Source organism: Nyctereutes procyonoides, unplaced genomic scaffold (genome assembly GCF_905146905.1).
Source record: "Nyctereutes procyonoides isolate TBG_1078 unplaced genomic scaffold, NYPRO_anot_genome, whole genome shotgun sequence".
Taxonomy (NCBI): domain Eukaryota; kingdom Metazoa; phylum Chordata; class Mammalia; order Carnivora; family Canidae; genus Nyctereutes; species Nyctereutes procyonoides.
The window spans coordinates 45,787,684-45,859,168 of record NW_026575042.1 but is presented as its reverse complement, the minus strand read 5'-3'; the positions used below and the strand labels follow the sequence as shown (position 1 = coordinate 45,859,168).

The following is a 71,485-nucleotide window of genomic DNA, read 5'->3' as shown; positions in this document are numbered from 1 at the left end:
TCCCAGACAAAGGGCAGCTGTTACATTCTCCTCTACCACCCGTGGGCAGGAAGTCTGGGAAGTACTGTGAACTACACACCCTCAAAGTACAGCTAATTTGCTTGTGGGGTTTATTTAAGTCGGGTGCCTGTGGCAATGTTTAAAATGTGAATGCTGCTTTAATCAGGGTCTATGAAATCAGTATGTTATTCCCTTTGCTTCCCAACCAGAAAGGAATGTGCATCATTGTTCTGACTTTAGTCATGGAAATAGCCATGTTACTCCACGTCTCCCTAGTGAAGAGCTTAACTGGTGGGACGCAGGACTCGTTGGCCGTTGAAGCACTCGTCAACTTGAAGCAAGCAAAACCAACACTCCACCTCCTCACCAACTACAAGTTCTAAAAGCCAACAAGATCATTTCATAGAATGTCTAATGTTCTAAGTCAGGGGCTCAGAGTGTTAAGACCATTTTGATCTACATAGGTCAGTGGGCTTATATGTTAAAACGTGCGTGCGTGCACACACACACACACACGTTGTCGAATGAAATAATTCATGGGTAACTGGCTCTGCCTTACTTCCCCAAAGTCCTCCTTAACTAGTCCAATCCCACCTTCATATCATTTCCTCCGAGGAGCCATGTATTCACTCTGTATTATGATTTCATACTTGCTGAATTATTAGCTCTTGGAATTGAATTGTAAAATTTAAGTGCTAAAGGGAACTTAAAGGATCATTTAATCCAGGCCTTTCATTTTATAGATGAAGAAACTGAAACCCGGAACATTTAAATGCTTTGCTCAAGGTTACAAAGATAGCTGATCAAGGGCACACTTGACCCAGTTCCATGGTCTTCTGCATCCATTTATTATGGCCCCTCCCAAGCCCAAGTCTGAAAATAGGGTGGCCTGGTTATGATGTCGGTAATTTACTCTTAAATACTTAAGCTCAGACAGTGTGATGTAAATGTGTGTGTTTGTTACTCTCAGTGTACACTCTAGGGACAGTTGGTTGCCCTAATCAAGAATTCACAGCTAGCACTTAATCAAAATGCCACACACCAAAGAGGAGTATCACAAGGCTCCAGCTACCTTCAATCAACACCAGAGTCTTAGCTAATTATAATAAATTTATTAATAGGCTTCCATTGGTGAAATTAGTGACTCATTTATTAGCATAATGGATACTATAAATGGACTGCCACCGGTAAAATTGCTGAGGTTCAAGATAAAATGTTTTAGAGACATTCTTCACCTTTTCACAATCAAGGCGAACCCTTCACCTTTGCCCATAAGGTTGGCATCCAGGACTAGAAACAGGAATGGTCCTAGGTCCAGCCCTGAGTTCAGATTCTGGTTGGTTGATAACACTATAGCGATAACTGAATCCTGCCTCTCTAGCTGGGGCATCTGCCGCAGATGAATCCTTCATATAAAATGGGGTTAGAGCCCTTAAAGAGAAGAGAACCAGGACTCCCTAGGATTATAGAACAGATTGTGTGAACTGTTCCTGAGCCCACTTACTAATACACGTTTATTAAATAAATGCCCAAATGTGTGTGGGCTATGGCTGAACACTCACTTTATATAAAAACTTGTTATAGGGGATCCCTGGGTGGCGCAGCGGTTTAGCGCCTGCCTTTGGCCCAGGGCGCGATCCTGGAGACCCGGGATCGAATCCCATGTCGGGCTCCCGGTGCATGGAGCCTGCTTCTCCCTCTGCCTGTGTCTCTGCCTCTCTCTCTCTCTCTCTCTCTCTCTCTCTCTCTCTCTCTGTGACTATCATAAAGAAATAAAAATTTAAAAAAAAAAGAAAACTTGTTATAGTGAGATTGTCAGGAAGTATCCATGGTCACTTACCCCCATGACTGGCAGCTACGGACACCAGAAACAGTCTAATAGTTGTGAATGACTGTTACGAGTTGAATTGTATCCTTAAAAAAATTCATATGTAGGGGCCCCTGGGTGGCTCAGCAGTTGAGTATCTGTCTTTGGCTCAGGTCATGATCCTAGGGTCCTGGGATCGAGCCCCACATTGGGCTACCCGCAGGGAGCCTGCTTCTCCCTCTGCCTGTGTCTCTGCCTCTCTCTCTGTGTCTGTCATGAATTAAAAAAACAAAAAAACAAAAAATACACATGTTGAAGTCCCAGCTCCCACTACCTCACAATGTGACCTTATTTGGAGACAGGATCTTCACAGAGGTAATCGAATTAAAACGAAGTCATTAGTGTGGGCTCTGATCCAATACGACTGGTGTCATCACATAAAGGGGAAATTTGGAGACAGATACAAGCACAGAAAGAACCCATGTTAATCAAAGGCAGAGAACAGGGTGATGTATTTATAAACAAAGGAAAACAAAGATTGCCAGCAAACCACCAGAAGCCAGAAAGGCATAGAGTGGATTTTGTCTCACAGCCCTCAGAAGGAAACAGCCCTGCCGATACCTTGATCTTGGACTTTAAGATTCTAGAATTGTGAGACAGCTGTGAAATTGTTGTTTAAAGCCACTCAGTGTGTGGTACATTTTACAGTAGCCCCTGGCAAATTAATACAATGACCAAATAGGTCTGTTTGTACAAAGACTTCAGTAATTGGACTGATAAGTTCAGTTTCACAAGGGTTGCAAGTAGGGACTGTGATTGACAAAACATCTAATTGCATCAAGTTGTACCCCTTTCTTAAAAATCTACCCAACAAACCCGATAGGGGAAGGAGGAGGTTGACACTACCTAAAGCCACGGTCAATGCCCTCCAGCCAAAGTTTGCCAGAAACACACCTGCGGTCAAAGTTGTGCCTATCGTCTCATTGCAATGAGAGAGAACGCACACCGAAGGAGCCATGGAGGTCTCAACAAGAGGGTGTTAGAAAGAACTTAGGAGGTTTGGACTTGGGGGGGCACCTCTGTGGTGCAGTTGTTTGAGTGTCCGACTGTTGATTTAGGCTTAGGTCTTGATCTTAGGGTCATGAGATAGAGCCCCGCTTCGGGCTCTACACTCAACACCAGTCCGCTTGAGGAGTCTGTCCCTCTACTCCTCCACGCCCCCTCCTTGCTCACTCTCTTTCTCTCTCTAAAATAAATCAATATGTGTTTAAAAAGCAAAAAAAGGTTTGGGCTTGGTAATGATGTGGCAGAGAGTTCAGGGAAACAGAGCTTTGCCCTAAATTGGATGCTGTCAGAAAACAGGGTGATTCTATTATTGGGTATTTTAATAATTCTCATCTAGGAGGCAGAAAGAACAAAATGAAGCTAAAGCTGTAATTGGTAAAGAAGCAACAGCCACTCATATTTGCCCATAAAGGGGGAGTTTTGTGGTTTAGACAATGTTGTTCTTCTTTTTCTTCCTTTTTTTTTTTTAAGATTTATTTATTTTAGAGAAAGAGAAACAGAGAGAAGAGAACATGAGTTGGTGGCGGGGGGGGGGGGGGGTTGGAGGGGGGTTGGTCAGTGGCAGAGGGAGAGAGTATCCACAGACTCCCTGATGAGCACAGAGCCCGACTCGGGGCTCAATCTCAAGACTCCGAGATCATGACCTGAGCTGAAACCAAGAGTGAGATGCCTAACCGACTAAGCCCCCACCCCCCAGGCACCCCAACAATGTTCTTCTTTTTACACAGATGTGATTATGAAGCTGTCATGTTTTTCTCTTGCTCCATTATGGTCACAGAGTGTTTTGAGTGCCTCACATAATATAGATGTTATGTGAAATTGTTGATGTTCCACAGAAGAACACAAAGTTTTAGCTGTGTGTGCCACCCAGTCCCACTCCCAACAGGACTTGTTTTTCTCTTTCTCACCACCCATCAATCTTAACGTCATTAAAAGTTAGGGCAGCTGGATAACATATGTTGTCAGATGTGATGCAAGAAGAGATTCACCACATTATCTCATCGAAAAAGAAAAAAAAAAAAACCTGAATCTAAATCTAATTAAGCCTCTAAACCAGCACTGTCCAGTGGAAATAGAATACAAGCTATGTATGTGATTTTAAATTATTTTTCCACTCTGTGATTTTAAATTTTCTAACTCCTACATTTAAAAAGACAACAATAAAGAGGCGAAATTATTATCATGATTACTATTATTTTTAGAGAGAGAAAGTATGTGAGAGGGGTGTGGAGCACAGGGAGAGGGAGAGAATCTTAAGTAGGCTCCATGCTGAGCAGGGCTCGATCCCATGACCCTGAGGTCATGACCTGAGCCAAAATCAAGAGTTCGATGCCTAACCAACTGAACCACCCAGCTACCCCAAGAGGGGAAATTAATTTTAAAATACATTCTATTTAGCTAGTATATCAAAAATATTATTGTAATATGTAATCAATATAAAAATGTTAATAAGATATTCTAATTTTTAGTAATAAGCCTTTGAAGTCTGGTATTAATTCAGATAAACCACACTGAAAATGTCCAGTCACCACCTGTGGCTAGTACTTGCCATATGGGCAGTTTAGCTCTAGACGTAACTCCCAGTTTCGTGGAAATATGAGAAAAAGAGGAATGCCTCTCTCTCTCCATCAAAGAGCACAATTAGCCTAACCTAGAATTTGTGAAATTCTACACAGAGGATTCAGTTTCTTCAACTAGGAAATGGTAAGGGAAAATAAAAGGCAAGACGAACTTGTACAGATTAAAGGATGCCTGAGGGATATATCAACCAAATGCAATCTTTGGACCCTGTTTGAAATCGGAGTCAAAAAATAAAACCGTATAAAGATATTTTTGTAGTCATTTGGGGGCACTGAATACAAGAGATTGTCTTTTAAATGATATTATGAAATTATGATTAATTTTGTTGGATTATGTGATAACATTATTATGGTTATCAGAAAAAAAGTTCTGATCTTGTAAAGATGCATACTAAAGTATTTATGTGTAAAATTGTATTGTATCTGAAATTTGTTTTAAAATAGTCCAGAACAGTGTGACTGCCTGGCTGGCTCAGTCGGTACGGCATCCAAATCGTGATCTTGGGGTTGTGAGTTCGAACCCCATGTTGGGTGTACAGATTGCTAAATAAATAAATAAAAATAAGATATTTCAGAAAAGTAAAAAAAATAAAATAAGAAAAGTAGGAGGGTGGTAAATGAAACAAAAATGGCCAAATGTTGACAGGATGGGTGATGGGCACCTGAGAGTTCATTACACTATTTCCTTTACCTTTACTATTGTGCATATTTTAATACCTCCATAATGAAGTGTTAAAAATAAGTGTGACAAAAGGAAAAATAATCTTTCTTTAGCTTTAGTAGTGATAGTGTTGTACTAGTGTACTAGTGTTGTACTCGTGATAGTTTCACTAATACAGACCCAGGTTGAAACTTATCGAATTACACACTTTACATATGTGTGGTTTACTTCAATAAAGTTGTTTGACAAAACCATCTATTATAGGACCGTGGATACCTGGGAGCCCAGTAGAGATTACAAGTTTTCACGTACGTTAGCTCAACTGACGTGATGAGAGAGACCATTCGTGAGAACTTTTTGTGGCTAGAGACAGAATCTCAATTCTTTCCGACTTAAGACCCCAAAATGAGAAGAGAATTACTGTCAGACCTGGAATTTGATTGAACCCTACTGGGAAGCTAGTGAATTAGCCTTTTACTATTTCGTGGATGCTGGTAGAAGACACGAAACCCCTGGATCAGAGATACAGGACGTTACGACTCACGGCGCAATAAGCAGCAGGAGCATCAGCAGGCTCATTCGGTGACCCCGAGTCCTTCAGGGGTTACACAGCGTGGCTCAGATGGATGCTCTGCACGTGGGAGGTCTGCATCACAGCTGAGGAATACACAGCTGGGGAGATCTATCACTTTTCTAGCAAGCGAGAAGAGAGCCTGTTGGTTGTTGTGGACACAGACAGAAACTCATCTTTCAAGGCTGTTGCCTGCAAACAGCACTACGAGAAATGGCCCGGTAAAGAGTGGTCAGGGCCTTGGGTTCTTGGCAGTAAAAGGTCTCGTAGTAACAGGGACCCACGGAGGACTGTGTCTCTCCACAAGTATTAGGCCATAGAGCTGATCATTCTCCGAGAGACGGAATTCCATAGCTTCAGGATCAAGGAACTCAACATGATGCATTTACGCCTCTATCTCTGAGCCCTTGTGTCTGCGGTGTTGGCATTACTCTCAGACTAACTCTTTTATGTGGTACAAACACCTCCCGTTGGCCAGACTTGGATCAGCCCCCTTTTCCCTGATCTGTGGCCAGGGGGCTGGCTGCTTTTGTTGGCCAAGGTCCGAGCAACACTGTATACTCTGTATATTTGGGCGAGTTATGCAGTACACGAAACACCACATGTAAGGAGGCACCATTCATACCAGACCTCAAAGGTCTGTATGCGAATCACAACAATTTATAATAGATGGAAGTAAAATGCCCTGAGGAAGGGACTGCACGGTTGATTCTGGCCAGGGCCGCGTGTCCATCCCCAAATTGGGAGGTGAGGTCAATCCTACCCAAACTAGTGTGGCCATGTAAAGTGACGCTGAGGAGCATTTATCAGGCGTGGGCATGGATGCCAGGCAGACGAAAACAACAGATGCTTACTAGAAGCCAAGACTAGTATCCCTATTTTTCAAGATGAGGATACAGAGGAAACTGTCCAAATCACATAAAACTGTAAGAAAGGACAGACCCAAACAGATGTGTCTGATCCCAGAATGCACTCCGTTTCCACTTACCCATTCTAATTCACTGTCCTTAACAGGACAAGTCTGAACCTATTTGGTGTTGGAATCCCTCCAATAAACCTCCCCCCCCCCACCCACCCATCTCATCTCAACCCTCACCATTCAAAACTGAATTGGCCCCAGGAGGCAGTCTTTACCCCTCTCACACGTTCCTGCTAGGAACCAACCCATCTGAAATAACCATTCTCTCCACAACTCAAAAAGCCTTATGCTTCCTTAAAGTCAAGATCGAAACTTCCATCACAAACTCCAACTTCTTTCCACAAAAGCAAAGATTTTATTACATCAGTGTGAAGTAACCCCAACTCCCCACTCAAGTTCCCCAATGGGGCTTCCATGCTAAGAAACTGGAGGTCGTGTCTTTCCTTATAACACATAAGATACAGCTTTTAGGACATCTAGCCGGCCCCAAACTCCACTTCTTAGAATTCTTTCTACACCCCAACAAGATGGGCAGCCAGCAGCCACGTTTGCATTGACGTAGGCTGCAGCCCGTCCCTAGTCATCGGACAGGACATCCCCAGCTGACCTAAGCTGCGCCAATCAGATTTTCCTCCGAGACCTGGACTTGAAGCCAAGATCTGGGAGGGCTTCATTCTCTAGTGGAAGGAGCTGGAATAGAGAGAACCCTAAACTCAAAACGTACAGGCTGGCTACACCTCGCCCTACGCTCTGGAAAGCAACGAGAGCCAGTTTGCAGGAAGAGGAGGAAAAAGAAGTACATAGTCTTCTCGAGGAAGAATTAAAGAGCGCAAATTGCCTCTTCCTGGAGCCTCTCCAGTTCCCGATTCCCAGGGCAGGGCCTGCTAGCACCGCCTACCTTTTGTTTCCATGTGAGACCCCCTGGATCCCCGCGAAGGAAGTTCCCTGTCTGCCTTCCAAGAGCCTACGCAGACCTGACCCCACGCAGGGCACGCAGTAAGCGCTTAATTTTACACCTGCTGAATGCAATCATGGGGTAAACGATTTGCATGTTATTTCTCATTACGTGGTTATCCAGACTTGCATTTACCAGGGTTATTTATGTTAGAGGTGGCCAGAGAGGTGCTGGAGGTGTGAGGCTGGTGGCACCAGGCGGGTGCCCAGGCGACGTACGCAGAGCCTCAGTAGAGGCCCGGCAGCGGGGATGGCACAGATGGGTACAGGGCAGAAGATTGAGGGGACAGAGCTAGGGAGGAGGGAGCGTGACTCCCCAGGCCCTCGCCAGGTAGATAGGGGCGGTATCGGGGTCACTCACCCAGGCCAACCAAAGGGAAGGGGAAGGAGCACGTCCACAGGAAGTGAGGAGAACCGGGGGGAAGCTACGTGCCCAGGCTTTTCTACCTTCTCTGAATCTCCGGAGCACAGACAGCTGGAGAAACCAATTTTAAAAAATCACCTGCTTTCCATTATGGAGTCAGATTCCCCCTTTTATTACCATCCTTTTCTCAGCCTCAATGACAGCCTGTTATTGGATTTTTAATCTGATGAAATTGATGTTGAAGGAGAGGAATGTATTCGAGGCCTCAAGGTTATGTCAATTTTGCTGATTCTCAATGATCCACGTTCTGGGTCGGGCCCTACGTGAATGAGGCTTTCTGGGGAATCCTCGATGAGGCCTGGGAGGCAGGGAGGACGATCGGGGAGGGTATTCGGGAGGCTCTCTCCTCACCCCCCCTGCCTCTCATCACTTCTAAGGACTAAACTTAGTCTCACCAAGCGAGAGATCCAAGAATAAATAGTCTGGGAGATGCACCCCCTACCTCTCCGCTAGCTCAGCAAGAGCAGGAGGGCAGGGGTCTGACGTGGGACAGGACGTAAAGGGAGAGGACACAAGCCTCCCCAGGGTACGTAAAAATGTTAAGAGCCTCATACCTTCGTGTGCACTGCTCGCTCGCTCGCTCGCTCGCTCTGGACTGCATCCTTCACCCCCTTCCCTGCTGCTCCTACTCCTGCTCCTGATTCCAGGCCCAACCGAACAAAACCCACCCAATCCTGTACATTGGTAGTTATGTTACGTGAAGACGTATTTTAAGAAAGCAAAACGGAAACACTCAAGTGAAATAATGTCCCTTTTTCCCAGTATCTTCCTCAAACGTATCCACGAAGCACCTGTTTCACCCTCCTTTCTTTTCCCACCTCTGGGATGGTATTTCTCACCCTGCTGTCGAGTTTCTAAAGGATTTTCGGCGGGACGGCCAAGTGATGATGAACAGCACAGGCACTGGAGTTAAAAACACCCAGATCCGAAGACTGGCTCCGTCACCCACCAGCTGTGGGACCCGGGGCAAGATGTTAAATAGCCAAGGCCCTTACTTTCTTCACCTATAAAACGGGATAATGGTCCGTGCATCATAGGATTCTTGTAAGAATTAAATGTTACGTGCCTACCAGGGTGCCTGAACGTGCAGTTAGCACTGTGGAAGAGGGAGCTTTCGTTACTTTTCTTCCCCTTCTGGGCTACTAGCTCCCCGGGAAGTCAAGCCTGAGTCTGATGGTAGCCTTGGCCTCCGAACTAAATAAATCTTTGCACTTAGCTGACCAGTGGCCACAAGCACTTGACTCACAACCCCACCCTCCTCTGTGCCCCGGGACTGAATTTTGGCTTGTGCCTGGAAGGATCCCTTGGAGACCAGGCCCCCCAAGCCTGTCTGTTTTCTTCTCTCCGTGGTCTCCAAGTTGTCCTCACACCCTCCCTTGGAGTTGCTCTTATTAAACTACCAATTTGAGCAAGTCATCTCTTAGATGCAAGGGCCTGACTGAAGCCCCTAGTCCTTTCCATGCAGCGTAAGGACCACTTTTTCTGGCTGGCTGCACATCAGTCATTCTGGCACCAACCCTACAGCTAAAGCAAGGACAGACAGACAAGAACAACACTTTTTTTTTTTTAATTACACATGAATAAATTCTCATTGCAAAAAAAAGGGAAAATAAAAAAAAAAGACAAAGAAAAGGTGAAACTACAGAAATATAGAAAATACCAAGCAAAAGCTCCCCACCTCCCTTCACACTCCCCTCCGTAGAAACCATCACTGTCAACAGTTCACTATCTCCTTCTAGGCCTTCCTATGCCCTTTTGGCTCCGCAAAGAAATAGTAGTTTGTGTTTTGTTTGGTTCTTTATACTAAACAGGATTCTTTGGGGGTTTCTTGGTTGTGGCTTGTTTTTCCTGTCGAGCAATTTGTCTTTGAGACCTTGTCCAAATTGCAGAGGCTTTTGTAGGATGGCTTGACACAGACGGTTTTCCTATTTGTTGAGGGACATTGAAACCGTTTCCAAACTAAATGGTGATTTCATTTTAGCACATCCTATAAAATTATCATTTAAAAAGTCTAAACTCAAAGTAGGAAAAAAACACGAATTCTTGATTTTTTTTTGGCATTCTGATTTGTTTGTATAGTCGCATATGACAACATTTTACAATAAAAAAAATACAAAATTTTATTCCTAGATTTGGTTCTATATACTTAAGCAGCATTATAATAAAAATAATTTAAGTGGGGGGCGTCTATAATTTGCGTTTCTTTTTACAGACAAGCTTTTGGGCTTTGCACAAGTGTATCATTAGTTATATAGTGCCATGTAACAAATCACCCTCAGACTTAGTAGCTGAGAACAACACACATTTATCGTCTTACCATTCCTGCACATCAGCTTAGCTGGGCCCTGTGTCCTCAGGCTCAGGGTCTTACGAGTGCAATCAAATTGTCAGCCAGTCTTGGAATCTTCCCTGGCCGTTGGTCAGAGACATCAGTACCTTGTGGTGTGAGGCTTCTCATAGGGCTACTTGCAGGGTGGCAGGTGGCAGCTGGCTTCCCCCACAGGCAGAGAGCTAGATGGGTCTTAGCCTTTTTGGAACCTACTCTCAGAGGTGACATTCCATCACTTTGGCCACGTTCTAGTCATTTAAAGCGAGTTAGTAGGTCCAGCTGTCACCCAAAGGGAGGGGATTGCACAGGGAGGGCACAGACAACAAGAGGTTGCATCTTCAAGGCTACTGACTACAAAAACCTTGGCCTCTCCGTACCTGTTTTATCACCTGTAAACATATACCTTATAGGTCATGGTGAAGTTTAAAAGAATTAAGATATGTACAGTGCTTGGAACAGTGGCACTGGGGAAATGTTAGCTAAGTATGGACGCAAAAAAAACCCCAATGCAAACACATATACATGCGCCGTGCAATACACGGTACCAAGTCCATGCCGGTTATTCAAGAAACACCCGTAATTACTCAGAAGTCTGAGCATGTGGAATTACCCCAGAAACAAAAGTACTTTATAAAAGTAAAAGTCTCTACCTTGGTCACCTCCAGAATTTCCCACAAGCTTTCCCCTCATCAGAAATTTCCACGCAGCAAGCTTCAATGCACTCCTGAGTCATCTTTAAATCTCAACAGATAAGGTCGACCACACTTTGCGCTGAAAGCGCACACCATGCCTGAGTGCAGTTTGCAAAACCACACCATTGGTAAGTTATAGAAAGAAGAGCGAGAGCTTGTCCGTCTACCTGGAGCATTTTTTTTTTTTTATTTACGATAGTCACACACACAGAGAGAGAGAGAGAGTGAGAGGCAGGCTCCATGCACCGGGAGCTCGACGTGGGATTCGATCCCGGGTCTCCAGGACCGCGCCCTGGGCCAAAGGCAGGCGCCAAACCGCTGTGCCACCCAGGGATCCCCCTGGAGCATTTTTCATTGTGCTCAGCAGTTTGAGATTAGGGACTCAGCTGGGAGTTTTGTTTTTTTTTAAACAAGACCCATCCCAGTTTTGTTTTGTTTTTTCCATCCCAGTATTGTATTGTATTTTTTAATAAATTTATTTTTTATTGGTGTTCAATTTACCAACATACAGAATAACACCCAGTGCTCATCCCGTCAAGTGCCCCCCTCAGTGCCCGTCACCCAGTCACCCCCACCCCCCCCCCGCCCTCCTCCCCTTCCACCACCCCTAGTTGGTTTCCCAGAGTTAGGAGTCTTCATGTTCTGTCTCCCTTTCTGATATTTCCCACACATTTCTTCTCCATCCCAGTATTTTAAAGGAAGAAAGTTTGCTCAGTACACTCCTCGTCTTTAAACGGTAGTACAAAGGGGGAGGAGGGTTAAGGAGAGGTGTCCCGCTTCATACGTGTCCCTTTTGCGCAATCCGGACTCAGGGAGTGGGGGAAGGAGGCCAACCTGTGATCCAGCAGATGTGGTAAATGAGTCATGAATGAGGAGATAACAAAAGACTGGGCTTCCCCTCCGCCCCCAATCTCCCCAGGCCGCGAGGTCACCCATAAAACACAAGCCTGGCAACAGCAGCAACTCCCAAGAGCAAATAAACACAGCTCAGCACACAGCAGAGCACACATCCCCTTGCGGTACAGAGTGCTCTCACTCCCAGTGCTCCCTGCAAAGGCCACCCTTCCCTGATTCAAAGCCCCAAGGGAGGAACAAGAAAGAAGCAGGACTAGAAAGGCCAGTCCGGCAGCCTGGAGGGGGTCATCCATGTGGGTCAACCAGCAGGCCTGTCCACTCTTGTCCCACCTACCTTCAGCAACTGCCCGGAGGAGATTTTTTTTTTTTCTTTAATTACCCCGGTTGACCTAATCAAGAGTGCAGTGACGTAAAGAAGGAAACAAAAAGAAATTTCTTTATGCCACGGGAGGCATCTGACGGCGTAAGAGCGGACGGGTTCGTTGGATTATCAGTAAAAACAAACCAGTTGTCTCTGCAGAGAATTGTTTTTCTTGTTGTTTCCACGTCTCCAAAACCAAACTGCTTCCTGAACCACCACGGCCAAGGGCAGGGAGCCTGGTTCCCAGGCGAAAGCCAGCATCAGGCTGGGGAGTGGCCAGCACCTACGCCGAGAGGCCAGACGGGGAGGCAAGGAAGATAAATTCTGGTAATCAGCTCTACTCACATGGGCTTCAGATATTAAAAGTGGAAAACATTCTATTTTCGCCAGTAAAAACGAAACCGTTGGGTGATTTTTGTTGTTGTCCCTCTTCCGTTCTATGTACTCTAGAAAGGTAAAAATGAAATTAATTTTTCCCCCTTTCAATTTCAGCTAGGGAAAGAATTCATGGAAAGTGTGCCCACAAAATCCAGTTGTTTTATTATTACAGGCCCCTCGACTGTTTTCTGACTGTGTTGAGTGTGCGAATCTCAACTCTTTCACCAGACTGTAAGTAGGAGTTGGGTCTAAATGAGGATATGGACTAGGAGATAAAAGGGAGCTCTGGAGCGTTTTCCAGAATCATCAGCTGTTTTATCTTGAGCAGATTAATCTCCCTGCGTCTCCCCGTCTCCTCAACAATAAAATGGAGAAGCCACAGTACCTGTCACTTAGGTTGTTACAAAACCCTCAGAATCATGCTTGTCCGGCACAGAGTGGACACTCAAAAAATACTAGTTATTACTCTGTATCCCCCCAGGGTTCCCTTCCGAAGAGGCATTCAGCCACCGCGCAGTGCTATTCAAAAATCTATGGTGGCCACCACTTGTCATTGAGGTAAAGCACCCACCAGGCCTGCTGGGGTTCCCCCAAGTCTCCGTAGACCCCCAAATGCCTTCCCCTGCCGGCCCTTAGCCCCCATACAATGTCTGCACCCCCATCCCACCCCAGCTATGCAGCTCAAGAGGGAGCACTTCTTGGCATCGCTCCCTCACTGCGATGAAAACCCAATCAAAGCCGTTCTCAGGGCCCCAAGACAAGGGCTGGCGCATAATAAATGCTCAGGAAAAAGTTCACTTGAGAGATCGACTTGACATCACGGCTATTCATTTTTTTTCAAGACTTTGATCAAATTTCGCCAATTCTATGCATGTAGTCTTCCCGGACGCCCGTGCAAGAGGGAGCTGTGTTCCTTCCCGGCTCTCACGGCCTATTTCTGAGATGATTTTGTGCATCCAAAATCCCCGATAAGACTTAAAAAAATATATATATATAGCTGACACGGAGCGGCGCTTCGGCCGGGCCTGGGGGCTCCTCCATGTGGGTGGGCCAGGGGCGCGGTCTCCCAAGTCCCTAAGTCCGCGGTCCGCCTATCCGAGGGGTCCTGTTTCTCTCCCACTTTTACTAACCCGAAGCTCCACGAGGTCGGGGTCGGGGCGGCCAAGCGCAGGCGTCGCCCCCCACCCCCCCTCGGCGGGGCTCCACAGACCGCGGCCCGCGGGGGTCACCCAGGCTGCCGGGGGGGGGGGGGGGGGGGGAGGGGGGGTCTCCACGCCCTGCCCCCGGGCCCTCCCGCCTGCCCTGCCCCGCACCGCGCGCAGCCCAGCGTCGCCAGGTCCGGGGGAAACCCCGGGGAAACCCGTAGGGCGCGAGCCCCCCACCCCCGGCCTGGGGACCCCCGACCGCTCCCCCCCCACCCCGGGGACCCCCAGCCCCCAGCCCGGGGACCCCCACCGCTCCCCCCACCCCGGGGACCACCAGCCCCCAGCCCCCCACCCCGGGGACCCCCACCCCCAGCCTGGGGACCCCCACTGCTCCCCCACCCCAGGGACCCCCACCGTTCCCCCCACCCTGGGGACCCGCACCCTGGGGACCCAGCCCGGGGACCCCCCCCAGCCCCACCCTCCTACCCCGGAGATCCCCCACCCCGAGGACCCCACCCCGAGGACCCCCCCACCGCTCGCTCCACCCCGGGCCCCCCCCATCCCGAAGACCCCCCACCCTCCAGCCCGGGTGCCCCCCCACCCCAGGGACCCGTCCCACCGCTCCCCCCACCCAGGGGACCCCCAGGGCTCCCCCCACCCCCAACCCTAGGACCCCCCAGCCCGGAGGCCCCTCCAGCCCGGGGACCCCTCCCCCCCCGGGCCCGGGCACCAGGACTAGGGAGCCGCCCCGGCCCCCCCCCCCCCGCCGCGCCCGCCCCGGCGCCGTGACTCAGCCCGGGGAGAGCGGAGCCCCGGGGTTTTCCGCCCCCGCCCGCCGGGGGCCTGCGGCTCGCGCCCGGGGAAGCGCCGGGCTGACTCCCGGGTGGGGCCGGAGGACCTGGCGGCGCGGGCGGCGCGGGCGGGCTGCTCGGGGCCTGGGCGGCGGCGGAGGCGGAGGCGGCGGAGGCGGCGGCGGCGGAGGCGGAGGCGGAGGCGGCCCCGCGGGTCCCGCGCGCCGGGCGGCCGCACACGTGTCCCGGCGTCACGTCCGCGCGCGCCCCCGGGGCCTGCGTCAGCGGCCGCTCGGAGCCGGGCCGGGATCGGCGCGGCGCGGGGGTCGGGCCGCCGGGGGGCCGGGGCGGGGGGCCGGGCCGGGGGCCGGGGCGGGGCGGGGCGGGGGCGAGCAGCGGCGCCGGGAGCCCGGCGGCCCCGCGGCAGGCAGGCGGCCGCAGCCCGATGGTGGCTCGGGAGCGCGATGAGCCGCCCGTCCTCCACCGGCCCCAGCGCTAGCAAGCCGTGCAGCAAGCCGCCGCCGCCCCAGCACGCCCCGTCCCCGGCTGCGCCCCCGGCCGCCGCCACCATCTCGGCCGCGGGCCCCGGCTCGGCCGCGGTGCCCGCCGCGGCGGCGGTGATCTCGGGCCCGGGCGGCGGCGGCGGCGGCGGCGGCGGGGCCGGCCCGGTGTCCCCGCAGCACCACGAGCTGACCTCGCTCTTCGAGTGCCCGGTGTGCTTCGACTATGTGCTGCCCCCCATCCTGCAGTGCCAGGCCGGGCACCTGGTCTGCAACCAATGCCGCCAGAAGCTGAGCTGCTGCCCGACGTGCAGGGGCGCCCTGACGCCCAGCATCAGGAACTTGGCTATGGAGAAGGTGGCCTCGGCGGTCCTGTTCCCCTGCAAGGTAAGCCCGGCGCCGGCCGCGCACCCCGCCCGCGGCCTCCCGGGGCCCCCGGCGCCCTCGGCCGGCCCGCTCGAGCTCCGGAGCCACGCGGCACCCCTCTTACTTAGAGAAAGCGGGGGGGGGGGACACCAACCGGTGCGTGCGCGCTCCCCTGCCGCGTGCCCACCTGTCCGCGCTGGGAGCAACTCCGAGGCCCGCCTGAGCGGCGCGCGAGCCGTCGTTCCTGGAGGCGGCGCGGCTCTTGCCACCCCGCGGGCCCCGCGGACGCGCGCTGGGGGCTCGGCAGGCCCGGGCTGCGCCAGTGCAACTTGGACCTGGAAGCTGACGGGGGCGGGGGGCTGGGGAGGGAGGGCGGAGCGGACGGGCCCGCCGGAGGCTCCGCTTCCCCGCGCGCGGCGTGGACCGCCGGGTCCCCGAGGCCTCGCGCACCCCGCGCCCGCCCGACACGTGGGAGCCCTCGGGAGCGCAGCTAAGGACGACCGGGCGCCCGCAGCCTCTTTTCCCCCAGCAGCGAGAACCCTGCAAGCCACGCCTCCCCCTCCCCGCGCCTTCCAGGGACCTGGGGAGAGATGGGTGTTCGCGCCGCGTGGGGCTGGCGACCCACGTCCGTGGGCACCGCAGCGGGGGGGGGGGACACGCGACAGCTGCTGCGCTTCTTCCAAGGCCACCGCTTGCTTTCGTTTTAAGAACGAAAAGTTTTTTTGCTCTTGCAAAAAAAAAAAAAAAGAAAAGAAAAGAAATGCAAACCACTCGGAGTCTTAAGAGTCAAGGGAGAGACGAGACCTCTCCCCACCCACCCCACCGCTGTTTGATTTCCCCGGATAGCTTCCCAGATTTTTTTCTTTTTCTTTTTCTAGCAACACTGGAGTACATTTTCACAGCTGAACCTGAAGCCCTGGATGTCAGTGGGTGTCGGGAAGGTCCCTACACACAAACAGTACACACGCATTCTCCAGGCACAACTTGTACAAGTTGCTGTTCTGAGGTCATCACGCGTGTTTTTCTCTGTCTGAAGCTTGGCTCTTCTCACTGTACTTTGAAGGGCTGCATAGTGTTTCATGGTGCGGCCCCATCATAGCATCTGCTTACTTACGTCTCCCCCCTTAAAAATCCTCAGGAGCAAAAAAAAATAAAAATAAAAATCCTCAGGAGCAGCTCCAGAGACCCGTTTCCCTACAGAGCCTCATTAGAACTTAGAGCCAGACCAGAAACTCCCATTTTTGCAACTTAGAAATGGAAATAATGTCATTAATACTTTTGAGTTGGGGTTGGTTTTTTTTTTTTTCCTTTTCCTCCTTTTTCTCTTTGTAAAAGTAACTGTTCGCCTCTTGGGCCATCCATCTGAGCTGTCTTGCGTTTCTCCTTGATGCTGCTTATTTTTATAGGGCAAGAGCTTACTTTTAAATTAAAAATAATCCACCAGAGAGTTGAAGCTTGGGACTCGAGTCAGTAGAATGAGTGTTTTAATTTGGTCTGTGCCCTGCCACAAATCCAGTTTAAAATAGCATATTCAAATTAAGGTTTTGAAGCTGTGTTTGGGCTGTGGGTTTTCAGTTAACCTTAATATATGACTCTGCTTCCAGCCACTTCTCATATAAGGCTAACTAATTCACCCAACCCAGTAGGTGTTTCTCATAAAATTTGGATGAAATATTTCTGTGATTTTTTAGGGTCATGAAGAAGGTGGCAGGCAGCCTAGTGATCAAGAGAGGATTGGTGTTAGTTGACATCACAGGGGGCATTTGATGTTTGAGATACGTTGTGGGGGCTGCAGGGGGTGCCCCACAAGATTTCTGGGGAGCTATCTTTTCAGCTCACGTTTTCCCAGACCTTCTGTGGCTAATAGAAGAAATGGCTTTAGGTGAACTGCAGTTCACAAAGGAACATTTGGTATCAGTCAGTATTCTAGAACTTATTTTTAAAGAAGCAGTCTCCTAGGAGCATTGTGTTGCTCCCGAGAGGAAGGGAAGGAAACAGTTATGCTCTATAAAGTGTGAAGTTTCACTTTCAGGATCTAGGGGTCCAGTTCCTATTGAAACATCTTTTCTCCTAATGTACCATATGCTAGTGAAACCCTTCTTGAAGAACAGTTCTCTTGGGACTCGGGGGTCCTCCGTGCCTCTGTACGTGTCGGTGACTTTCCAAGTCCCCGTTGCGTACGAAGGCAGGTGGGGAAAGCCATCACTTTGCAAGCTGAAATTAAAGGGTCAGCCATTCACCATTCCCCTACAGCCCAGGCGCCACACGGCCTGGAAAGTGATCTTGGGGTCCCTTCCGCGTGTGAGGTTTACAGGCCTGGAGAATGCCTGCCTCCGCTTTGGTTGACCAGTAATCCGAACTGCTGCCGGCCCAGCTCAGCCTTTTAGCCTCCAGAAACCCAACTTGGATGCGTATTTACAGCAAGCACCAAAGATAGTGTCGGCTGAGGAGGGCCGAGGGAGGTAGCGAGTGCCAAGACCTGTGTCACACTTCAACAAAACAGGCCTGTGTCGCTAGCCCTCGGCTGGCTTGTGCTTGCTCCTGGAAATCAGAGGGACTGCCTTGTCACTGTCCCTCCCTGCTCTGAGTCTCTCCCACGTGGGCTGCCCCGTGTGAGGAAAACAACCGTGGATGCAGTACCAGAGCCCAGGTCTCAAGGGTAGCACCGGGCTGCCACTGTTGGCTGAGAGACCACCTCTTGGGGACCTTGATTTCGTCACCTGTAAAGAGGGGACTGAACGGCTTGACTTCTAAGGACCTGTAGCTTCTAGAATACCATGAAAAGAAGGGCAGCTGTCTGGAATGGTTATAGGGTGCCCTCCGTGTGCGAAGGTCATCGTTTATTAGCGGGCCTTTCTTCTTTCGAGGTGAAGAAACAAGTGCCCCTAGAGAGATTCCCTGACTTGTCAAGATGAGTAGGCCAGGTCCTGAGCCAGCACCCCAAAGGCTCGCCTCCGTTGTGCTACACAGGGATTTTGCAACCGACCCTTTACCTCGAGGCTCCAGATTGTAACTTACGGTTGACACCAGCTAACAAAACCATCTGATCGGAGGAGTTTACTAGCTCTGATGGGAATATCCCAGTGCGACGACATACGTGTCCACTGTAACGTTCACTGCCAGGAATTCTGTGAGCTGTGTGGGAGGGAAAGGCCAGGGGGAGATAGCCTACAATCCTAATATCTGGGGGCAGTCATCACGGCTCTGGACTGCTCATGCTTCAGGTGGCCCGAAAGTGGATTTGTTACCAAGTGGCTTCTTGCACAGGGATGGGGTCACTTAATGAAAGGCATGGATGCTGCAGGTGTCTTTGACAGAAGGCACCACAGGCATCGTTAGCTGAGGTCTCCTTTGGGGAAAAGGATCTCTAGCAGCCTAGGGCTCTCTTCCACTTGTGATATTTTTAGTCCATTCTATGGCTTGCTCTACGCCCGAAAAGTTTTGACATCCTGTTCCCATATCGCAAACCCACCATCTCTCCGTGGCACGTGGGTGTAGGGGGAGAAGTGAAGGTTGACACATTGGGGCCCCCACTCAACAGTGTATTTTATTTAAATATCAGCCAAGTATTTCTCTCCAAACTGTGGGGAACGCTAACCCACTCCAGCCCACTTACACTATGATACATTTTCTCTGCGTTTTTTGTTTTCCTTTGTTTTCTCCAAGAGTTTCTAGTAGCGCATCTTCAAATAATTATTGAACTGGAAAGCCTCAGTCAGACAGTCTTCCTTGCACTTGGGTTGCTTTTGCTCAGCTCTGGATGATTGGCAGGGGTGGCAGTGTGGATGTAGCCTGCTAGATCTTGGGATTTTTTTTTTTTTCCGAGAAAAGCCAGAAATCTGAATTTTTAAAATTTTAAAAATATTTTTAAAAATATCTCAACTTTCTTAACATTGGCATTGAATTCATATTTAAAGCCAGAACTCACAGGCCAAACCAGCCACGTCTGGAGACTAAATTCCAACTGCCAGTGTGCACCTTCTGACCTGGTTGTCTTTTAGAAAGCATTTACTGAGCCCTGGAAGTTCTCATTTTACTCTTACCACACATGGACTTTGGAATTCTGAGAGGTCCCAACTGGAGGTGATTTTATAGCTTATTTTCATCTGTATTTTGCCAAGAGAATATTCTGTTCTGGCCCCTGGGGAAACCTGAACTGTTGTTGTCCTAGTGACTGGATGTTTGACTTTCAGCAGGTCAGTTTATTTCTTTGGACTCGGGTGTCTTTAAGAGAAAGAGTTGCACTAAATCATTATATCAAGCATCTTTGGGGCGCCTGGGTGGCTCAACACTGGTTAAGCGTCTGCCTTTGGCTCAGGTCAGGATCCCATGCTCCTGGGGGGATCAAGCCCTCAGTCCTGCTCCCTGCTCAGCAGGGCATCTGCTTCTCCCTCTCCCTCTGCCTCTCCCCCCCTCCGTCATTGTGCTCTTTCTCTCTCTCTCTCTCTCTCTCTCAAATAATCTTCAAAAAAAAAAATTGTTTTTTAAGAATCTTTTTGTGCCCTAAAATTCCAGAATCTAGTAAACTGTCCCAGGGAAGAGAGCAGTAGGCAAGAGACAGACCTGGATTCCCATCCCGGCTGTGTGTGACCTCAGTCCAGTCACATACTCCCCTGAGCTTGCCTGTTCATCAGTTAAAAAGCGTGGAGATAATACCTAGCTGGTGGGTGCTCTGAGATCAGATTAGAGCTTTAAGTCTTTTGCTTCACCATTTCAAATGGAAGGTGGGTGTTATCAGGGTGGTTGCTAGGTGATGGGTGATCCATCACCTGGAAGTCTGAGGGGATACGCCAGTTTGCAGGAACGATTTCGGAGATCTTTTCTTCATCTAAAAAGTTCCCCTGAGACAAGGGCCATCTCCTCTGGACATTGCCCTTGCAGTCTTCACTGCCGCCCAGGGTCGGGACAGGTTTACTCACGAAAGCCTGTGCGTTGGCAAGCCAGGTACATGGACAGTGAGGCTCAAGAATTTTCGAGAACACAGTTGACAGAGGTTTTTCGGTATAAAATTAAGAACAGAAACACTGGAACGCTCTGTTGGACACTAAAATCTAATGCTGACTCTACACGGAGTTGGCCACCACCTCCTAGGACTAGGAGTAAATCATTGTTACTCAAGGTTGACCTTTGGTACAACCAGAAGCGGGGAGGGGAGAGCCAACAGGTGCAGCAGGTCTGGCCTAGAAAATCCCCAACCTGAGATTAGCTTCGACTCTGCTGTTCTGTGTCAGGTCCCTTTTCCTGAAGCTCCATACAAAGTGCCCTAACCATAGGACCACGGGGAGCCCTCCTCATAAAATGTCTTAAGAGCCAGACTTGTGCATCTGATGAAATTTGTGAACAGTGGCATTTCTCACTCAAACTCATAAGGCCCCGCTCCTTGAGAGGGGCACACAGTGTGGCCACACGTTTGCTAAAGTGAGTGCCCGGCGTTCAGGGCTGTTGTGTATCGCCGGCGACTTGCACAGGACGTGATCGTACCCGGGGCATCAGAATGCGACCCCACTCTGCACATCCTGCACGAGAAAATTAGAAAGCTAAACATTTTTCCTGATTAAATGTGTCTTTAGGGATCCCTGGGTGGCGCAGCGGTTTGGCGCCTGCCTTTGGCCCAGGGCGCGATCCTGGAGACCCGGGATCGAATCCCACATCGAGCTACCGGTGCATGGAGCCTGCTTCTCCCTCTGCCTGTGTCTCTGCCTCCCTCTCTCTCTCTCTCTCTCTCTGTGACTATCATAAATAAATAAAAAATTAAAAAAAATGTGTCTTTATATTAAACCTGAGGGTGTCCTCTCACAGGCTTCTAGGAGACACTGAAAATCCGCTAGCAGAATTGCATCAGCTTTACCCCAAATGCCCATCTAGCTCCTCATTCTTTTTTTTTTTTTTTAAATTGAGAAACTGTTCTCGTTTCCAGTTTCTGCAGTGATTTTTAGACTCTATGGTGTCTGTGAGGAAGGTCACCCTCCCTCCCAGTTTTCAGCCACAGACACTGTAGAGGGATGAAAGCTACACCTGTGTTAAATGTGTGGGCCTGGGCCCCGTTTTAAAACTTGGAATCAACAAAGGTAGTGTCTTTGGGTTACTCCTTCCCCAGGCTCCCTCTTCCTCCAGTAGTTTGGAGGGAGGCCCTTTTCCAACCTTCTAGTCCAGACGCCCGCTCCAACCCCACCTCTCCAGACTCTCAGTGGCTCCTTGGTAAAATGGGATACCGACTGGGTTGCTGTGAGGATGGAGCATGGTAATAATTCATGCAAAGCGCCTAGCACTGCCCCAGCACAGAAGAAACACTAAATAAATGTGCACAGTTAGAAGCTAGCAGAAAACAAGTGGCCAGTGTCTGAGGTCAGGTCCAGGCATAAACTTGTAAAAGAAGGAAAAGAATCTGTTTTCTCCCACAGATTCCCCCACTGAGCTTTTCACTGAGGTTTTTATACACCTGGACGCATTGGCCCTGCCATTGGTTTTTCAGCGACTTCTTTTTTCATTTCTTTACTGCCTTTAGAAGAGAAAGCCTGGTTAGATTAGGCAGTGTTTTTTAATATGTATATTTTATTTTAAACATTAGAAAATATGGGGATTTTTTTTTTCAAAGTAGGCTCCATACCCAGCGTGGAGCCCAATGTGGGGCTTGAACTCATGGCCCTGAGATCAAGACCTGAGCTGAGATCCAGAGTTGGACTCAACCGACTGAGCCACCAAGAAGCCCTTGTAAAACATGTTTTTAAAAGTCATGATCATTATTTTTAAATGTAGAATATATATATATATATAAAGTATGAAATTAAAATCTCTTACAGTCCTCTCACCTGGAAAAAACCATGACACAAACTTAACCTCTACATCAATGGAGTTTTACAGTCGAAGTAGGTAAGATAGGGAAACCACACACTATTTCATAGCATATTTTTTCATCTAACGCATAGTGACTGCTTTTCAACATTGCTAAGTAGCCTCGAAGGTCGTGTTTAATGACTGCGTAGTATTATGACAGTACTAGGGTTACCTAACCAAGCTCCCGTTTGTGGTCGTTCAAATCATTCTATTTCCTTACTGTTAAAAAAAATTTAGTTTTTGAAGTACTGCTGTAACAGTGCTCGTGCATAAGAAAGTAATTATTTCCTAATGATAACTTCTTAGAAGTTGGATGGTGGGGCCAAAGGGCATGTGGAGAAATCAAAAAGCTTTTGATAGCAGAGTCAGATTGCGTTCTCACTTGAAATCCTTCACAATTGAGCCACACCTGGGTGGCTCCATGGTTGGGCATCTGCCTTCGGCTCAGGGCGTGATCCTGGGGTCCTGGGATCGAGTCCCGCATCGGGCTCCCCGCAGGGAGCCTGCTTCTCCCTCTGCCTGGGTCTCTGTGCCTCTCATGAATAAATAGATAAAATCTTAAAAAAAAAGATCCTTCACAACTGAGTGCCCATCTCTCCCCAGCATCCCCTACAGTGGGTGTTAATTCTTTTGCTTTTCTTAATGCTACTGCCTCCCTTTTTTCCCTGGGGTAACCTCAGGCCAGAGCTGGCTCCTCTTGATTACCTACTAACTTTTCATCATACGTGCCCTTGCCTGGGAATCTCCTGTAGCCTGTCCCTCCTACACACCCTCTGCCCACCCAGTCATTACCTCACCCCCGACCTCCTCCTTCTGTAACTAAGTCCCACCGGGGAGACAGAGGTGCCAGCAGCACCCTTCTGAAGTAGTAAGAGCAGAGAGGAGTCTGGAGACCTCTCCGCAGTGGTGGGGTCAGAGCTGCATTCTGAAGGACAAGCAGCAGGTTGCCAGTGAAGAAGGAAGGGATGGAGGATCCCCATGGGGTTACGTCGGGAGGCCAGAGGAGCTGCTTGTACAGAATGTTGTTTACCTTGTCTGAACTACATATATGATCTTGTTATTTTCCTAGTTACTTTGTAAAGGAAAACAGGCCACAGTATCTTCTCTGAGACATTTGCCCTAAGTCCTGCAGCCTGTAAGTCCAGGAGACAGAAGCTGCAGCATGGGCCTTGTATCACACACACACGATGCCTCTTCCACCTCACGCTCCTGCCTTTTCCGCTCCCCGCTGCACCCCACTGAGAAGCAGTGATCCGCCTTCCCATTCCAAATTCACATACCGGCTTTTGGAGGGATGGCAGTGGAACCAGAAGGCCCGCTTATTAGGATTGCCAGGTAAAAATACAGGATGCCCACTAAGTTTGAATTTCAGACACACAACTTTTGGTGTAATTTCAGACAATTTTTTTTTTTTTAGTGTAAGTATAACCCAAATACCACCTGACACATACTGGGCATCTTGTATTTTTAGTTGCTAAAAATCTAACACCTCTACCACTTAAGTCTCCTGGCGAATTCGATTGCTTTCATTGAGAAATAAGACTGTGGAAGGGACGTCACACTGTTCGAAGAGCGTCGGGACAGTCAGTGTGATTATGCAGCAGGAGCCTGGCCTAGAAGAGTAAGGACAGACTGAAAAAGTGGGCACAGTACTGGTGGTGTGGCGTAAAGCCTTCAACTCTGGCTCTTCCTGTAGGGTGGCTTTCTTTGCTTGAGCCTACGCTCCAGAGAGACCTTACAGACCTGGTTCTCCAGGACAGTGTGTGGTAGCCTGTTGACTCTGGCCGTGGTCAGATGAGAAGCATATTCGGTCAAAACGCAACCTTCGTTTACAGTGTCTAAGTTGGGGACACCTGGGTGGCTCAGCAGTTGAGCATCTGCCTCTGGCTCAGGTCGCGATCCCAGAGTCCCGGGATCGAGTCCCACGTTGGGCTCCCTGCATGGAGCCTGCTTCTCCCTCTGCCTGTGTCTCTGCCTCTGTGTGTGTGTCTCTCATGAATGAATGAATAAAATCCTTAAAAGAAAATAAATTTTAAAAATAATAAAGCGTCTAAGATGAAAAACAAACCCCTGCCAGCCCAAGGAGTCTTCGTAAGGCCTCCCCCCTCGCAGGTGTCCTCAGATGACTGTGCTAATACGGCACCAAAGTCTTCCAAAGACACCTGTAGTAAAAGACCTGCCTGCAGCCCGGGGTTTGTCAGGGTTCTCTTGGGAAGAAGGAAGAATTTTTGAGCCCAAGGTTGTTGTTGTTTTTAAGATTTTACTTATTTATTCATGAGAGATACAGAGGCAGAGACACACAGGCAGGGGAGAAGCAGGCTCCCTGTGGGGAGCCTGATGCAGGACTCGATCCTGGGACCCCGGGATCATGACCTGAGCCTAAGGCAGATGCTCAACCACTGACCCACCCAGGCGCCCCAAGCCCAAGATTTTAATTAGAATTGCCTTCTCCAGAAGCAAGTTCATGAAATCAGATGTCAGTATTTTCTTAGTCTCACCACCGTCCGACGGTGCGGGCACTGACCGGACGCTGGCTTCTCGTACTACTTTGGGGAGAGCTTCATGGCACCATGGTGGAGAAGTCTCTCTTTGCACCTCCTCATAGTGGAGATGAAGAATCGAACACCTGGGTCACTGAGGATCCGCTAAGGTTCTTAGAGGAAGGCCGCCAGACGGATGCAGGCTGAGCATCACAGTGAAGGCACCAGAAGAGAGTTCTCTTTGCCCTGTTGCCCGAGTGTGAACTTCATGAGAGTCCAGGGGTGAGATAGTAGGTAGTTTTGTCGACCTGCCCAGAGGTGGTATGGGAGGCTCCTTTCGTGTCACACACACACACGAGGTACCTGAGCTCCAGCTGTATCCTGCCAGTGGTCGCAAACCCATTATAAGCAAGAGGAGTACCTAGCTGTCCGAAGGACAACAGCATCGTCATCTCCTCATCTCTGTGAGGTTTCAGAAGGGCTTCAAACACACCCACCCCAAATAGTTTATGTAAATAAAACTTGTGAGAAGCATTCATCAAAAATAGCAAACCCGTAGTGACTGAAGTCGAAAATAAACATTTTCCCTCGTGTGATCTCAAGGGCTATTGAGTTTTGAATTTATTTTTGAAATCTAAGGTCCATCGTAAGACTTTTCGATTAAAGTAAAATTAACACAGTAAAAAGAACAGTCATCTTCTGCAGAGAGATCTAATATTTATTCATTTACCGACACGTATCAGGTGGGCGGGAAGCAGGCAATAAATCAGTAAATCAATGAACGAAGTTAATAGACGCATAAGTACCTAGAAAATAACCTGGGATCATCATCCGCTGGTTCTGACAGATTATCACACTTTGAGGCGCAAAGGAGCTAGTTGGAATTGCTAGGGGCCCTTTTAAAAAGTGATAAAGTCTAAGTTGAACCTGTGGCTAAAAGGTAAGTTGCAGCACGCTTCAGTTCTAGGTGAGGTTTAGCCACGACCCCCATCTGAGCCAGGTGTGGAGAATGCTGAGAAGATAGAGCCCTCTACCACTAGTCCCCTAATGATCTGCGGATCATACATGAGGCAGTCGCCAGGACGTCATCCTCTACCTCAGCGAGGTCACCTCCCCAGCAGTTAAAGGGGGTTACCTGTTGTAGGCAAAAGGGGGGCGCGGGTAGCTTCATTCCTGGAACCCCTTTCTGACCTGTCTGGAGCCCCAGAGAGGAGTATCCCTTGGACCACGAAGCACGGTGGATCCTGCAACTGCAGTGGCTCGAAACTATACAGGCCGGGGCCACAGGTGTGTGAGACACCCAGACTTTTATAGGAGCAAAGGAGAAAGCTTTGTCCTCCATGGGGGGCAGGAGGGAGGTCAAAGAAGTGTTGGTTCTTAGAACAACCCATGTCGTCTTCATTGATAAATGTTATGGGTTCAGTAAGATGCATTCCAAGGGCTCTAGTAAAAGAAAAACTATTGACTGACCTTGCGTTTACCTGTAGGTACGCAGTTACACGTATATTCTCTTTATACAAGAAAAAAAAAAAAAAGGCCGGGTATGATAAAAAAACTCAATTCGTGCCACCAACTCCCCCAAAAGAATCTCTGTCCCATAAAGGATAAATATGCTAACTCAGTCCCTGGATTCTTTAACACATTTTTATTTTTATATGATTTCAGATTTCCACAATAGTTGTAATACAAAAATATTCTTATATGCCCTTTACCCAGAGTCACCAGCTGTTTCCTTTTTGCCCCGTTTGCTTTAGCATTTGGGCCGCTCTGTACTCAGACATACATTTATGTAGCCGTTCGCAGGGAAATTGGAGGCGTCCTGCCCCTTTACCCCTAAAGGCTGCGCTGTGTTTCTCCTAAGAACAAGGACGTCGTCTTCTGTGATTATGGTCCAGTTACCAAAATCAGGAACGGTGACATGCGGTCGATACTAGTACCTAATCCCAAGTCCATATCCCAACTTCAGTCGCTGCCCCCAATAATACCCCCTGTGGCAGCTTTGGTTCTCCAGTCCGGCGTCCCGCACTGCAGTTAGCCACATGGGTGCATTTTGTGATCACTACAGCTCACTGGATGCACAGAAGAGCACAAGTTTGCTCGTGCTCACTCTCAGACAAGGTCATTTCTTGGATTTCATTCAAACGTTTATGAGCATCAACAAAATATTTTAAAAAAAAATATATTGATTGTGCTTTGTTTTTCCTGAGACCCCCTCCTTTGGGGTGCCGGCAGGTGTTTTGCTAATAGGCCTCGGTTTCCTTGGAGGTGTAAGCAGGCGGAGGCCCAGGGTGGTTACCCCACAGTCCCCGAGCAGGGACGTGCCTGTGGCCCAGAGCTCAGGGCGCCTCCACTGTAGGCGACTGTTGATGGTTGAAGCTCAGGAAATCGTTCTGGAATTGCATGGACTCACATTTAATTAAATAGATTAAGTGACTTGTTCTAAAGCAGTCACAGGATCCATGACTTTCACTAGCACCCCCGGCCAAGCAGGGTCATTGTGTAAACAAATATGATGTGACTGTGTGTACTAGGTAAATAACAGGTGTCTCGTGTTTTCTGATGCACCTCATCATATTTGTGTGCAAACGGGTTTCCGTGCCAAAAAAAAGGAAAAGCCCCACCTAACTTCAGCTCGGATACCACCTTCACACCCCGTGCCCAGGAAGAGGACTGGCACTGTCTTACCTCTTTCTACAAAGACTTAAAAACGAGGCACCAGGGCCCGCACTGCCTTGTGGCAGGCCGTGTTTGCACAAGACTTTTGAGCCGCCGCCGCAACCTGCAAAGTTTCTAAAGAGAAGTCAGAGATGGGGTTTCAACATTTGTTTCTCGTTCTGCTGGGTCATCTTCCCCCTGTCTCCATCGTCGTGAGCTTGGGCTTCTGTGTGTGCTTGGGTCTCTGTCCCCCTCCCCCAAAAGAGGTTTACTGTCAGTAAAGTCCCACCACCACCACCACCCGCCCGGGGGAAAGGAGCCGCCCCTGCCCTGTGGAGGCACCGCATCTAGAGCCGTGCATGAGTCCCCAGGACACACAGGCAGCCCCCGGGCCGGGTCTCAGGACTCCCAAGTGCACGCTAAGAACTGGGCGTCTGAAGGAAAGCAGGCGTCCTTTGAACCCTGCACATTTGGTAGGGCCAGCCTGAGCCAGAGTGAGAAGTGAAACCTCAGACCTTTCTTGCCAGGTACCAGGGAAGCTGGGAGGGCCTAACTGCTGGTTAGTTATTTGTGAGGTGCTGCTTCTCATTCCTTGGGGAGAGGCACTTTCAGGGCTGTTTGTCTCCTTGCAATCGAAGGAAGAGTCAATGTTGGGACCTGCTCCCAGAAGCAGCCTGTCTGGGGACTGTGGGCTTTGTCTGTGGTGGCCTGGGGACCTCCGGTTAAGGCAGATGTGAATTCTTCCTTTTACTTCAAGATGGGGATTCTTGGGCTCCTAAGCTATCACATACCATGGAAGAACACTGGAGGAGGAGCACCTAGGGGATTGCAGAGGGCTCTGCCCGCAGTGTGGCCACGACTGGCCATGTAGCCGGGATGAGTCAGTCTGTAAAACAGGTAGAACGAGCACCCTGCCTCCCTCCACGATCTGCAAACCACCAAGTTCTAGTTGTGGGTCCCAGCTGGCGGCTGGCGTGCCCGAGCTGTCCTGGGCAGCACCCACTGGGCGGGGCAGCAACCAGCCTGACCGGCTTACTGGTGTGGGCCTCTCCTCACAGCTGTCATTGTGGCTGCCCAGCCAGGTTTTGTCATCCATCAAAATCAACCCCCGGGCCATTTTGCCCTTCCCCAGACACTTGGCCATGCCTGTGACATTTCTGGTTGTCACAATGGGGGAGGGGGAGATTGCTACTGGCTTCTAGTGGGTAGAGGCCAGGGGTGCTGCTAAACACGGCCTCCCCCACAAGGAATTACGTGGTCTAAAACGTCAGTACAGCCATCCCCGCTTTTTGAATGTTCACTTGACATCACGTTGCTTTTACAAAGGACCTGTTTGTGGTAACCAAAGGAAATCCGAAGGAGACTTCCACCAGTACGAAAAACGGCAGGAAAGGAAAAGAGCGTTCGGCCTCTCTTTTGCAGTGCGCATCCTGAACAACAGGAGTGGCCTCGCCAAGCTCCTTTCCTGGGACCTACCCCCAGCATCTCAGCATCAGGACTCCAAAGCTTTGAACTGCATCTGTGCGCATCTGTGCTTTATCTCAGTTGGTTTTGTGCCTCCGTTAGCAAGGTGTGTCCGAGGGTATCAGAAAAGCACGAGAGATGGTTTTTTGGGACTAGGAAGGCTTGGAGACTTTTCCATACAAATTAATGGCCCTTGCTGCTTTGCTTTATGCCATTTTGTCTCATGACGGGTTTCACAGTTTGGGGAGCAGGGAAAAGCTGTAGTGCCACTGATGAGAAACCCAGAAAATTAACTAAATTGTCCAGGCCCTGAGGCCACCTGGCCCTGCCTCCTCACTTGAGGTTTCATCCCCGTGGTTTGCTCGCGGACCCTCTTGGCAGGAACCACGGCGAGGGCAGGACACGCCGCCGATTCCCTTCTGTGGGCTCGAGGACGGAGCGTGGGCCGTTCTTGGGAACAATTGGAGCTTGTCGGGGAAACGCAAGCCGGGCTCGGCGCAACCTGGGTTTGCTGCTCAGAGGCACCTAGACGCTTCCACCAGTGTCGGGGAATTCACAGACCCTGCACCCTCCCTCTGATCCCTGCAGGAGAGCCCCTGCCCCAGAGCGCTGCTGAGACTGTGACAAGCAGGAAGGGAGGCCTAGGAGTGCGTGTGTGTATATATATTATATACATATAATATATATATAATTTTTATATATTTTATATATTTATAATACATTTATTATATATATCATATATATTATTTTTTATATATATATTATATAAAGTGCACGCAAATTCAAAGTTTAGACCTTTTCTTTTTAAAGATGGTCTCTCACCCGCTCATCATACAAGTGGCACCAGTGGCCACAAAGACACGCCCTCACCCACAATGGAAAACAGAAGGAATAGGTTGGCTTCAGAGTTCAGCTTGTTTGGGAAAAAAAGCAGAAGCAGCACCTACCACTTAAAAAAAAAAAAAAATCCCTATTTAAGTTCACAGAGGCTGTAGCAAGACCTTTCTTTTGTAAGGTCACTGTCCAGGCGGGTGCCAAGTAATGCCCTTCCTGTGTGTGTGGTTTGGGGGAGGGTCCCCGTTCTCTGTATGTGGCTCGTAAGGCAAAGCAAGTCAGGATATAAATACTCCTGCCTGAGCCCACACGAGGAAGGTCCCCGGTGGTGGCTGGAGGATAAATACCTGCGGAACATGCGGGGCCTTGGCTCGGGGGAGGCGCAGGTGTACTCTGGACCCTCTGCCCCGGCTCGGCACGTCCCTGGAAGCGTTGGTGGGCGGCGGGCAACGCCCCATCTGAACCCCTCCCGTCCACAGGCCCGGGCGCTGTTTCAGCCTGGGACTCAGCCGGGCTCCAGGCTAAGTCTTGCTATTTTTATTGGGTGTAACGCAGGTTTTTTGGTTTTTGTTTTGTTTTGTTTTGTTTTTTGTAACGCAGGTTTTTAAGCGAGGCACAGATGCCTCACCTTACCACCCACAGAAGAACCTCGAAGCTTCTGCATTCCCAGCCACACTCGAGGCCTAAAACACAGTTAATAGGGATTTGGGTTTTTTTAGGGCCTTACTGTGGAGAACACGAAGTAGAAAATAGGGCTACATAAATGGGTTTCTCCTTCTGGTTATGAAGGGTGGTTTTTTTTTTTTTTTATACCCATGCTTTTTTAAAATTAGGCCGTGGTTTAAGAAGATGAATACGCATTCCCCGTGGGCAAGGTACATACCAGGGAAGTATTTCTGGCAATTTCTATTGAAGGTGGTTATCATTTCCTTTCGGTGCAGGGGAGGAGCCAGCTGCCTTTCTTTGCCTGAGGCACCCTCTTCTTCCTCGAGGGGACACTCCTCTCCCTTCGGGGCTCCCTGTCGGGGCCTGGAGCCCAGGGCCTCGAATGGAGCACGTGCTCCGGGCCTGCGTGTTGCCAGTGATGAATCCACCTGCGGAGATTAGAATTCTGACCGACTGACGGCTTGGGGGGGGTTATTCCCTGGGCAGGGTCCCCAAAACCAGATGTGAGGCTTTGTTTTGTTAACAAAGGGACACCGCAGCTTAGATGTGGGACCTGGGCCCCAGCCTCGTTTGCTGTCCTCGTGTCTCAGCAAGGCCGGGGGGACCCAGGCGAGGTAACCCGGACCATCGGCCTGCCGCTGCGAGCTCCGACTTCTCGACTCAGCCCATAAAAAGGTGACTCAGGCTCCCTTCTTCTTCACGACAGCGCGGTTCTCTGGGCAAGTGTCCGCTTGCGGGCTGGTTCCCCAGCTGGCATCCAGGCACCGACACCGGGACGGTTGGGAGCAGGAGTCCGGTTCCTCTGTGTGCTCTTTTTTCCCAAGATCGGTGTGATCTGTTCATCAGGAATGTCACCCCAAGTGCAATGGAGACAAAGGCCTTGTCCCTGCACCCCTAAGACAGCACTGGGGGGCTGACTATCAAAAACCTCGCCTGGGAGCCTCACCCAGTGTAGTTCCCCTTCCCCCTGGACGTGTGACGAGGGCCTGACATACCTGGCCAGGACGATGGGTGCGGGGACCCGTGGGGGTGTTCTGGGCCCCTTCTCACTTTAACCTCCACTGGCTAGAACCACACTAGCCAGCCCAGAGTCCCTTGGGGTTGCGGGGTTGAAAGGTGAAGGGAGTGAGGTAGTAACTTCTAGCAGCGTGGGGTTGTCCATGCGGGGGTGGCCTGGCCCGGCTGGTCCCTCCAGGCGGGAGCGGGGCCCCAAGGGCAGCCTTCCCACAGCCTGCCTGCCGCTCGCCCCTCTGAGCTAGGGACGGGGGCGGGGGGCCGCCAAGAGGAACGACACTGTCTTCATCATGGTCTTTGGGTGAAAACTAGTCCGGAGGGAGCATATCCCTTGCCCAACCATATGCCTAAGCCATTCAAAAAAAAATTATTATTTTTTATTTTTATTATTATTATTTTTTTTAGATTTATTTGACAGAGAGAGAGCACAGGCAGTCAGAGTGGCAGGCAGAGGGAGAGCGAGGAGCCCGATGCGGGGCTCGATCCCAGGACCCCGGGATCATGACCTGAGCTGACGGCGGACACTTTACTGAGCCACCCAGGCCCCGCCTCCACCAGCCATTTTAAATTTTAAAAAATTCTTGGGGGCAGCAGGGTGGCTCAGCGGTTGAGCATCTGCCTTTGGCTCGGGTCATGACCCCGGGGTCCCAGGATCGAGTCCCGCATCGGGCTCCCTGCATGGAGCCTGCGTCTCCCTCTGCCTGTGTCTCTGCCTCTCTCTGTGTGTGTCTCTCATGAATAAATCTTTAAAAAAATAAAAATAAAAATAAATTTTTAAAAATTCTTGACGTTCACAGAAAATATGGGGGAGGCCCGAGTTTCCGGGGCTGGCTCTACAGTCCCGTTTGAGGTGTCGGATACCGAGAGCACTTTGGATCTTAGGTTCTCGACGGTGTTGGAATGGGGGCGTGCGATGCAGGAGGCCCCCGGTTGAGGACACCCCCTGATTTGGTGGATGGCAGTCCTGACAACGAATCCGGACCTCACACTTCTCCGTCTTACATGCTTAAGCCCCCTCGAGCGGAGAATTCAGCGTAGGCCCCGGCGACCTGAGGGGGTGACCCTCTCGGAGGCCGGCCCAGGGGGAGTCTGGAGAAGGCCGCTGGCTCACCGTGTGTCTTTCCGTCCTTGCAGTATGCCACCACGGGCTGCTCCCTGACCCTGCACCACACGGAGAAGCCAGAGCACGAGGACATCTGTGAATACCGCCCCTACTCCTGCCCTTGCCCCGGCGCCTCGTGCAAGTGGCAGGGCTCCCTGGAGGCCGTCATGTCCCATCTCATGCACGCGCACAAGAGCATCACCACCCTCCAGGGGGAGGACATCGTCTTTCTGGCCACAGACATTAACCTGCCCGGGGCCGTCGACTGGGTGATGATGCAGTCGTGCTTTGGCCACCACTTCATGCTGGTGCTGGAGAAGCAGGAGAAGTACGAGGGCCACCAGCAGTTCTTCGCCATCGTGCTGCTCATCGGCACCCGCAAGCAGGCCGAGAACTTTGCCTACAGGCTGGAGCTGAACGGGAACCGGCGGAGACTGACCTGGGAGGCCACCCCGCGCTCCATCCACGACGGCGTGGCCGCGGCCATCCTGAACAGCGACTGCCTCGTGTTCGACACAGCCATCGCGCACCTGTTCGCGGATAACGGCAACCTGGGAATCAACGTGACCATCTCCACGTGTTGTCCGTGAGGCGCCGGGATGATCTGGGCACGGCGCTCCATGGTGAATAAAGGTGTTTTGTTTTGTTTTCGTTTTTTTTTTTTTTTTATAGATGTTCTAATTCACTGCGTCTTCACAAAATCGAGTGGCCCCCGTGTCCCGTTTGAGCAGCAGCTTCCCAGCGGGCCTCGGCCCAACGAAGTTCGTTAAACAGGGAGGAGTGGGGTCGGCCTCTTAGCCATTTGGAGTCTGTTCTGTGATCTAAAATCAACTTTATTATTACATCCTGTTCCCTTCCTGAACAGCACTTGACAGGTTGCTCAGGGCTCCCGTAGAGCAGGGTGTTGGGAACTGGAGGCTCCCTCCTGCCGGACTCCCTCTGTTGGTCCCTCCAAGTTGACGAAAAGCACAGTGACTGTCGATAGAGTCCTTAACCTTACTTTTACCTTGTTTCTAGGGGGGTAGGAATTGTTTCAGTGCATTTTAAACCGTGTCTCTCAAACTGGGTGGCTAACCGGTGTGCGCAGAATCACCCGTAGTACTCCTCTTACGCCTGCACGTCTGGGGAGCCTGTGACGGTCACTGTCCTCAGGTGATTCTGTTCGACAATAAAGTTTGAGAATTACTGGCTTAAATTGTGGAAAGGGTCCAGATTTTAAAGGTGCTTTACGACTGCCCTCTACTGATACTGTTTGTCTTTCTACCATTTCATGCCCCCACCACCTACCACTACGCCCAGATTGAGACCAGAACTGCAGATCCCCATGAACACACTCCTGGGATTTGGTCACTCTCTTGTGTTTGGGGTGAATTGCCTAGGAAAGCGAATCGTATGGCCGTTGATAGTTGTCCCATGATTAGTTTTTGCTCATCACTAGTACAGATGACCTGTTTACACGTGGCTTCCCTCGGAGCCACCCTTGACCGTAGATGGTGGGACAGACTAGATCAGTAGAGTTGGAAAAGCTTTATAACCAGTGTCATATGCTTGCTATTTAAAGGTATGTGTTGGATTGTTGTTTTTTGCCACATTCACTTTAGTTTTGTAATAAATATTTTCCAAAAATGAATATTGTGCTGCTTTTTCCCAGCTGAATGATGTTTGTTTGTTGGGCGCCTACTATGTGCAGGTGCCTGAAGCTTCTTCCCCACCACCTTGGGCTTGGAGCCATCCCTATTTCCACATGAAGGAACAGTCATTTGTCCAAGGTCGTGACACAGGTCTGTGTTCGAACTGGAGTCCACACTCACCTCCCTGAACCAGGCAGTGCCCTTGGTGCTGCTGGTCTCGTCCCTGGAGATGTTCTTTCACATGCCAGCACTTGTGGAAGAAGAGTATTTCTCCTGCTTTACAGAATCAGAAGGAAGAGGGTTGGCTAGAGCTAATTTACTCTTGTCCTCTACCGAGAGTTCTGGGTTTGAGCCAGGGTGACCCACCCTCTCAGTCCTGACCCTGACTCTCAAAGGAATTCAGAATACTAGCCCCCTAGGCCTGAGGATCAAGGACTTAGCAGCCCCATGGCATTAGAGTAGCACCCGATGGAAGGGATGGCCTTGGAGTTGGTTTTGGTTTTTTAGGTGAGATGCAGGGTTGATTTTTTTTATCCAGAATAGAGTTCTGGCAGTTAAGGAAGGTTCTAGAAAGTTTCACTCTACACAGCCCGGCCATAGACATTTCTGTAGCCACAAACATTTTCACTGCATAACTAATCGCCATAGCGCAATTTTGCCATGGAAGACAAAACCCACAAGAAAACGAAAGTGGGACAGTCATTAAAAAGGACATAATGGGAAAAAAGAAAAAAAAAAAAGGACATAATGGGGGATCCCTGGGTGGCGCAGTGGTTTGGCACCTGCCTTTGGCCAGGGCACAATCCTGGTGTCCCGGGATCAAGTCCCACGTCGGGCTCCCGGCATGGAGCCTGCTTCTCCCTCTGCCTGTGTCTCTGCCTCTCCCTCTCCCTCTCTCTCTCTGTATGACTATCATAAATAAATAAAAAAATTTTAAATAAATCTTTAAAAAAAAAGGACAAAATGAAACATGAAAAGTGACAAAATTTAAAAGTCTTTATTGTGGAATTTTAAAAAAAAATTTTTTTTTTTTGGAGAGAGAGAGAGGGTGCAAGTGGGGTGGGGGAGGGCGGGGCAGGAAGGAGAGGGAAAGGAGAATCTCAAGCAGGCTCCACGCCCAGTGCAGAGCCTGGCCTAGGGCTCCATCTCACAACCCCACGATCATGACCTGAGCCGAAATCAAGAGTCAGACGCTTAATCGACCGAGCCCCCCAGGCGCCCCAGACTACAAAATATTTGACTATATTTTAAATGTGTGTAGATTCACTGCACAAATAATTGATTTTACTTGGTGGATCATATCTAACCACTGGTCTTCAAGTCTTTCAATCATCACATTATCCTTTTTTTTTTTTTTTTTTTTTGCTTGTGGATTAGTCTCCTTGTTCAACATCACACTTTTTTATTTGCTAAAACAACTTCTTTCATTAAGAAAGGTTGGGGATCCCCGGATGGCTCAGCGGTTGAGCATCTGCCTTCAGCCCAGGGCCTGATCCTGGAGACCCGGGATCGAGTCCCACATCGGGCTCCCTGCATGGAGCCTGCTTCTCCCTCTGCCTGTGTCTCTGCCTCTCTCTCTGTGTGTGTCTCTCATGAATAAATAAATAAAATCTTTTTTTTTAAAAAAGGTATCAGCTTCCCAATACTAGGATACATTTTTGTAACAGAGCTTTGTATCACGTTGTGGAAGCCTCTACACTGTTGGGTGTTCTTGGCATATCGTCACATGTTCATTGGTAGACCTTCCAAAGTTGTATGGGAAATGTGGAAGGAATGCTGATAGCATAATGCACCGTAACTGAGCTCTGTTACCATTGAAACTAGCAGGTCATCATTTTCCTGGTATAGAATGTAATCTGGCTTCACACTCATTTCACACTTCCCGTAAGTTTTTTCACCATAACCCTCTGTTAGGTCGATATATGTCCTCGTTACAATCCACTGTTTCAAGACCACCACATCTACTTGTCCCTGTACAGACCATTAGGAGGGCGAGCTAAGATTTACATAATACAAAAATGGGAACTTTGTCAATGGAGAAATGAAACAGACTACTAGTTTGAATACATTAACTCTGCCAATGGAGAAATGAAACCAGTTATTTGATCTTTTAGCAAAATTGGCTTATGGGGCAATTAGTTATGCAGTAAAAAAATGCTCGTGGCAAAGATGTCTATGGCAAAAATATTTGCTGCAGAAATACCAGACATGGTTATTAATTGCTAACGTAACTTATCTTCTAGGCTATTCTTCAAATAAGGGTGAAAATGGTGCCCTGAGCAAAAGAAGGTGTTTATAACGAGTTTGGTAAATGAATGAGAGCTATAGCTCTCGTCAACAAGAGAATCACACTCGAGCCTGTCCAAGGGGGATCTGTAGAGGTGAAACTAGGATCCAGGAACAGGTGGACTTAGATCCTCAGAGCCCGAGCAGGTCCAGATGTGGCTGAGTGTGTACACAGCACCAGGCAAGGTGTTTTGTGCATAAACCAGCCTAGCCTGTCACCACCACTCCGTGTCCCTATCTAATAAGCCTTCTTGTTCCATGTGATGGACAAAATCAGGACCAGCAAGGTACCCAAGGTAAAGAGCGCTCTAATCAGAAGCCCATAACGATGAAGATGGTGGAATCAAGTTATTCCTAAAGCGAGCAGTGTTAGCTTTTCAGCCCCAGGAGGTAAAGCGATGGGCCAGCAGCCATATAGTACATTAGTGGCAGCACTGATTCCAGAATTCAGACTCCTGGTTCAGACATGTTTCCAGAATTCAATAAATGAAAGTAAAGGTTTAGGCAACAAAACTCTGAACTTTTACTTTCCAGAGTTATTTCATAGGTCCCTTTAATCTCTGTCACTGGAAATCTGTAAACTTAACTTGTACTGACTTTTTTAAAACTTAGCATTTTCTGCCCCCAAACAAACAAAAATCCCCAGGTTATTCCCGTTTTAAGAGGAAGTGAAAAGAGAAAAAAAAAAAGATTATGTAAATGAAAACATCTTTTTATGTAGTTCCAGTTGCAAATGCAGTTTACAACCCGGCAACAGGCATTTGCCAAAACTCATCACATGAGCCGCTTACGTACTATATTGTTTCTTAAAAAACAAAGAATTTCTTTCCCTCTCCTGTCCTAGTTTTATATTCTAATTTGATAGAAATCAGGCTGATCAAGCAAGACGGTAGATTCAGCAGCTAGTGTCTTCCAGTGCCTTCCTAAAGAAAAAAAAAAAAAAGATGCTCAAAATTCTTTGGAAGAAAATGTTCACAGTTGTTAATTCTGGGTGGCAGGAACCTGAGTGTATATTATATTCATATTTGCATTATTCTGAATTCTTTACTTTAAAAACTTTTTTTTAAACCAACGAACCTTAAGATCAGAGGTTCTCAGCCTTTCTGTGAGCAGGAGTAGGTCTTGGTTTCCCTGATTCCTTAACATTTAGGGTTTTTTTTTTTTTTTTACTTTTTTTTTTTTTTTCCCATTTAGGGGATTAAGAGGGTGATGTGCCCACAGCGAACCATCCAGTGTACATGATGGGGAATTTCAGAGGCAGGTCACCGAGAGTTCAACCATGGAGTAGGACCCGGAACTACCAGCAGATTCAAACGAATAGCTGAGTGTCTGTCTTAGCAGCAGAATCATGCTACTTCCCTCCAATACCATCCAGGGAAATCTTCCCTGTACCTAACCCCAGGTGCTTGGGGCTTGCCAAGTATCAGCCGTGTGAGCCTAGGCTGGTCAGTTGACCTTTCTGGTGCCACATTTCCTAACTTGCAACCTTTGAAGGTTTGTTTTCTAAATGCCTCTACTATACTACTAATTTCTGCGAGACAATTGAGCTATTTAAAGTTGAGGCGTGTAAATCATTCCAGCCAAGTTTTATACGAGGTGATTCTGGGATAATTGTGACCCAGCGTGTGTCAGCTGGCGTTAGCTGGTGACTCATGCTCCAACTGCCTCTCAGATTCCCACGGTCTAGAGCGGGGCACGGTGCCTGGGCATAGAGACCAGTTTTGCTTTGTAGTTCTGTCTTGAGACGCCGGTGGCCTTGACCTTTCCTGACTCACGTAGCCTGTGCTTAACGTATGATCATAATTCCACTGACCTGTGCTGGCCCGAACGAGAGGAAGTCAAGAGTTTTTAAAGAATAGGAAATCTAACTCTCTGTAGATCATTAAACCTGCTCTGGCTCCTAATTTGAAGCTTAAAATGTTATAGATATGAATTCTTTAAATTTGTATTAGAGTCCCCAAATGACAGAGGAAGGAAAAATGTTAGACCCTATTGATACCAACACCTGCTATCACCACCACTATTTTACAGACTAAAGAATGAATGAATGAATGAATGAATGAGACCCACAGAGGGAAAGCCACACACAGGTTAGAATTTTTCATGATGAAAAAAAAAAAAAAAAAAGAATTTTTCATGATGAGAACATTGTATCTTCTGTATTGAGCAAAAGGGAAAAATTATAAAACTGTTAAAACTACAAGCCAACAGGGGCTCCTGGGTGGCTCAGTCAGTTAACCTGCCTTCGGCTCAGGTCATGATCGTGGGGGTCCTGGGATCCAGCCACACGTCAGAGCTCCCGCTTCAGCAGGGAGCCTGCTTCTCCCTCTTCCTCCTCTTCCCCCTGCTCATGCTCTCTCTCCCTCAAATAAACAAAATCTTTAAAAAAAAAAAAAACAAAACCAACTACAAGCCAACATTTTATAATAATTAATGCAATTGAAGGGTATTTGCTCCACGTCTTGATTCTAGCAACTTCTCCTGGGCTCCCCTGTCACCACCCGGGCCTGAACAGCTATAAGAGCTCCTAACTGCTTGCCCTCCCTCGTGCCCTGCTCCAATCCATTCTACACATGGGCAATCATAGGTCCTTTTCACATGAAAGTTAGTTGGTGGTATCACAAGTTCTTTAATATTTTCTTTCAGGGTGCCCCGTTCTCCTCCTCCATAGCACTTTCTACAGTTACAATTGTGTATTTTATTTGCTTAGTGTCTGCCTTCCCTCCACAAACCCTGGGGTGAGACAGACGGAATTTTTTGTTCAGCCCTGAATCCCCAGTACCTGGGCATGCCATGAATATCTGATGGAATAAATTACTGCCAACATCAGTCTGCTGACAGCATTAAAGGAAACACCTCAAGAGTTAACATTTTTGGGGCTCTTGGGTGGCTCAGTCGGTTAAGCATCTGCCTTTGGCTCAGGTCACGATCTCAGTGTCCTGGGATCGAGCCCTACGTGGGGCTCCCTGCTTAGCGGGGAAGCCTGCTGCTCCCCCTGCTTGTGCTCTCTTGCTCTCTGTCAAATAAATAAAATCTTTTAAAAATAATAAATAAATAGACATTGTCTGGTTTTTGTTTTTGTGTTTTTTTGTTTTTTTTATCAAAAATCCCTGGGGAATTTGCCTCGGGTAGACAGAGAATGGATGGGGAGATAATCTAACCATCCAGAAAGGGGAGGAAACAGTCTGTCTGCCCGTCATTCTCTAGGCAACAGCAGAAATGCTGGCCTGAAGGGTCTGTGCCCTAAAATTTCTGATGTCATAGTGTCACCTGACATTCATATCAAAGGCAACTCTGCGTCTGATGATCCTTGCAGAGGGCACAGGTGAGGGTTCCTTTAACCTACCGAGAACTATGTCATAAGATGGGATCAGCTTGCAAAGTTCAGCAAGATAACAGCAGTTGCCATTTATTGGGCACCTATTTGTGCAAAGTGCTTTGTCTATATTAACCCATAAAACCCTCCCTGTCTCCCAATGGGGATAAGGGTTTATTAGCCCCAATTTGAAGCTGAGGAAATTAAAGTTCAGGGAGACGAAGCAGCTTGCCTAAGCTCACAGCAACTGGGATATGAACAGGTGCTGGAGTCCATGACCCTTCAGCATGTGACATGAAGCATCCTTATTGATGTTTGCCTTATGACCACCCAAAGAGACACTGCTTGTTTGTAACACGTAGGGATGGACAGGATATAGGGATGCAGATGTTTGGTGCCTACAGAACACCTGTGCTTTAGAACCGCTTTCTCTACTGTCACAGCGTGTTAGAAGGGGACAGTAACCTAGGATCATTCAGACCCTCGCTACTCAACGTGCGGTCCCTGGACCGGCAGCATCAGCATCACCTGGGAGCTCGTCAGAAATGTAGCATCTCCAGCCTCATCCCCGACCGACTGGATGGGAATCTGCATTGTAACAGAATCTCAGGTGATTTGGATCCAGTTCCGAGTTTGAGGAGCACTGGCGAAGACCAGAGGTTCTCGACCCGCTTGCCCCTCCGAGGACGGAAGTCTATGAGAACAGAGTTAGACTCCCTGGGCAGCGGGGCTGAGCTCCTGTGGTCTTTTTACAGCTTCCCAGGAGACTCCACCATGCAGCTAGAGTCGAGAACCACTGATGGGGGCCACACCCCACCCTCTTCTCATTTTTCCCTTGTTTTACGCTGCAGTTACAATAAGCCAAGTGACCTACCAAGTATCATGAAGAGAGTGTGGACTTGAGAGACAAAGCGGATCGGCATTTGGATCCTGATTCTACCAGTAATTAGCAGGGGGGAGGCTTTTGACAAATCACTAGCCTTCCTGGGCCTCAGCTCCCACATTTATAAAAAAGGAGCTAACACCCACTTTGAGGGTCACTGGGAGAAACGTCCATGCGAGGCCCAGGGCCCAGGACGTGTGCGCACAGTAGGACCCTGACAAACAGTGGCTACTGTGACTGCCACTGTGATCACGGGGGCGACAGGTGGCTGTCACAGCAGCAAAAGGCCAAAGCCTCGACTCCTTCCCCCAGGGTCCTCTCCAAGGGCGGAGCCAATGTGTTTTGTTTTTTTTGTTTTCTTTTTTTAAAAGATTTTATTTATTTATTCATGAGAGACAGAGAGAGAGGCAGAGACAGAGGGAGAAGCAGGCTCCATGCAGGGAGCCCGATGTGGGACTCGATCCCGGATCTCCGGGATCATGCCCTGAGCCAAAGGCAGACGCCCAACCACTGAGCCACCCAGTGGCGTCCCTTTTGTTTTGTTTTTATTGAAGTTCAATTTGCCAGCATATATAGTCTAACACCCAGCGCTCATCCCATCAAGTGCCCCCCCCTCAGTGTCCGTCACCCAGGCACCCCAACCCCCCACCCACCTCCCCTTCCGCGACCCTTTGTTCGTTTCCCAGAGTTGGGTGTCACTCATGGTTTGCTGCCCTGACCGTGGAACCAGCTGGTGCCAGCGCTCAAAGAGGTCTCTTTGTTTAGCCAGACTTTTTCTAACATACAAACAAAAACCACTTTCCATCCTGCACGTTGACCTGTATTTACTAGAACAGGAAATTAGCACAGGTGGAAAGAGCCCCTCCGGGAGAGATGCCTACACTGTGATTGAAACTAAGAAAACACAAAATGTGGCTTTGCGTCTCTACCTTAGAAAGTCCAGGGCTCAAAGGGTGTGGGAAAGGAAAGGTGCTCTCACTCCCGTGTTAGCAGTGGGTTTTTTTTTTTTTTACTTTTTTTGTGTGTGGTAAAATATACTTAACATAAAATTACCATGTTAACCATTGTTAAGGGTACAGTTCAGTGGTATTAAGTGCATGCACATAACTGTGCACTTCATAACAATTTTGTTCTTATACTTCCTTCTTGCACACACCTACACATATGCATACACAATATCTTCATGATTTTGTGGCTTTGGAACGTTTCACATTTTTAACTAGAAATGATCTGAAAGGGAGTCCCAGGGCAACATGCCTTTTCTCCTCATTGGAAGGCAATATATTTGGTGAGGGACAATCATGTGTCGGGAGCTTTCACATACTTTATTCCTAACAATCTATAAGGGAGGAAGGTGGTGTTACACTCATTTTTTACAGATTAGGAAACTGAGGCTCAAGGAGGCAAATTAGTACCAGCCACAGAGAGAGAGAGATAGAGAAAGAGAGAGAGAGAGGACTCTGGCCAGCATTCATACTCATATCTGCAGGATCAGAAAGGCCATGCATGCTCTTTTTTCCTCTTTTTTTTTAAGAAATATTTTTTATTTATAGATTATATAAGCTATTGCTTTAAAAAAAAAAAAAAAACCTTTTTAGGGGATCCCTGGGTGGCTCAGAAGTTTAACATCTGCCTTCAGCCCAGGGCGTGAACCTGGAGTCCCGGGATCAAGTCCCATGTCGGGCTCCCTGCATGGAGCCTGCTTATCCCTCTGCCTGTGTCTCTGCCTCTCTGTCTCTGATGAATAAATAAAAATCTTAAAAAAAAAACCTTTTTAATACCAAAAGGTATAAAGAAATAATAAAAATCACTAACAAATTGCTCTCCCAGAAATAACCACTGCTTCATATCGTGGTCTTCGTGTCCAATTCTTAATGTATACAAGGACATTTACTTTGCTGGTGTCCCGCTGAAGGTGGGACAGGAGAGGGGGATGGCCGAGGGATGAGACAGGGAACAAGGAGAACTTCCATGGTTTTTTTCTTTTTTTTTCCCCTCTCCATATGTATATGTTGCTCGAATCTTCTACAAAGATGTATTCACAAATGAGTTGTGCAGTAAATGAATAGAAAATAATTGGAAGTAAAATCCAGAGCGGCGGGGGGGGGGGGGAGAACGTATTGCTCAACAAGGGAGAACTGTCAACCTAGAAACATTGAAAAAGAAAAGCCCAAGAGGCGAAAATTGGCTCATAACCAAGAACTCTTTAGGGTAAACAAGGCGGCTCAAGCTGATAGGTATGCTTCTAATATAAAAACGGACGCATCAGGCTTTCAAAGCAGGATGTCACCAAACGTCCCTATCACCTAGTAGTGCAGGTGTGTGGGGTCTAATTCGGGGCCTGCCAGACAGCCTTCTGAATACAGTTTAACTTCCCATGTAATTTGCTTACAGGGTGAGAATGTTCTGGGTGGGTTATTATAAATTCCCCAACTACTTGACAGTTAAACCTTTCTGCCAATTAAATTAATTGGTTTTCAAATATTTCTTCATTCTCTGAGAGCTCCATTGGCCAGTCAGCATCACTAAATTATGTCAACCCAGGATACTGTCCGTTTGAACTTTCCAAACCCAAAGTCTGGATCTGGCTTATGAGAACGGTCAATTGAATGCCATTCCTTGGAGTACTTTCTAGGCTGAGGAGCGGGAGGACTGCAACAGGCACCCCTGGTCTTACACAATACGCGCCGGAAAATGCCATTATCAGCACCACTGTGAACATCCCTCAGGCTGTGGGGTTAGACAGGGCCAACCTTGGGCCATTGAACAGGAGTACAATTGGTAGTAGGCCAGGACAGGTTCTGAGGAGAAAGACCCAGCCACAAACCCTGGGGGAGAGGCCGGTCCAGCAAGCAGATGGAATCTGGCTCAGGCATTGACAGAAGTAACTACCAACTTCAACAAGCTTTCAGCCTCAGTGTAGGTAGGAGTGAGGGGTCACGAGAGCTGAGAAGAGCAATGGTAGAGGCGAATCCAAGAGTAAGTGACAGGCATGGATCCAGGCAGGTGTTGACCTCAGGTGAGTCCAGCTGCAGGCATCAGCACCTGGTACCTGGGCACAAGACAGGGTTACTTTCATTCATTCATTTGTTCAACAAATATTTGTGACTTGCGTCTTGGGGGGACGCTCCTCTGTGGGACACTCCTGCTCCTGCATACCTTGCCAGTATACCAGGGATACCAGGCCTGACTGGTCTTTACGTGGCCCATTTCACAGGGCTGTGTTGCCAGCAGGCAAGCTTGAGGGATGAAGTAATAATGCCTTCCCTGGGGATGAAGAGCAGGCTTGCTTACTATAAAGGGCATGAATTTCCCCAAGTCCAGGGTTCCTCATCCACAACACCAAATCACTGGGTGGACAGCCTCCGTCTGACCCATGCAGTGTCTCCCATGAGAACTGGAGGCCAGGGAGCCTGAAGCAAGCTTGCTGATGCTATGTGGCCTGCTATCCTGGGACTAATAAGCTCCTGTGTTTTTGACCCTGGAGTCTCATGTCTCCTTCAACCTCCCTGAACTAGGAAAAGGCTAACTTACTAGCTTGTAAATTGGGTGAAACCAAATCCCAGACCCTCAGCCCCTAGTGTGCACTAGCCCCATGCTAGGTCTTGGGGATAAAGCAGTAAACAAAAATAGGCCCATGCTCGTTCTCAAGGAACGAATACTCAAGTGGGGGGGGGGCAAACAATAAATAACAAAACACACAAGAAAAGAGCAGACTGTAAGAAGTGCTGTGCAGACAGCATAGATGGAGTGAGGTGCTAGAGATGACCAGGTGCCTACGGTAGACTGAGTGGCCACAGAAAGCCAAGGAGAAAGCACCTGGAGGGAAGCACGGAGGCAAGAGGAGAACAGCAAGGACAGAGGTTCTGTGGCAGAACCAACCAGTGAGGCCAAAGCACAACAGACATGGGGAAGATAGTTTGAGGGCAGGTCGGTGGAGCTAGATCCTTGCCCTGTGAGTCCAAGGCTAGGGGCTTGGATTTCCTCCCAGGTGCAATGGGAAGCCACTGGAAAAATTTAAGAAGGATCTGACTCAGAATTTAAAAACTGGCTCCAGCTCTCAGCAAAGAAAAATGGTAGTAATGGGCAAGAGTGGGCACATTTAGGATGATATCGCATTAGTCCAGGTGAGACAGAATTATGGCGTGCACAAGGACGGGTGGAGGAGAGCTAAATAGAAGTGGGCAGATTTGGGCTGAGTTCTGTGGGTTTTATTTATTTATTTATTTGAGAGAGAGAGAGCATGTGTACTGGGTTGTGGCAGGGGATGCAGAGAGAGAGAGAGACAATCCTAAGCAGACTCCCCACTGAGCTTGGAGTGGGGCTCAACCCCACGGCCCTGAGATCATGATCCGAGCCAAAAACCAAGAGTCAGACACTTGACTGACTGAGCCTCAGATTTGGGCTGAATTTTAAAAGTAGGGTTGGTAAAAGTCGCAAAGGACTGGATAGGAAGATGGGGACCTGGACTCAGAAAAAGGGAAGAACCAAAGGTGATCACTCCTAGGTTTCTCCTGGTAGAAATAAGGTGAATTCCAGTTGCTGAGATGAACAAGACCCGAGGAAAGAGCTGGTTTAAGGGAGACTCCAGAGTCACATGGGCGAAGGCAGGACCCAGACAGCTGCTTGAGTCTGGAGTTCTGTGGGGAGGCCAGGGTGGAGGTATCGTTTTGGGGGGGGTCAGCACCATATGGATGGTGAGAAGACCATGAGGGATCATCTGGGTGGAGGAGAGTGAGACTCAGGCCACGTCACACGACTGCCACATGAGGACACATGAGGACCCAGACCCCAGAAATGCCACTTCTAAGAGTGGCTGCAAGGTGGGGGAAACCCTCCAAGATTTGGTGTCACAAACCCCCCCAGGAAAATATCGGGTTCAAGTAGAACCAAGGGGCCACTATCGAGCATGGCTAGAAGACTGTCCATCTCTAATTCCTGCGAGACAAGCCCGAAGTACCGCTCCAGTTACTGGCTCCAGTCCCTGGGACAGTGATACCAAGAAAGAGGCACACTGCAGCTCAAAGGCAGAGTTTCCATTACACCAGACAAGCACACAGGCTACCCGAGCCCTAGAGTTACAGAGGCTTCTGCTGACAAGAAGAGATGCCCCCTCCAGAGCCTGGCACACTTGCTACCCTTCTCCCTGGCCAACCCACCCTTCGCCCCTGTCCCCTAAGGGACGGGAGGGCATACATACCCAGAGGTATGCACTTTCCTCTCTCCAGCTGTGCTAATGCTACTCACCGTGCAAGGCCTAACTTGTTCCTCCTCATTCAGTACACACCAACCAATTGTTCTGTGGCTTGGTTCTGTGCTCTTACATCCTTGACGTGCTTTCGTTCTCATAAACAAGTTGAGGTGAATATATCATTTCCATTAACAAGTGAAGAAAGTGAAGCTCAGAAAGGCTAAGGAGTTTGTTTAAATTCACCCAACTTGCAAGTGGTGAAAATGGGATTGAAGCCCAGGACTGGGGGCCTTCCAACAGGCCCACCCACCTATAAAGGTGGCTAGGACAGGTACTCTCACAGTTTGGCTCAAGGCTGAAAGCAGAAGATAAAAAAAAAAAAAAAAAAGGCCAATTAAGATCACAAAATGTGCAACTACACAAACTATGTCATTACCAAGCAAATTACAGTCAGAGGACGTGCAAATTGCTATGGAGTTCAAAGTGAGATCAGAAATGCTTCCTGGAAGAGGTGGTGTATGCAGTGGGCCTTGAGAGCTGGACAGGATTTTGCAGGGTTGAGGCAATTGGGAGGATGTGCAAAGAGAAAGGACCAGCCTCTCCCTGACCAACCTCAATGCACTCAGTGCCTAGGCCAGCCTTGTCCACCTCCCCATCCCCTTTACAGAGTTTTCCGTCTCTCATATTTCCTTTATCCCTACATCCCCAGCCCCTAACCCAAGCTTATTTACACAGAAGGCATCGAGTGAATATTTGTTGAGTCCAACAGTACCCTGTCTGATCTCCTAATTCTAGCCTCTCCTTTATCTGATCCATCCCTGTCCCAGCTAAGTTGCACACCTAAAGCCAGCCCATGATTAAACCTACTCCTTCCAGAGAATTTGCCTAGTTTCTGGAAAACTCTATGCAAACCCCAATAACTCACACCCCCACAAATTCACAAAGCTGGCCTCAGTTGGTAATGATCTAACCCAAGGCCAGCCCATTCATTGGCTGAGCAGCAACCAACCTGATTCTCTTGAGAGAATGGAAGACTGTCTGTGGTGGGCACTGTACCCACAGGCCTGGGAAGTGGGGCTGCGCCAAGGTAAGCCCAGCAAGAGAAGCAGAGACATGGGAGCAAGGGGCTCTGAGAGGTGGAGGGAGCAGCCACACTGCCGACCCTTCCAGGTCCCAATCCTCACCCCACAAAGCCCAGTGACACTCCTTTTCCTTCCTGCTCTAAGCTATCTGGGAGATGGCCTGTTATGCCTTCCCAGTGAACCCCCTTTGTTACTCTTTACCCTTTCTCAGTTTTAGACTGTATTGGCTCCCACCACCACCATTACAAAAAGTAGCACACACTTCCTCTCTCTGATTTTTATTCTGTGATTATTGTGGCCAAGATTTATAATGTTTTTAAAAACCTTTTATTATGAAATTTTCATAAGGAAGGGAAGACCATGTAATGAATTTGTTGTACCATCACCAACTCCAACAATTATCCACGCTTGGCCAATCCTGCTTCATCTATACTTTCACCTACATCCACATGTGGGTTTTTTTTTTTAAGATTTATTTATTTATTTCAGAGAGAGAGAGAGAGAGAGCAGGTAGGGGCAGGGGGAGAGAGAGAATCTTCAAGCAGACTCCCCACTGAGTGTGGAGCCCAATGCAGGGCTTGATCTCACCACCCTGAGATCATGACCTGAGCCAAAATCAAGACATTCAACTGAGCCACCCAGGTGCCCTCCACATGTGGATTTTTAAAATAAAATCCCAGGTATTTATATCATTTCATCCCCAAAAACTTCAGCATAGAGTATCTAAAAAATAGATACTTTTTTTTTAGATACATGACAATACTGTCATCACACCGATTAAAATTATTAACTCCCTAATGTAATCAAATACCCAGTCAGATTTCTTATTTCTCTGGTTGATGTATTCTGTTTGAATGGGAATCCATGTGAGATCCTACATCATGATTGATAAAGCAGTTACATCTCTTTTAATCTATAGATTCCCTCTCCATCTCTTTTCTTTCTCTGAAACTCTTTTTTCAAGAACCCGGATTTCCGATCACAGTTTGCTGTAGTTTCGTTGCATCTCCAGATGATCACTTAACAGAATCTTCTGCACTTTGTATTTCTTTTAAATCAGTGGTTAAGACAAGAGGCTTAATCAAGTCAGACTTGGTTTTTTTCTTTTTTTAAATGAGACTGCTTCATAGGTGGTGAGGGTATTGTGTACTTCCATCACAGGAAGGACAAAAAACAATCAATCCATCAATCTCTATCGGTTATGTTACCAGGCCAGTGATAGCCCATACTCACTTACTAGGGATGACAGAATTATATTTTCCAAATCCATCACTACATCTTTATTAGCTAGAAAACTTGTATAGTAAAAGAGACTTCCCCCCTTTTCAACTATTTAAAAGTACATTTTACAAAGGAAAGGTAAGATACATGCTTATTTTCCTTCATGAGTTTACAAAGTAGTAAGATAATTTCTATCCTCCAAAGTAACCAATAAAGCAACATTTTGAAAATATCATTATGTATCATGGATTTAAACTTTTTTTTTTTATGTATTTCAAACCATTGTAGGTATTATCCTTATTGACAATCACAGCATTCCATGTTGGCCTGGTAAATGCTGATTGAGCTTGATTCCTGGTTTCTTTTAATATGACTTAATAGTCTTTGATGTTCCAGAGTCATCTCATTTCTTTCCTGCCTTCAAGCTAGCATCAACTATGTCCCTGAGGAAGCTTCGATTCTTTTAATGGGAAAGAATAATTCAAGATCACAGCCTAACATTCACTGCAGCATTATAAGCATACCTCGGAGACATTACAGGTTCAGTTCCAGACCACCACAATAAAGTGAGTATCACACTAGAGCAAGAAGAATGATTTTTTAGTATCCCAGTGCATATAAATGTTTATACTATACTGTAGTCTATTAAATATGTGATAGCATTATGTTTAAAAAATGTACATAACTTTAAAAAGTTCATTGCTAAAAAATGCTAACCATGATCTGATCTTTCAGCAAGTTGTAATCACTGATTACAGATCACCATAACAAATACAATAATGACAATGAAAAAGTTTTAAATATTGCAAGAATTACCAAACATAACACAGGGACATAAACGAGCAAATGCTGTTGGAAAAATGGCACTGAAAAAGTTACTCTACGCAGGGTTTCCACAAGCCTTCATTTTGTAAAAAACCCAATATCTTCAAGATGCAATAAAATGAAGCCAATAAAATGAGGTATGCCTGTATTTACAATAGCTACAACATGGGAACAATCTAAATATCCATCGATGGATGAATGGATAAAGGAAATGCGATACACACACACACACACACACACACACACACACACACAAATGGAATATTTATTCAGCCACAAAAAGGAATAAAGTCTTGCCATTTGCAACAACATGGATGGACCTTGAAGGCATTATGCTAAATAAAATGAGTCATACAGAGAAAGACAAATACCGTATGATCTCATTTATATGTAGAATCTTAAAAAAAAAAAAAAAAAGGACAAGCTCATTAATACAGAGAAGATCAGTGGTGGCCAGAGCTGGGGGTAAAGTGGGTGAAAGGGGTCAAAGATATGCATTTCCAATTATAAAATAAGCAAGTCATGGGAATGTAATGCACAGCATGGCGACTATAGTTAACACTACTGTATTGCATATTTCAAAACTACTAAGGAGTAAATCTTAAAAGTTCTCATCACAAGTAAAAATAATTATATGTAACTATGTGTGGTGACAGATATTAACTAGACATACCGATGGTCATTTTGCAATATATACAAATATCAAAATCTTACATTGTGCACCTAAAACTAATATTAGATGTCAATTATACCTCAATAATAATTTTTAAAAACTAAAATGTTAAAAAATCGCAATCTAGGCAGAAGCATTTTCTCTATTCTTGAACCAGTTTAAATGGATTTTTTTTATTTTAAATGGATTTTATGCCAAATACACTTTGACTAGAATTTTCAATGCTGCCACCGAAATAAATCATAAAGAAGCAAATTAGATCACACAGATCTGATTTAAAATTTTCCCGTTTTTAGACAATGATGCCAAGACAATTCAATAGGGATAGAATAGGTTTTTTTCAACAAATGGTGCTGGAATGATTAGATATTTATATGCCAAAGAATGAGATTGGTCCCTACCTCACACCACGTGTTAAAATTAACTTAAAATGGATCAGAGACCTAAATGTGAGAGCTGAAGCTATAAAACTCTTATAAAACTCTAAGTATAAATCTTTATGAGTTTGAATGAGGTTATTATTTCTTAGATAGGACACCAAAAGTACAAGCAACAAAAGAAAATGGAGGTAAACTGGACATCATCAAAGTTTAAAATGTGCTTCACTGGATACCATCAAGAGATGTGTCACACACAGCTCACAACTGTTTTCTTTTTACAAATCTTACATCTAATAATGCTCTAGTATTCAAAATACATAAATAATTCTTATAACTCAACAAAAAGACAACCTAAATTCAAAAACTGGCAAAGAATCTAAACAGATATTTCTCCAAAGATTTGCAAAAGGCCAATAAGCACATGAAAAGACGCTCAATGTCATCAGCCCGTCAAGGAAATGCAAATCAAAGTCACAAAGCAGTATCATTTCACCTCTCCTAAGATGGGTATAATAAAAAAGACAGATACAAATGAGCATTGATGAGGATGCGGAGAAATTCAAAATCCCATACATCGTGGGGGGGGGGCAGTTCTCCAAAATGTTAAACATAGAATATCATATGACCCAGCAGTTCTATTCCTAGGTATACATCCAAGAGAAATGAAAACATATGCCCACACAAAAACTTGTACACGAATGTTCATAGCAGCATTATTCATTATAGCCAAAAGTAGAAAAACTCAAATGCATGCCAACCGATAAATGAATATGGTATATTCATATACTGGATTATCATTCATCAGTATAAAGAAATAAAGCACTGATACATGCTGTAAGGCAGATGAACCTTGAAAATGTTATGCTAAGTGAAAGAACCAGATATAAAAGGTCACATATTGTACGATTCCATTTACGTGAACTATACAGGATAGGCAAATCTACAGAGATGGCAAGTAAATTAATGGTTGCCTAGGGCTGGGGATATTGCAAGCCAGTGAAGAGTAGACTGCTAATGGGCATGGGGTTCTTTTTAGAATGATAAGAATGTTTTAAAATTGATATTAGTGATGGTCGCACAACTCTGAGTACACTAAAAACCATTGAATTGTATATTTCAAATGGGGAATTGTATGACATGTGAGTAATATCTCAGTAAAGCTGATAGATAGATGATAGATAGATTGATTTTTTTTTTTTTTACATCTCCCCTGGTAACTTCGTGCTTTCAGGACTTGAAACATTCATTCATTCATTCATTCATTCATCTGTTTACTCAATACACATTTACTGGGCATCCACTCCTGAATCATTCATTTATTCAACAAATATATGTATTGACTACGTACCCTGTGCCAGGCACTGTTTCATACACAGAGGATCCAGCAAAACACACCAAAAAAACTAGCCTTTGTGTTACTTTCATTCTCAGGGACAAAAACAGGAAATAAATAAAATATACCGGAGGATTTTATATCGTGTATTATATAGAAAGTAATTGATGCTATGGAGGAAAATAAAGCAGGGAAAGAATAAAAATAAATCACAGTCAGTGGAAGAATAGCAGAGGGGAGAGGTTGCAGTTATAAATAGGGTGGTCGGGTAGGGCTTCACTGAGCGAATGACACATTTGAGCAAAGATCTGAAGGAGGTGAGGGAGTGAATCACGCCGACATCTAGAGGAAGAATATTCTAGGCAAGGAAAATAGCAAGTGCCAAGGCCCTGGGGTAGACATGCCTGGTATGTTCGAGGACTATTTGGGGAGCAGAGTCAGTAAGAAGGGAAGTAGAGTATATAAAGTCAGAGAAATAAGGAGAGAGACAAACTGCTACTCTTTTGAGGTAGAGCTGAATGGAGGGTGCCCCTGTAAGAAGAGTGAAGATTATTCTGGACACTGGCCCCATGAGGGCACATAGCCAGCTTGCCTGTTCTCAAGACAGGGCTACAATCACTAAAGTTACAATCACTGGTATACTGGAGCTGACACAAGTTTTGAGCAAATTTTTGAGGAATCTGAAGATTCAATTGATAAGCACAGCTATTATTAAAAATCAAATTTATGGGATCCCTGGGTGGCTCAGCAGTTGAGTGTCTGCCTTTGGCCCAGAGCGTGATCCTGGAGTCCCGGGAACAAGTCCCACGTCAGGCTCCCTGCATGGGGCCTGCTTCTCCCTCTGCCTGTGTCTCTGCCTCTTTGCCTCTCTCTCTCTCTCTGTGTGTCTCTCATGAATAAATAAAATCTTTAAAAAAAATTTACAATGAAATAAATAAAATTAAATACTCTCATTTTCCCAATTATTTTGTCACATTGCACGATGAGCTAGGCTGTGCAGGTTGTCTGTGTCTACCGCATCTATAGGCTGGAGGGACCCGAAAGGTTGAGGCACGGTGCCTCTCCCCTCAACTCTGCATCCTGCTCCGTGACGGCCCATTAGCTCATGAAACAGGTCATGGTGTGAGTATTTATACCACAGAAAGCAGCAAACACGCCCCATCATGGCTTCACTTATACTTTTGTCTCAATTCTAAAAAGGGAGGAGAAAAATGCTAGTAGTACAGCTTTAACTAAAAAGAGTGTCATAGGGACGCCTGGGTGGCTTAGAGGTTGAGGGTCTGCCTTCAGCTCAGGGTGTGATCCCGGGGTCCTGGGTTCGAATCCCACATTGGACTCCCCTCCAGGGAGCCTGCTTCTCCCTCTGCCTGTGTCTCTGCCTCTCTCTCTGGGTCTCTCATGAATTAAAAAAAAAAAAAAAAGTCATCTTTAAAAAGTGTGTCATGGGATCCCTGGGTGGCGCAGCGGTTTGGCGCCTGCCTTTGGCCCAGGGCGCGATCCTGGAGACCCGGGATCGAATCCCACGTCAGGCTCCCAGTGCATGGAGCCTGCTTCTCCCTCTGCCTGTGTCTCTGCCTCTCTCTCTCTCTCTCTCTCTCTTTGTGACTATCATAAATAAAAATTTAAAAAAAAATTAAAAGTGTGTCATAATAGGAATCATTACATAGCAAACAGTGAGGAAATCTTGCTCTAGTACCTGAAAACCATTAGGCAGTTTAGCAAAGCATTGGCTCCCGTCGTTGAGGACATTGATAAACTAGTGAAATTCTGACAAATGTCTTTGCGTCTTCACTCTGGGCCTTCCTAGTACCAGCCACCTGGTATCTAGACTTGTTCCTCGGTTTCAGCCCAAGATGGTACAGAGGGGAGTCCAGCCAAGAGCAGTGGGAGGCTCCCCAGGAGCTGACTGACCGCAGAGAATTCCCAGTACAGGGAGTACTACGGATTTCTCCTTGTGACTTGTGTGCGACAGGTCATGGGTATGGGTGCGATGTGTACTAAGCGTGTGTGTGTGCTTACGTGTATTTTCGGAGCACTGGCTGTTACGCCCTCACCGCACCCCTCTGGCTCCAATCCAATTCCAAATCCCTGGTTACAGATCTTAAGGACCAGACCGATAGAGGGGAGAGAGGCTTCTCAGGCCCACCGATGGACGGAAAGGCATGGAGTTATTTGGAAATCCCTCTGCTCCCAATCAGTCAGCCAGGCCTGAGGCCAGACGCTCCAGTGCATTGCTGCGGATGGTTACTCATCGAGGGTGAGTCGGGCTGTCCATTTATGGAAGTGCCACCGTGTCATTTTCAAACAAAAACTGTTTAAGGTACCAGGAAGAAAAGGGCACTGGGGGGCTCAGCGGTGGAGCATCTGCCTTTGGTTCAGGGTGTGATCCCGGGGTCCTGGGATTGAGTCCCGCATCAGGTTCCCCGCAGGGAGCCTGCTTCTCCCTCTGCCTGTGTCTCTGCCTCTTTCTTTGCGTCTCTCATGACTAAATAAAATGGTTAAAAGAAAAAAAAAAAGTACCAGAAAGAAAAAGACCCACTTCCAAAAGAAGAGCATGCAGTAACTAATACAGACCTTGGAAAGGACTGCGACGAGCATGCCCTGGGCAGCGCTAACCCGGTGCGGAAGGCCAGAGGCTGGGAGGAGCAGAGGCTGGGAAGAGCAGAGACTAGGAAGGGCAGAGGCTGGGAGGGCCAGAGGCTGGGAGGGCCAGAGGCTGGGAGGGCCAGAGGCTGGAAGGCAGAGCTGGAGGCAGAGGTTGGGAAGGGCAGAGGCTGGGAAGGGCAGAGGCTGGGAAGGGCAGAGGCTGAGAAGGGCAGAGGCTGAGAAGGGCAGAGGCTGAGAAGGGCAGAGGCTGAGAAGGGCAGAGGCTGGCGGGGCAGAGACTGGGAAGGGCAGAGGCTGGGAAGCTATCCCGGCCCCCTGGGGCATTCCTGATGACCCCTGTCTACGGCCGGGCCTGGGCCTGCCCACAGGGACCCGAGTCAGGGAGATACTGGGAGCCAGGGCCTGGCACCCCTGCCGCTGACCCCGGAGGGGCCTGGAGCGGGGGCAAGGGGAGGCCTTCACCCTGACTCTTGGCGGGCACCGCGGGCACGTCCTGCCCCTGACAGGTGTGACGTGCCCCCCAGCCACCCACACAGCAGTTTTGCTCCCTAATCGCCTGGGCACAGCCGCGGGCGCCCTGCAGCCCTGACTCAGCAGTCCTGCCGCCCGGGGCCTGCTGGCCGGGGGTTCGGGGCCTGCTGGCCGGGTGTTCGGGCCCGGCTGCCCCAACCAGGACAAGGAACCTCCCACCGCCTCTGTGGACTCTGCGAGCACTTTCACGTTCTCATCCTTTTTTTTTTTTTTTTTTTTACTTTCCTAGGTGAGAGATTTTTTTTTTTTTTAAGATTTTATTTATTTATTCGTGAGACACACAGAGAGGCAGAGACAGGCAGAGGGAGAAGCAGGCTCCATGCAGGGAGCCCGACGCGGGACTCGATCCGGGGACCCTGGGCTGGTGCCCTGAGCCAGAGGCAGCCGCTCTACCACTGGGCCCCGCGGCCCCTAGGTGGGGGTTGGGGTGCTGTTGGAGTAGGCGAAATAAACTTGACTAGATACATACAGGCAGGGGCGCGGGCTGGCTCAGTCCCTCGGTTAAGGGTCTGCCTTCGGCTCAGGCCACGATCTGGGGTCCTGGGGTTGAGCCCCACATGTCTCCTTGCTCAGCGGGGAGCCTGCTTCTCCCTCTCCCTCTGCACACCCCCCCCCGCCCCCCGCTAGTGCTCTCTCTGTCTCTCTCTCTGTGTGTGTCTCTCGCTCTCTCTCGGTCTCACTCTGTCAATTAAATGAATAAAAATCTTGAAGAAAAGAATACAGTGATCCCTGGTTGTGGAAGTTTCGATCCCTCTGCATGGCCTTCAGGGTGGACCCGAGGGCTTGTGCCTGTCACAGGCCCATCAGCGCCCCGGGCGGCCTGCGCGGGGACAGAGGCCGCAGGCCCCTTGCCTGCAGGGTCCGGCCCAGCTGCCAGGCCAGCGGCAGGCAGCAGCGTGTTCCGATCGCCACCGGGCCGGGCCTCACCTCCCGCTGCCCGCTGGCCCTGCTCCGTGCCGGGCTGCTTGGCCGGCAGGGAACGCAAACCCGTCCAGTTCCGAGGGGACAAGCATCTCCTGCAACGTCACGACAGCGGCAGCAGTTAGTGGGCATTGGTGTGGGGGGGCTCGCCGGCTGGCGGGCCTCCTCCCCACCCTGGGCCCTGGCGGGCAGACTGTGCGCCTCCCCACCAGCCTCCAGCTGGATTGGCCTTTGGGTGGTATGGGCAGGCGATCGCGGGGAGGGAGGGTGGGGCTTGGGGTCTGTGTCACCCCCCCCCATTTCTTCCCTGTAGGGCTGACTGGCCCAGCTGCACTCCTGACCACAGCCCCCAGTTCCTGTCCCCCCCCCCCCGAGACCGCTGGGTGTCTGCTAACTGGCCCCTCCTCACCCCCTCAAGCCGGGAACTGGTAAAGCCTCCCTGGAGGTCCTAGCCCCAGGGGGCTCCCTGTCTGTCACCCACACATTTGCAAACGGTCCCTCACAGTCTCCTCAGTTACCAGCTGAGAGTCCTGCCCACACCCAGACTGCTACCTGGCTGCAGAGCGCTCCCTACGTGCCCAGCTCCTCCCTAACTCCTACGGTCATCACGAAATCCCACGAGGCGGACACCAGGATTAGCCCGGTTTGCAAACGAGGAAACTGAGGCACAGGGAGGGCAAGTAACTGCCCGAGTTCACACAGCAGTAGGTGGCAGGGCCAGCCTCCGACCCGGGCAGCGCAGGGTCTGGATCGGCTCCTGAGAGCACAGGCCCCGCCAGACACATGGATCTGGGGTCTGGGGCGGGGTCCAGAAACGGAAGGCTCCTCCCGGCCCCTGAGGAGCCCTGGCTATCTCCCAGCTCCCAGCGCTGCTGCATCACTGTGACTCAGCCAGGCCGCCCCTGCCCACCCTGTCGCCAGCACCCTGCTCCTCGCTGCTCTTCCTTTTTTTTTTTTAATTTTATTTATCTATTTATTTATTTTGAGAGAAAGGGGGAGCGTGCACGGGGGAGGGCGGGGGGGGGAGAGAGAGACCCTCCAGCAGACTCCCCACTGAATGTGGAGCCTGCTGCAGGGCCCTTCCTCGGGACCCTGAGATCGTGGCCGGAGCCAAAACCAAGAACCGGAGCTCAATCAGCTGAGCCCCCACCCCCCGGCACCCCTCTGCCCTCCTTCTCTTGTCCTCATTGCTTCTGCCCAGGGCCTTCTCCGTGTGTCCTTTCATTTCTACCCTCCAGCAACTGCTGCTGACCCAATGCCCTCAAGAGAGGGTCTGCCTGATTGGGTCAGTGCCCCGTCGGGATGCCCTGCCCTGGAAGTCAGTGGCCTGGCCCACAAGGCGATGGAAGAGCGCGGAAAGGCCCCCTGCAGGACTGTTTCACAGCAGAGAAGTCAGAAACATGCACAAGCTAGAGTCTACACAGCGTGCACCGGGGCAGCGATATGGGCCTTCTCCTGGCAGGTGAAGGATAGACCTCACCACTCCCAACTGTTCCAGAAGCCCTGGAACCGGCTGGCTCTCCTTGCGAGCAAGAAACAGATGCCAGAAAACCCTTGCACGTCACCATGAACTAGGTGAGGCAAGGCCTCGTTTCTCGGGAGCGCCGCAGCAGGCTCAGGCCTGTCCCAAGTCCGTCCATGTAGACGCCCACCCCGGTCAATGGCTAGGGCCGGAGTGGGAGGGCCACCCAGGACAGAGGGACGAAACCAGGCAGGAGACACATAAGTCACTCCGGGCCCCTTCTCAGACCTCTGGGCGTGTAGCAGCACCCAGACCCTGATAGACTCCTCTGTGTACACTCCTCACGTGCCCCGTTTCGTCTCCCCGAACATTCCACAGGTTCCAGACATAAAGCACTCCTGACTGCCTGTCTGCCCAAATGCATTCCCTCAGCCCCAAAGGTCTTCCTCCACTTTCTTCCAGCAAATTACTTTCCACTCCACAAAACCTCCCAGGTACCCCAAACTGGATCCACTGTCCTATCACCTGTGCCCCCACCTCTTGGTTCTCTGGAATGGCCTTCGCCACACCCCACAGCCAGGTCTAGCTACCCCCCTCCTCTCTCAAGCCACCAGCTCCTCAAGAACAAGGCGAGGGGCTCATTCATGGCTATGTTTCAGGGCCCTTCCCCAGGCCAGGAACATGCTCCGTGGCCCCCAAATGACACTAGAGAAACGGAGAGATGAAGAGCCGGGAACATAGCCAGAAAGCAGCAAGCAGGAGGGTGGCTGCCGTTTCCCGCAGGGAATAGTGGCGAGGGCTGGGGAGAGGGGAGCAGGCGGGAGGGACAGCAGCACAGGAGCGTCCCAGCCAGTCGCCACGTGGGCACCTGGGGCCTCTGCCCCTGAGACTTCCGAGGAGCCACGTCGAAGGGCCTCAGAACTGCCCACCGAACAGACAGGGGTCGGGGTGGTCTTCGGCCTTCAGCTCCCTCCTCCTTTGGTCGGAGTTGGGCCCTCAGCGCGGGGAGTCCCTCACACACCCAAAGGGCAAGAGGAGACCAGCGTGTCCACACCGCAGAGGCAGGGAGTCACCGGACAGCAAGTGTCAGCGCAGCTCAGGGGAGGGCCGTGCGCCACACTGCAGGGGCCTAGGAGCAGCCGGGCCAGAAGGATGCAAAGCATCATTGGTGCGGGCTTCTGGAAGGCATAGACACTGGGGCGCCTGGGTGGCCCAGGGCATGATCCTAGAGGCCTGGGATCGAGTCCCACGTCAGGCTCCCTGCATGGAGCCCGCTTCTCCCTCTGCCTGTGTCTCTGCCTCTCTCTGTGTATCCTCATGAATAAATAAGTAAAATCTAAAATAAAATAAATAAAAAAATAAAATAAAATAAAAAAATAAAATAAATAAAATAATAAAATAAAATAATAAAATAAAATAAAATAAAATAAAATAAAATAAAATAAAATAAAATAAAATAAAATAAATAAATAAAAATTTTAGGGACACCCAGGTGCCTCAGCGGTTGAACATCTGCCTCCTGCCCAGGGTGTGACCCCGGGTCCTGGGATCGAGTCCCACATTGCAGGAAGCCTGCTTCTCCCTCTGCCTGTGTCTCTGCCTCTGTGTCTCTCATGAATAAATAAAATCTTAAAAAATAATAAGGCATAGACATTAAGGCTGGAAAAGCGGGGTGAAGGTTATACTGCAGGAGCCTTGATCACCAGGCTGAAGGCTGGACGTGGTAGGCTTCCCAGAACCACTGCGGATTTCTGTGCCACACAGAACATAGGACGGCAGCACCAAGGGGTGGCTGGAGTTCGTTGTGGTCCCCTCCCTCCCTCCACGGACCAATCTGTCCTCTCCCCAGACCTCTGCAAACAAACCTAGGATTTAGTAAAAACCAGTACAACGGCTGCACCCCTTCTCCGGTCGATCAACAGCCACGCCTGAGCCCCCACTCCCCCACCCCAGCCTCCAAGACAGAAATACTAAGCCCCAGGTGGTGCTGCTGGCTCTCTCCCCTCCCAGGAGGAAAGCCCTGTAAACACATTTTTCAATATTTAGTTCTTTGTGTTTATCCTCAAGATCTAAAGAAAGAGGAACTTGGGAACCTTTTAAGAAAAAAGCCAGTCGTGACCGACTTGACTTCCCCGTGGCCAGCCAGCAGGGTCTTTTAGCTACTGAGGAAGTAGTTGCATTCCAGCTTCCAGAAAGGTTTGGGGAACTGAGAGGAGGAGAAAGGAAAAGGGAAACAAACAAACAAACAAACAACAAAAAAAAAACCTTCAAAACGGTAGAGAATCAAGAGGAAGACACGTGGAAAATGTCATGACACTGCTGACACTACTTGTTCAACTTCTGACACAATTCCATTGGACACATACGGTGAGAGCCGGGCTTGGGGCACCTCACACTTGTGCCCCGCATTCCCTGCATTTCTCTATCTTACCTTCTGACTCTGGGGCCACGTTCATCGGAGTCTCCTCCGGAGTCGCTTTCTTTGTCCTTTCGAGACAAATTGGATTTTCCTGAAGGGTCCGAGATCAAAGGCAAGAGGAAAGGGGAAGATTCACTTTCCCTCGTGAGTCATCACCGCCTGGATCACCAAACACAGAGTTTGCCAAACGTTTTGAGTGGTGATGACACTACGCAGACAAGATCACCGAATTCCTGCGGGATGTTTAATGAAAACTTTTCATCCGATCAAGGGCGCTGTCGCTGTTGGTGACACTGTAAATTACCCATCACCCAGAAATTCTGCTTCTGGGAATTTATCCTAAAGGAACTAATAAAGAATGTGGGGTGAGGTTTAGCTCCGAGGGTATTCGGCAGACTGCTCTTGAAAAGAAAATGTGGAAACCACGACGGTTCCCAAAAGAGGGGGATTAGCTGGAGACAGTGCCGTCGTGCAGTGGAGCTGCACGGTCCACGCTGCTGTAAAGGTCGACACCGCGTGTTTACACACACACCCAGGGCGACGTTTATGTAGTACGCCCCGACACAAAGTGAAAAGAATCCGCGGTATTCCCCAGATTTGGGTAGATGGGATTGTGTGTATGTTAAGTGTTCTCTCGGCTTGATTTGTTCCATTCGGAGCATGAACTGCTTTCCTACTACAGGAAGAATAAATTAAAGAACAGGCCTAGTCGGGGAGGTCCCATGGCTCGTGTACAAGGTGGTCAGAATTTCCCTCTTCTTTCCAGGCTCAGGTCATAGAATCGTTTGGTCCACTAGACACTTATCCAGCCTCACCAGGACACGCCAGCCCTGCACATTCCTGGGGACACAACAGTTGGAGGCACGGAGCGGCTCCTGGCCTTGAAGAACTCATGCCAGGTGGGAACACAGCTACCTCAACCGAAACCCAGCAGCGACCTCAGGGAAGCCGAGGGCCTGAAGCACGACTGCACCCCCCATCCCCAAGGTCAGATTCCACACGACGTGCTCGGAGGCAGCACTGTCCTAAGGGCAGGCTCCCAGGCGCCTCCCAGCAGAGCCTCCCTTCAGAGGGACCAGCCCTTAGGCACAGCTAAGTGTTCCCAAGGAGCCGCAGGTGAGGAAATGGTCACAAGCCTCTTTTTGGCAGCCTATGTGGGTAAAATCTGAGCAATGCTGTGGTCAGCCTTCTAGCAGCGACCCCTTTCTAATATTTCCCTCCTCCAGAAGGATACTACAAGGCCCTATAGCAAAGAAAGACCTTCTGCTTCCCTGTATTCTAGATGGGTTAGACCTGGTCTGAGTTTCAAAAGTTTTGTTTTTTTTTTTTTTTCCTAATTGCAATGACATGTTGCCCCCTCGTGTTCATCTATATGGTTGCACCCTGTAGTAATAGGGTGAGGATGAAGCAGCGGGAGGTCTGGGCCCTTGACTTCCCAGAAGGGGAAAAACTAAACGTAGGCGACAGGCCTGGCAAAAGCACACAAATGAGAGCCACTTAAGTTGCAAAATATGAGTCATGGCTCTATTTTTTTTCTGTAACAATATACAATCTTCGAGTTTGGGTCCGGATAGTAATAGGCAATGTTTAGTGCACACTTGCCATGTGCCAGGCACAATGCATGGCATTTGTTAACTCACTTCATGCTCGCAGCAATCCTGAGAACCATTAGCTGCTCTGCGCTTGTGGTGTACCTCACAACTCAAGGAAGCAGACAGACGTGAAATGTCACATCAAAACGAAGCAAACGAAGCTAAGGGGCCCATGGTCTGCAGAGGGTAATGGAATGAGGAGCCACATGCAGATCTTTCTCTTCTTAACAGCTTTACTGTGATATAATTCACTTGTCATGCAATTCACCCACTTAGAGGGCACAACTCATTGGCTTCTAGTATGTCCACAGAGCTATGTGACACCACAGTCAACTCTAGATCATTTTCATCATCCCTGAAAAAAAAACCCACATGTCCTTTAGCAGTCATTCCTCATTTCCCCACACCCCACCGATTCTAGACAACCACTCGCCTACTTTTTGTCTCTATAATTTTGCCTATTCTCCATTTTAGAACAACGGAATCCCATAATGCATGGTCCTTTGTGACTGGCTTCTTTTACTCAGCGTGTTCTCGAGGTTTAGCCACGTCACAGCATGAGTAAATACTTCATTTCTTTTTACTGCCAAATAATATTTGATTGTATGGAGAGTCCACATCTTAATGATCAAGCTACCGGTTAATAAACATTTGGATGATGTCCCTGAATAGCACCGATCCGAACATTCACGAACGAGCTTCTGTGTGAACGTGTTTGTTTCTCTGAGGCATTATTTCTGGGAGGGAATTGCTGGGTCATATGGCGACTCCACGTTCATCGCTATCGAGGACCTGCCAGATTGTTCCCAAAGTGACAGCACCATTTTGCATTCCCGCCAGCTGTGCGTACGAGTTCCAACTTCTTCACGTTCTTCCCAACACGTGTCTAAGCCATCTTAGCGCACGTGCCGTAGTAGCTCATCGTGGTTTTGTATGATGGCTAATGATGTTGAATGTATAAAACCATTTCTTTTTGATACTGGTAATATGGTAGCCACACGGGCCGAAGTCACATAGTCTAATCTGATTTTTATGAACAGCCTAAACATATTGATAAAATATGAGTAAGGACCAATCAGAAGGGGTGGAGTTGAAAAATTCATTCAACTGAGCCCCTATTGGAGATAAGGGACTGTTTTGAGTACTGGAAATAGGGCAGACAGCCACACAGGAATAGTTTCTGCCCTTGTGGGGTTTGACATTCTATCAGGGGACACTGACCAAGCAACAGTCTACAAAATGAAGTAATTACAACCACAAACAGCTCTATGAAAGGGAAGTGGAGGCTCTGAGACACAACAGAGGGTCCTGACTTGTCTGAGGGCTTTTAGGGAAGTGAAGTTTGAGCGGAGATCTGCAGGATGAGTTCATGGTCAGAAGAGAGGGCGGTGGCATAGAGGGTGCTGAAGTGGTGCAGGTCGTGTGGGGTGGGGAAGCTGAGCAAGTGGGAGGGATCAAAAGGTGGTGGGTGTGGCCGGGGTGCAGACACCAAGGAAAGGAGGCTAGAGACACAAGCCAGATCATACGAGGAAGATTGTATATTGCAACTTGTGTTCAGGGTTTTGACCTTTCTCCCAAAAGCAATTAAGATGCCACTGCTTGAAGGGTTTTAAGTTGAGAGCTGGAAGATGGGATTGGATTTGCACTTTTCAATCATCACTCCATCTGCAATTTGAAGAATGCAAAGATAAGAAGGAATGTAAGTAGACCTTTCAGGAAGGGATTTTAACTAAGCCAGGCCAGAGAGAAGAGTAACTTAAGTCTAGAATTGGGGACACTAGAGAGATTTGAGAGGTAATCTCAACTAGGAGAAATTTTGAAGAAACTTAGGGAATGATTGGATTCAGGGGCCGGGAAGTGGAAGAAGTCAAGGATGACTCTGCAGTTGGATAGATAATAGCACCATAGACTTGATAACGGGAACCCGAGGGAAGGAGCAGGTTGGGGATGGGGGAACTCATGAGTTCATTCCAGAGAAGCTAAATTTCAGTGCCCAGGAAACACTCAGCAGAGAGGTGGGGTGGACAGTCTGATATACAAGTTTGGAACTCATGGGATGCTCAGGGTGCAGATGGTAAATGTAGAGTCTTAGGTGGAGATGAGCTGATTTAGGGGAAAGGTGTGGAATTAGAAGAGAAGGAGCCTAGTGATGAGGCATGGGTCACTGAAATATAGTTAAAGTCACATAGAAGAGCATTTGCCAGGAGAAGGGCTGAGGAGAGATGAAAGAGATAGGATGAGAACAGGGAAACGTACTTGAGTCAAGAGAGAAGAGTTTCAAGGAGAGAGTGATCAACAATATTAGAAACAACACGATAACCACTAGACTTAGCAACAGAGAGGTCACTGGTGACCTTAGCAGGATCTAACGTGCTGAGTGGTAGGGGCTGAACTCAGGCTGCAGTGAGGTGAAGAAACTGAGAGGAGATGAGTAAACAACTCCTTCACGGACTAAGGAGGTAACGGGCAGAAGAGGGGAAAGAGCTAGAAGGAGATGTGTTGTCATGGGAGGGTTACATTTAAGACGGCAACCTGAGGCATATTCAAATATGGACGGACCAGCCTTTTTGCCAAGTGTGAAGAAGGCTTGGGATTCTGCAGAGGTGATGCTAGAACCCCAGCTGCCTTTGTCTCTGAGCTCAAAAAATTTGGGGCCATGGCCACTCCCTTTCTACACTAAGCTGGGGGAGCCCTAGTGGGACAGTATCTATTTCAACTGGGAACTGCTTTCCAGCCTGTGTGGGCTATTGAGCCAGACCGGCCCTCAACACAGACACTCGTCTAGAGCCCAGAACACTTTGGAACCAGACTTAGACCTGTCTGCTTAGGAACCATTACCCACCAGCCAGAAGCAGTCAGTCAGCCCCAGGAGAACAGGGCACTATAGAACACTGTACCTGCCATGGCTGACTATTAGCCAGATCCTTCCCGCTCTGGACACACCCCCGGAGACAGAGATCTGCAGTGGTGGGGACTTCCAGAATGATGCTGTCCTCCTCTACCCCACCCCAATACATGCTACTTTTGAACCGTGAGCTGTGACCATATGGCCTTAGGAAAGCTGAAGGGTCAGCCTGGGAACTTGTCTCTTCTTTCAGTCCCTAAAAAGACAATAAATTGTTGTTTTTAGAGGCCTTAAAAAAAAGCAAAAAAAAAGGAGACAGGAGGATGAGGTACAGAAGTGACAAGGCTGAGTGACAAAGAGCTCAGTTTCTAGAGCCAGACCACCTGGGTTCAATTCTATTTCCTCTATCTGCTGCCTATGTGGCTTTGAGGAGGATGTTTGACCACTGTGTGCCTCAGTTTCCTCATCTCTAAAATGGAGGAAAAAGGGACACCTGGGTGGTTCAATCAGTTGAGTGTGTAACTCTTGGTTTCTGCTCAGGTCATGATCTTGAGGTCATGGGATCAAGCCTGCTTTAGGCTCCAAGCTCAGTGGGGAGTCTGCTTGAGATTCTCTCCCTCTGACCCTCCCCCTTCTTCCAGCTCACATGTGCACTTGCTCTCTCTCTCAAATAAATAAATATTTTAAAAAAAAATAAAATGGGGGGGGGATGGGACTACTGTTGGTGTTGGAAGGGTTAAATAAGACAACATATGGAAAGGGGTGAGATGTGGAAAGAGCCACTTTGCTAATGCAGGATTCCAGAACCACACTGACCACCCTCGCCAGCCGCCTGAGCTTTGCTCTTAGAGACCCCCATTTGCTCCCGTTTAAAGTCTGACAGCAACAACCAGACAGTTCCTGAATCAAAGGCGGGTGGTGATCATAAACTGTTTCTACAATTAAAAATAAGGCACCAACAAAACATGAATATATGCTCACCAGAAGTCATAGACTAGAAAGTTCTAGCAGCATGATTCATAATAGCCTCCAAGTTGGAAGCTATTCAAATACCCATCAACAGAATAATCAATAAATAACTAGCATAATCAGACAACGAATACTATATGGCAACGAGCATGCACAATCTACCTCCACACACAGCACTACGCATGAAAGAAGCCAGATGCAAGAGTGTATGCTGTAGGGTGCTGTTTGTATTAAGGGCAAAAACAGACAAAATGAATCGACACCCTTAGATAAGAGGACAGGGATTTCCCTGGGGGGTGGGTAGTGACTGGAAGTGGGGGAGGTCTGGACGAAAGGGAGTTTCCTGGAGGGCTGCTAACACAGACTTTAATAATTTTGAAGAAAAATTCAATAAAGGGCATAGTTGGAAAATATACTCCTTGATACGCTCTAAAGTCCTCTTTCAAATTTAAGTTTCCTTATCGGGTTGGTGAAACAAATGCATACATTCTGAAATGCAAAGCAACAACAGGCTTTTGCGTTGTTTCCACAAAAGCAACGACCCCAGACTCTATAAAAGGTGTTTAAGAGGCACCATTTCTCAGAGGGATAAAAAAATCTCTTATGTTTTCTTAGGACTTAAGTTCTTTCATTTCCTCAGCACGTTCCAGTTGGGTAGCTTCAAAGGAAGCATCTCCCTGACTCAGCCTGAGGAGAGCCACTGGGTCCAGCCAGGCAGCCTCACCTGCGTGTTTGAACCAGCATCTAACTGTTGACCCTCTCTCTGGCACATGCTTTCCCAGAAAACTAGGAGTTTTGACTGACAGTCACTTCTCATCTGACATCGAAATCCCTGGAAGTTTCTAAGACAAAGCTGAGTTGCAGCCATAGTCCTACCTGACCTTCTCCGGCCTGGGTCTCTTGACCTTATTTTTCTCTTCATTCAGAGCCTTTGCCTGGACTGCTGACAGAATGATTGGCGTGACCTCGCTCTGAAACTAATACCAAGACATTTACCAAATTTTCTCTGAAACTATACCTTCAGCTCCTTTCCACCATATTGGATTCCCTGTGATTTGAGAAAATAAGAACTGCACTGGATAAGTCACATGCTGCTTGAGACTTGACCTGAGTGGTGGCCTGCTCACTGGGCCTTGCTTCTGTCCCTATTTGTCCCTCATTTCTTTTTCTCTTCATATTTGGGCTCCTTCCCATTTTCTCAAGTGTGTTCCCTAATGTCCTGCTTGGGGCCAATTGTGATACTACAGGGTTAAAATTTTCCCCTTTCCTTTCCCCCACCTGCCTGCTCAATGCCACTTGGAATCAGAAATAAAACCATCCAAATTCAGCTAAGTTGTAGATATCAATCATCAAAAATGAAGCCTATAAATGGATTCCTTCCAGTTTTTGGTAATTTCCACCAGAAACATAATTCTTCTTTCTTTCTTTCTTTCATTTTTTTTTTTTAAGAGAGAGTGAGACAGAGCATATGGGCAGGAGCAGAAGAAGATGGAGAGAGAGAAGAGCCCCACACAGGACTCAATCTCATGACCCTGAGATCATGACCTGAGCCAAAATCAAGAGTCGGATGCCTAACCAACTGAGCCACCCCGGTGTCCCAACATAATTATTTTCAAATTGATCTGCCTTTGTTTTCGACTTCATTCTATAAATTACTATATGGAAATTAAACTACCTCACTTAATCGATGCCACAGGGGAGGAAGCAACTAAATAAATCACATTCCATTGTGTCCCAAAGAACAAAGTTCCATTAAAAGGTGAATAAACAGCCGTAAAAATAACACACTGCACATATCTTTGTGAGGTAAACAGTGAAATCTGCTTATCAGAGATGTTTCAAGTGAAGAGGTTTAAATGGCTTTGCAGATATTCTGTTGGAATTAGCCTGGAGAAAGAACCAGAGCATTAGGAAATCAAAAGTAAAGTGGTCACGCTCATTTGTGTTGAGGAGTTGATCTAGTCTAAACTGCAATAATCTCCCCAGTAATATAATGGTGAAGGATTCCAGAACGTCACGACTGAAATGTAGGGTTCAACTTTAGTATTATTGCTATACACACCCATCTTTGTCAATTCCTATAAAACCAATCCAAACATGACGGCACAGATAGGGTGCTCTCAAGGTTTGGTCCCCAGACCTGTAACATCAGCATTATCTGGCAAACTGTTTGAAATAAAAAATTCTCAGAATGATCTCAGACCCACAGAATCAAAAGCCTAGGGGGTGAGGCTCATCAATCTATATTTTGACAAACCTTCCAGGTAATTCTGATGCATGCTTAAGTTTGACTAGAATTCATTTTCCCCTAGCACACAGAAATACCAGATGCCCCTACTTTTTTGTGAAGTCATGAAGGTGTCTCTCCTCCTTGTCCCATTAGCCCACCTGGGTATGAGACTTCATTCTCTATGTCTCTTAATCAGGGCCACGATAGAGACTGTTATCCTCAGGATCCATTTTTCCTTATCCCTCTTACTATTACAATCATCGCCCACCCCATTCCACCACAACTTTTAACAGATCATAGGGCTTTCTAGCAAGAAATTACATAACCAATCCTCTCTTACCTCTAGATAAGACTGTGCAAATAATTAGTCTGGATCAAGAACCCATGAATGGAAGGGATGCACTCAACTTCCAGATTATATCTTTCAAAAAAATCCCAAACAACCTGGTTACCCTCCTCTTTGCCCCACCCCGCCCCCCACCCCAACTAACCGGAATACTAATATGGTTATTTGGTTCTAAGAATGAGGACCACCTTGCTCTGGTGGAGCAGCAAGACAGAGGACACCTGGGTCCTTGGATGGTCCTAGATCAGAGCTACCTCAAGAACCTCAACTACAGTCTTCTGGAATGTTATGTGAGAGAGAAACACTGTGGTTTTATTTGAACTGCTATCTCTCTCTGTTACAACCTAGCCTGTACTTCTTTCATGGTCGAATCTTCCTTTCTAGAGTTTCAATCCTATTTCCTTTCCTAAGGCTGGGATTTCACGCCTCATTCCCATAAACCCACCTTTTACATATATTCCCATCCAAGACAGTTGTCACTTTACATAACACATTTCTAGAAATAATGGGTTTGGTCATTTGGACCAATTTCCCCACTGAAGAACTCTACAAAAGCCAGACACCTCTACTTAATTTTTTTTTTTAATCTACTGAAAGTCACTGAAGAGGTAACAAGGCAATTTAAATAGCTAAGCTAAGCTAATGGACAAGAGGGAAATCCAAAGTGGTACATGTGGGCTTGCTTTCTCCCTGGGCATTTGCCAATTCTAGAAGAGGTGTCTGAGAGGCCGAGCAAGACTTTTGATAGCCTTGAATTGGCTAAGGAAGTTTTTTAAAAAAGAGAATCAGAGCCCACCAACTATGGGAGAGGAGTGCTGGTAACCCCCACACTTGAGACCAGGATGCTGAAGGCTGCATGGAAGGATGAAGTGGAATAATCCTGGTAGGGATGTGATCTAGCTTTCGATCACTGTAAATCACCCGAAATTGGATTAAGGTAATCCTGGATTAAGAACATTCCTAGGTTCCTTCTTAAAGCAAACGTAATTCCTCTCCAGAGAAAGATAATATTTTATAAACCTCAAATCACTACTACAATTTTTTTTCAAATAACAATGCCTGGCACAAAATAAAAAATAAATAAATACCCGGGTATCATGGCGACATATGGGAGCTACACTAGTAGTGAGCACAGCATAATGTATAGTATATTGAATCACTATGTTGTACACCTGAAACTAATGTAACACGTGTGAACTGTATAAAACAAATTTTAAAAACCCAGGTATTTAAAGAGATAAGACTACATGCACAAAAACAGCAACAAAATCAGCAGGGAAAGAAACAACAGAAACAAATCTGGAGGCTTCTGAATACAGGAGCTTTGGGACACAGGCTTAAAAATAACTGTGCTCACAAGGTTAAAAGAGACCAAAGACCAAAGGTCAACAGGAGAGCTGAAAATATTAAAAGGGACAGAACAGAGTCTTTTTTTTTTTCTAAAATTTCCAAATAGAATTAGGAATTTTCTAGAATTAGGAAACTGCGGGCTGACTCCTGCTCATGGAGAGAGGTTTTTGAGATCATCCTCATCTAAATCCCATGAAAAGGGTTCTCCTCAAGACAGAGTAGAGAGAAGGAATGCTGTGCCACCAAGAACAGTCACTGTCCACCAGAGGGCTTCATGACAGTGACAGTGGATGATAGGTAACACAACCAAACAGGGGACCTGTCAACTTTCAGAAAGTTTCCAAATTAAATGCATCCTTAGTAAAGAACTTTTGTGACCTACATTTTCCTCTATGCTTGGCCATGTTTTTTTCTTGCTCGGCCATGTTCCCCCCCCCCCCCCCCACCCCCCCCCCCCCCCGCACAGCCCCTGCTTTTCTGTGTTTTTGTCTCTGGAAATCCCAGACCCCATCTGCTCTTCATGGTTCTGCACTCAAAACCTAAGCTCCCACCACTTTCCCACTGAGTCATCCGGTGGAAGGAGCTTCTGAGTCAGCACATGGGTTGATGGAACAAGCCCCTAGGCTCCCCCCCAAACCCATCCAAAGACCTGAAGTTGCTTCCTCACCTCTGGAAATAACAGGACACATTTCTACTTCTTCCTCCCCCTCCCCTTTCTCCCCCACCTTCCCTCCACCAATGGACACAAGGCATGAAAGGGACCAGAGAGCTTTCCAGGGAGGCTGTGAGCCTCTACCATTTAGGCTTATGGAGACAATCTCTTCCCATCTCCCAAGGGAAGGAAAACCCACCCACAGGGCTATGGTTGAGAAGAAAGGAGACTGGGTCCCCCAGGCCACAAGTTGGGGACATAAAGCTCCTCAGCATGATGTCGAAGGTTATTTACCCAGTGATTAGGTATGATCCACCAAGTAAAATCAGTTATTTGTGGAGTATCACGGTGAACCTACACACATTTTATTTTATTATTTATTTATTTTTAAAGATTTTATTTATTTATTCGAGAATACACAGAGAGGAGGGGGGTGCAGAGACACAGGCAGAAGGAGAAACAGGGTCCATGCAGGGAGACTGACACGGGACTCGATCCCAGGTCTCCAGGATCATGCCCTGGGTGGAAGGCGGTACTAAACCGCTGAGCCACCCGGGCTGCCCCCTACAACATTTTAAAGGTAGTCAAATATTTTGCATTCTGGGGCACCTGGGGGGCTCAGTCAGTTAAGCATCTGTCTCTTGATTTCGGCTCAGGTCACGATCTCAGGGTTGTGAGGTCAAGTTCTGTGTTGGGCTCCATGCTTGGCGTGGAACCTGCTTAACTCTCTCTCTCTCTCTCTCCTTCCACCCCTCCTCCTCTTCTCTCTCTCAAAAATAAAAAACCAACTCAGGTGGTGTTATAAATATATATTTATTGCAAAAACACCTATATAGAGGTGTATACAGAGCTAAAATTAAAGGGCCTCTTCACTCCCACTCATGACTCATTCCTAGTCCCCACAGGATTTGTTTCTAACAACAACAACAGCCTTCTCTTGTATGTACATATACACACGTGTGTTTATCTCCATCTGTACCCAGGATGCTACTGTACCCGAGGCATATCACATGTGTGTTTACTCATTCCTTTAGAGAAGTTCCAGTTACTGCACTATCTAGGCTACAACAGAAAAATCACTTTTAACTCTGTCATCTATTGCCATACAACAAACCACCTTAAAACTTAGTGACTTCAAAGACAAAAAACTCACCATTTAGTTCATGATTCTGTAGTTCAGCTGTGCAGTTCTGATCGGGGCCAGCTGGCTCATCCCTGTAGCCAGTTGGTGGGTGAGCTGGAGCTCTCATTCACATTTGGCAGGTTGGCAGCTGGTAGGCATAAGGGCCCTTGGCTGTACCAGCTTGTCCCAGCTCCACGTGGTCCAGCAGCCTAGCCCAGCCTCGCCACACGGTGACCTCAGGGTTCCCAGCAGCAAAAGCTGCCAAGCTTCCCAACCAGTGCTCTGGTCTTTCACCCACATCACGTTTGCTAATATCCCATTGGCCAAAACAAATCACATGACCAAGCCCAGATTCTGGAGTAGTCGAGAAATGGACTCACTTCTTGATGGGAGAGGATAATCGTATTGCAAAGGAGTGTATGGACTGGGTGGGTGGGAATTTGTAGCCTATTTAAGCCACGAGGCTCCTTGAGGGCATGTGCAGGGCACCTGGGAATTCCTAGGGATGTCTCTCCTAGAAGCTCTATCATTTGGTCAGAAGGGCAAGTAGCTCCAATGTCTAGTTTCCCTCTAGCACACCCCTTTACAGGTCCTTTGTCCTCTAGATGTTTAAGGGAAAACGTCTTCCCTCAAGAGCAAGACCTCAGGAGAGAAGGCCGGCAGGAGTTCTGGGTCTGAGAGGTGGTGGATCCCGGGACCTGGTCTGAGGCAGCTAAGATGGGAACATCTTTACGATCCTAAGAGACGGGCACTTAACAACTAGGGAGTGGATTATCCTCGCTCAGCTGCCTCTGCAGGTGAGCTAATTTAAGGGCTAACGTGATTAAGTGGGACAAGAAAATGTGACTATTTTCACACCAAGTCTATGGAGTTTATACTAATTATACATATTTTAGTTGCTATCTAATCATCAAAACGTGTCCTAATGTCTTAACTTTGAGAAATTTGCCACACTGTACACTTAACAATCTGCACACTTTTCTATGTTGTCTATTTTAATTAAAAGTTTGTATTTTTAAGAACTGCCCCAGGTTGAATATTAACAGCATGAAGGACACGTGGACTTTTTGTGGTGTTGTCAAGACAAGACCGACCTGGAGCCAGGTGACTTGAGTTGCAGTCCTCATGCTGCCACTAACTAGTTCCGGCCTGAGATAAACCGCCGAGCTT

The 71,485-nt window shown here is 48.2% G+C and overlaps 1 protein-coding gene and 1 long non-coding RNA gene across 2 annotated transcripts; both read left to right on the top strand.

The window, feature by feature from the left end:
• Window positions 1-14,911: 14,911 nt before the first annotated feature.
• Window positions 14,912-34,077, top strand: SIAH2 (siah E3 ubiquitin protein ligase 2). The gene is made up of 2 exons (XM_055321060.1): window positions 14,912-15,419; window positions 32,480-34,077. Exons 1-2 carry the CDS (start codon window positions 14,997-14,999, stop codon window positions 33,035-33,037), a joined length of 981 nt encoding a protein of 326 aa, XP_055177035.1. The 5' UTR covers window positions 14,912-14,996; the 3' UTR covers window positions 33,038-34,077.
• Window positions 34,078-48,379: 14,302 nt separating this feature from the next.
• On the top strand, window positions 48,380-61,463 carry LOC129506987 (uncharacterized). Its single transcript, XR_008663909.1, has 3 exons — window positions 48,380-48,623; window positions 53,367-53,525; window positions 59,975-61,463. It is a non-coding gene; the product is annotated as an uncharacterized LOC129506987 (long non-coding RNA).
• Window positions 61,464-71,485: the final 10,022 nt, after the last annotated feature.

Bases quoted from the DNA above. Each gene is read 5' to 3' on its own strand.
- SIAH2 (XM_055321060.1), top strand. From the start codon at position 14,997: ATGAGCCGCCCGTCCTCCACCGGCCCCAGCGCTAGCAAGCCGTGCAGC. The intron at 15,420-32,479 runs GTAAGCCCGGCG...CCGTCCTTGCAG, and splicing joins CGGTCCTGTTCCCCTGCAAG to TATGCCACCACGGGCTGCTC.